At 34.5% G+C, this 72,089-nt stretch overlaps 3 protein-coding genes and 1 long non-coding RNA gene across 5 annotated transcripts in view; 2 read left to right on the top strand and 2 right to left on the bottom strand.

The window, feature by feature from the left end:
• The window catches only part of LOC137387731 (uncharacterized), a 7,389-nt gene extending 5,492 nt beyond the window's left edge, over positions 1–1,897 (bottom strand). For both annotated transcript variants that reach the window (XM_068074230.1, XM_068074231.1), the window contains exon 1: positions 1,776–1,897. In XM_068074230.1, coding sequence (XP_067930331.1) covers positions 1,776–1,839 — 64 coding nt within the window. In that variant the 5' untranslated portion in view covers positions 1,840–1,897. The remainder of the gene's footprint in view (positions 1–1,775) is intronic.
• A 20,626-nt stretch (positions 1,898–22,523) lies between these two features.
• LOC137387728 (polypeptide N-acetylgalactosaminyltransferase 5-like) lies at positions 22,524–38,085 on the top strand. Its single transcript, XM_068074228.1, has 9 exons — positions 22,524–22,550; positions 23,646–23,812; positions 25,287–25,451; positions 25,886–26,085; positions 28,600–28,793; positions 29,806–29,929; positions 32,176–32,304; positions 35,375–35,608; positions 37,889–38,085. The coding sequence occupies exons 2-9, from the start codon at positions 23,695–23,697 to the stop codon at positions 38,012–38,014; spliced, it is 1,290 nt and encodes a 429-aa protein (XP_067930329.1). The 5' UTR covers positions 22,524–22,550; positions 23,646–23,694; the 3' UTR covers positions 38,015–38,085.
• Positions 38,086–40,911: 2,826 nt separating this feature from the next.
• Positions 40,912–70,918, top strand: LOC137387958 (polypeptide N-acetylgalactosaminyltransferase 5-like). The gene is made up of 11 exons (XM_068074475.1): positions 40,912–40,955; positions 41,318–41,511; positions 58,825–58,978; positions 62,291–62,457; positions 64,093–64,257; positions 65,049–65,248; positions 65,698–65,891; positions 66,941–67,064; positions 67,740–67,868; positions 68,706–68,939; positions 70,769–70,918. Exons 1-11 carry the CDS (start codon positions 40,912–40,914, stop codon positions 70,916–70,918), a joined length of 1,755 nt encoding a protein of 584 aa, XP_067930576.1.
• On the bottom strand, positions 49,549–55,296 carry LOC137387732 (uncharacterized). The gene is made up of 3 exons (XR_010977941.1): positions 55,206–55,296; positions 54,783–54,854; positions 49,549–49,629 (listed from the first exon to the last, which is right to left on the bottom strand). It is a non-coding gene; the product is annotated as an uncharacterized lncRNA (long non-coding RNA).
• Positions 70,919–72,089: the final 1,171 nt, after the last annotated feature.

Here is a 72,089-nt window from a genome sequence, read left to right as displayed (position 1 = left end):
ATCTGACTGTCAGGATGCTTCATGACGATCATCGAGAAAACTTGATATCGTGGTTACAATGTCAGATCAAGTGATAGCGCAATTATGACTACTGTAGTTGCAGAAAGACTGACAGAATAGCGAAGTGTAATGCTGGAACTTGAACACAATAGCCGATATCAACATCATAGCAATGATAATGACTAGTGATGTCATTTTGCCGTATTTTGCTTCTGAGTGTTTTAACCACAATCAAGCTGTGCCGATTTTAATCTTGAAACATCCTGGCAGTCAGATCATCTCAAGCATGAAAGACAGTAGCAAATGATAGAAAAATACTGATACTTTCTGATGAAATCAACTAACATTTTGTATAAGTTCATTTTTCTCAAAAGTAAGGATAAAAAAAGAAGTAAGTCCAATAGTGGTTGTGCCAGTTGACAGCTATCGATATGACTGCTCTGTTTGCTTTCTTAACAAACAAAAGTTTAACTTTCAAAAGTACTAGATTTAGTCTTATACCAATCTACTTTCCTTTTTCCTAAATAAGTTATATTGAAACAACCTTTTTATTGGTGCTGATTGTTGCTTACTATATAGTGGTTGTATGGATAGGTGTACGATATGTATGAGTGTACTATATGTATAAGTGTATGATATGTATGAGTGTATGATATGTATGAGTGTACGATATGTACGAGTGTTTGATATAAATGAGTGTACGATATGAATGAGTGTACGATATGTACGAGTGTACGATATGTATGAGTGTATGATATGTATAAGTGTATGATGTGTACGAGTGTATGATACGTACGAGTGTATGATATGTATGAGTGTACGATACATATGAGTGTATGATATGTATGATTGTACGATATGTACAAGTGTTTGATATAAATGAGTGTACGATATGTATGAGTGTATGATATGTACAAGTGTACGATATATATGAGTGTACGGTATGTACGAGTGAATGATAAGTATGAGTGTACGATATGTATGAGTGTATGATATGTACGAGTGTACGATATGTATGAGTGTATGATATGTATGAGTGTATGATATGTACAAGTGTATGATATGTATGAGTGTATGATATGTAGGAGTGTACGGTATGTAGGAGTGTACGGTATGTACGGGACTATGATATGGACAGTTATAATCCGTGTCTAAATGCCTTTTGAATGCTAACTGTGCTTTTAGACATTTGCTGTTTAAAATACTCAAATATCTCCGATCTGCCTGACCATCCATTACATTCCTATATCCCCAAAAAAACCACTGCACTATATACCAAACACCAACACCATGCTAGTTCAAATTATATAACATTATTATGCAAAAAGAACTTTTTCTTTCATTACATATAATTTGTGTTAATACTTTTTATTCTTTATCTCCTCGTCTAATTTGCTTCAACCGGCCTTGACCGGTGTAAATAATATTAATATCTGTCTAACTATCTATCTGTCTGTTTATCTGTTGCTCTATTACTGATCTATCTATTTACCTATGACATCTTGTTACAGCACTTTAGATATAAATGGTTAAAGATACCTTCATTTCATTTAAAAAAGTTTTTAGTTTTGATAGATATATTGCTTCAAGCTCGTCCCCTAGTTATGACAAAGGCAACCTGTTCTCTTTCCTACATCTTCTTTGTGAACTCTAATTTCCTGTCATGTCTGTTCCAGTAACAGGCTTTCCCTGATTGTATGTCCTACCAATGCTAACTATTCAACAACAATCATACCTCTGAGCAATTTGCTTGTTGAGAACTTGAGAGAACGCACCTGTGAAATACTCTAGCAGAGATAGTATGACGAGTCTGTGTGTGATGCAGTCATAAGGCTTCATTGTTGCTTCTTTACTAGCAAACGACTGACACGGCTCGACTCAGTGTAACTAGCTTGGCGGTTAGTCATACATGAGCATTCACAATTATTGGCTACATGCCACAGAGCTGATGAAATATACGCTTTCTATTCTGAAGGCATTAATGGTTGCTTATAGTTAGAAACAATCGGTTAGAACAGACGGCAATAGAATTCACAGGCTTAACTTGTTTACAAATGAATTCGCTAGTTTGCGATAGCGATAGTTCTTACACACGTTTTGTTTTGATTGAGTAAATCTCATGTAGAGTATTTTTAGAGTCAATGTGAACTTTTTAGCTCAAACTTTTAGAAGATATCACAAAGCAACTGAACTGCAATTTTTAATGACCGCTACTCACTGCAAGCAGCTAAAATTTAGAAGCAGACAAATGGATCCGAACATTAACATCATTTTGCCCGCTTCTTGCTGTCTTTGTCGCTTTCCGATAGAAGCGAACTTTGAATTTACCAGCATTGATTTCTTCATTCAACCTTAAGCTGTGAGTTTCAACATCATCTGACGAAAGCAAATTGAGCGTGACCAAAGGCGTTTGGTGGCAAGCGTTTGGTGGTATTCTCATTGCCTCGATTACTCTTCTCAATTTAAGCTTGTAGCATTGGAACCTGAAGCTTTGTTACCCCAGTGTCAACCCGCTACAGCCGCATAACAATATGAACACCATGGTGAGCTGACTCTTCCACGCTTTTGTGCCATACACGAGTCTGTTCGTTTGTATTTGCATTCTGAATTTCCTCCCGTTTCCCCTAGCCTAACCGTTTCACAGTTAACCTAACTGCTGGATGTTTCTTTCAAGAAAGCTGGACCGTTATGACTACATGAATAGCAAATTCTTTTCAGCTGTTCCGAGTTGTTACGAACTGGCTGAAAAATGATTCCCAGCTATTCCTATTAGTTACTGGCAAACATGGCATGATTTGACTTTCAAATCAGTGTTGCTAAGCAACCAAATGCTAGTTTAAGATCACAGCTTTATCGCGGATATAGGCCTGTATTTTGCGATCACAAAGTTCACAAGAACTGTTATCAACTGCGTAGCCTATAACTTGATTTGAAATTGTTCTATTTTAGTTGATGATGAAGACTAATGTTCAGGCTACTGTATAACTGTCTGGCAAGTTTTTTGCTTTGAAAGTTCTAAAATTTATTATCGGCAAATAAGGTGCCAGAAGGCATAACTTGAAATAAACGGACAACATACAGTGCGTAAATGGAAAATCATGTGAGTCATTTTGCAAAAAATTCCCTTCTATTTAGGCTGCTAACTTATAGGCAGCATTTTGATAGTTTCTAAATTATTCTCGAGGAATAAGTTGCTACTTGTTCATGAAAATGAATGACTAAAGCCATGCTTTCGAAGAGTTGCCACTTGCCCTATAGCAATAGTATCACAGACTTACATATCACAAATATAATTCTGTGATAGTATTACAGACTAGTATGTTATGTGATAGTATATATATATATATATATATATATATATATGTATATATATCTGTATATATATATATATATATATGTATCCCGCATATATATATATATACGCATATATATATATATATATATATATACACATGTATATATATATACACAGATATATATATGCATATAAATACATACATATATACATACATATATATATATATATATATGCATATATATATGCATACATATATACATACATATATATATGCTTATATATACATATATACATGTATATACATACATATATATATATATGCATATATATATACATACATATATACATACATAAATACATACATGCATACACGCATACACGCATACACGCATACACGCATACACGCATACAAGCATACACGCATACATACATACACACATACATAGATATATATATATATATTTATCTAGCTTCGTCAGTTTGGTATATATAATATATATAATCTATGTTTCTATGTTATATATATAATTATATATATATATATATATATATATACAGATCTATATATATACGGGACAGATGGAGCAGTTGGTAAGGTATTGGAACAATGATCATTGGGTCCCAGGTTCAAACCCCAACAACTGCATCCTTCTGGCATGTCCTTAGACAAGACCCTTGCCTGTATGTTGTCTACAGCCTCTATAAAGAGTGCAATAACCAAAACCATGCTGGCTTGCATATCGTCTGACCAAAGAAGGTCTGCGCTGCCTGTAGCTGAACCAGAACAATGCAGTAACAAATGGACTACTGGTTCAAAACGGTTGAGTGCTCAAACTCCCAGGTCTCTGGTAGGAGACCCGAATTAAATCAAAAATTACCCCCCAAATGGGTTAACTGGGGTGATGAAATAATTTTTTTATACATATATGTATGCATATATATATGCATATAAGGTAATATTGGTTACTTATCATTATCCTAAAGAATTATCACTTTATTTCAGATCATGGCTAAACATCCTGTGAGCACTAAATTGTAGAAGTTTTTATTTCAATAAATTATATTAAACTAATATTTGAATTGAATGAAAAACTTTGACAAAATACAGGCTAATTGTAACAATAAATCTATAGTTGTTGTTATCTAGGTTGATTTAATAAGCTAAGCTTCCCAGTGAAAAATGAACGTAGGTCTTTTGTTTATCTTAGTTTTGAAACACGTGTGTGTGTGCGTGCGAGCGTGTGCGTGCGCGCGCGTGCGTGTGTGTTGTATGGTGCAATAGAGCTCACAAAAGTCCATCAACTGGCTCATTGCTTACAGTTTAATTGTGTAAAAGGTTGATAAATGACACGAACCCATATTTATCTTGTAAAACTTTGAAATTTGTCATGTTTGTTTTTATAAAAATCCAATTTACTACTTTTTCCCATTTTTTCCACAATATTTATCAGTAAATATCAATTTTTTCGACTATCCATAACAAATTCAATAATTTATTGGAAAAATTCAACCCTGGATTCAATGGACATTATTATGTTGCGGATCAACGCGAGGGCTCTGCTAAAAAGACAAGGAGCGGAGCGCTATGCCAAAGGTCATAATGGCACACTTCCGTCTCACTTAGCAGCAGGTTTTTGAAATAGGAGCAAGGGATTGACGTTTGGAAAATATTTACAATAGGTTAACTTGCGTGGCATTTTGTGTGCATCAATGATAAAATATTTACAATAGAATAACTTGCATGGCATTTTGTGTGCATCAATGATAAAATATTTACAATAGAATAACTTGCATGGCATTTTGTGTGTATCAATGATAAAATATTTACAATAGAATAACTTGCATGGCATTTTGTGTGCATCAATGATAAAATATTTAAAATAGAAATACTTGCGTGGCATTTTGTGTGCATCAATGATAAAATATTTACAATAGAAAAACTTGCTTGGCATTTTGTGTGCATCAATGATAAAATATTTACAATAGAATAACTTGTGTGGCATTTTGTGTGCATCAATGATAACTACCTGCAAGTAACTAAACTTGGCTAACTTGCGGGTTTATACTGGTTCCATCTTGCTTATGATGATAATGTGTAGACTTAACTCATCATGGAAACATTTTAACTTCCTTGGAAACATGTATGATTGCTGTTTATTGATTATTTACAAAATGCATTCCTCTGTCACTTTGATGCCATGGCAGCAACATCCTCCCCCTCATCACTATCCAATTAGCTATTGTGGTCAGTTTCTTTGAGTTGTATGACAGATAGTCTGATAGCCTAACCATTGTGATACATTCTTATTCAAGATAAACTTATACTGACATGTTGTAGATTTTCTGAGAAAGTATCAGTATTTTTCTATTTGCGATTGTTTTTGATGTCCAAAATAATTTGACTGCCAGGATGTTTTAAGACTAAAATCGATAAAACTTGATAAACTCGATAGCGGTTAAAACACTAAATAAATATTTGTGCCAAAAAATTGTTAGTAGTTGCTCGGCTGTCTGTCTCTCTTGTTATTGATATTAGCTACTGTGTTGGAGTTGCAGCAAGGCGCGTTTCTATTTTATCATTTTCTTTACAACTATAGACGTCACAATAGCACTTTTGCCTGAATCTGAAAAATTTAACATTGATAAGGTTTTATTAATTTTAATCTTAAAACATCCTGACAGTCCGGCCACATCAAGCATCAAAAACAATTACAAATGATACAAAACTACTGAAACTTTCTGATAAAATCTATTAACAGCTGGGTAACTTCATTTTTAACTTGTGCTGACAAATGATGGCAGTCTAACAGCGAGATAAATTTAGGTTGGCGCCAAATTCTTGGTAATGTAATTATCTACTGCTAAGCCAAAACAAGGAATTGAGGGCTTTCTATCTGTTCACAGTTGACAGCCATGTCATTATCAAAAAGCATACAAAGCTGTCAAACATCAACATACTTTTCATATCCGAGACAGCCAATTGTGTTCTTGACTTACACATTCAAAGAACTAGTTGTGCCCTCGACCTCTTTACAAACAACAGGTATGCAATCAAAAAACTAATTTACCACCAGTTTTTTATTCATAATGGTTATGCGATAAAAGTTGTGTTGTGTGTAGATTCTAATCGTGCACCCCTTGCATGTTGTAGGAGAATTATGATAGTTTTTGCTTTGCTAGAGGTACACTAGGTTATGTGGTAACCAAGTCACATAACGCCCATTGACAGTGAGTGAGTTCATGATGCCAAGCCATCAGATGTTGCCCTAGATGTTTGTAAATAGCTTTATTTTTTAAGGCTACAACAACCAAATCTTTGACAGAAAAGACGCTCGATTTGTGGATTTGACTGTGAGTCATAGGAAAAGTAATGAAATTTACCAAGTAGAAGAGAGAGGATAACTCCAAGCCTATGAATAGATGTCAAACTAATCTAATTCAACCATTTAGTTTAGGCAATGATAGATATTCTTCAATGTGCGCAATACTCTTGGATTCCTAAAGCGTTCTTGGTTGTCACTTGGAACACATGTGGCTTACACCTCATAACAAAGCAAAAGAAAAAAACTTGTTCTGGATAGTTCTGACCTAGTGTCAAATGGTTGAGCTACACCAAAGTTGGTAAGCTGCAAATGGATAGCCACATGTCTATAATAAAAGTCAGGTATTTTAGTTCCATAATCACACTTTTAAGAACAAATTCCTAGTCATCAAGAAGCAGCAGAAATGATAACTCTGTCATATAGACAAAATCAAAGTGTATCAACTAGTACTTCCTAATCTTCACAATATGGATACATCTATGTGATTAACATGGTCTAGGTTATGACAGATTCATGCTGTGAAAACATGTCCATACTAGTGACACTATCCAAGATTTGTTATTACATCCATCCTGATGCACACTTGTAGTAGCAATAACAATACCAGACTGTGGCATTATATAATCATCATAAAACTGATCGTGCCCTGTGTCAATAGAAAAATTCGCGCTTTTTAGGCCAGTATTTATGTCCTAGTTTTTTTCCATAGTGATGATTTAAAAACCAAAATTCTTTTTAGGAGTCAAAGAAACAGCAGAAATATTGTCTCTACTTTATTGTGATAGCAAAAAACTAAGTTGTGAATGTATAAACCCACATTTTCTATCGTTTGCAATGAGAATACACTAATTTTGTGGCATTTCCAAAGTTTGGTTCAAATTTTAGATAAATCGCCACAGTGTAAAATAGTCTGTATGAGTGACACAATCAGAGATTAGCAAGCATGCCCACCTTAATCAAACATTGTAATAACAGTAACAGTACTAGATTATGGCATTGTATACTCATCATAAAACTGATTGGGTGTAATTACTTTGATGTATGGCACTGAGTCATCTGACAACAGATCAGAAAACCATTACACGCAAGAAGAGTTACACATTCCTAAGTTGGTGCTGTCTTCTACTACAAATAAATAAATAATTTTTGGCTGATCACACGAAAATTATTCATAAAGTTATAAGACCACTGAAATTTTTAGCATTTCACCTTTTAAATTGACCTTTAGATTTTTAAGCGTTATTATGGAGTTAAAAAGTTTGAAATTTCTTTTAGACATGTGGCTATCCATTTGCAGTTTACCAACTCTAGTGTACATCAACCATTTGAAGCAAGGTCAGAACTATCCAGAACATGGTCTTCTCATCTGGTTTTCCATGAGGTGCAAGACACACATGTTCCATGTGACAACCAAGAACACTTTAGGAATCCTACAGTAATATAGAATAATGCATATGTTATTTTATTTTGCTAACGAATTGCCCCTAATCTTGTAGATTATACGAAGTGAAATAATCAACAAGACTCGTGCGCTCTATATTATTTTGGTTCCTTAACAATATTTACTGACATTAAAAAAGTCTATTGTGAGTCTTACAAAAACTAAAAAAGTATTGTCTTTTTTAAAGAAATGATTTGAAGGCTTCTGTCCAAGGTTAGCGACCTAAAATTGTATGCAATTAAAATCACATTAGATATGTTTAACAATTGTCTTTTCTTGCATAGATTTGTTTGTCAAACAACAATTGGCCTTGACACATTGTTGACCTTGGCAACATTGTTTTGGGATAAGTGTCCCCTTTTATAACTTATTGATAATTAACAACGAGTAAGCGATGAACCCAATCAAACAGCATGAACAATTATGAGGCGTATTAAAGGATTGTTGTATTACTATTTATATTGAGTAGGTTTTTCACAACTATAGTCTACAACCGGTTGAACTGGTACAGTTCAAACATCTCCATGTAACAAACATTTTTATATAGCAGGTCATCAATTTTTCAAGTCATTTCCTTGCCCGATCGATCAACAGTTTAGATCTTGTGGCTATTTACTGAGTATGGCGTGACCTTAGTTTGACCCTAGCTCATTTGCTTGCCGTATGCATATACTGATACAAAGTTAATATATATCAGCCATGAACAGCTTTGAGCATAAAGTGTTTGAGAGCTGCGTCCTTAGTTACTTCAACTCTCGGGTGCTGTTAGACTTCCTCTCTCCAGGGGGTGTGCGCAGGGTGTACGTGTAAGGGATATACGTGGGGGTATGTATAGGGAGTAGATAGGTAAGGGGTACTCATAGGAGGTATATGTAGAAGGGTGTGCGTAGAGAATCCGTGTATAAGCTACCCATGATTCATTAGGATTCCAATCATACAAATCTGTCAATTTAAAAAGGTTTGTAGAAGCGTTTGGTTTGATCAGGATAAATCATGGAAAACACCAGCTGATTTGAGTCTGGTTTGCGCTATATAACCATATGTCATTTTTTTCAGCGTTCATTGAGTATGTGAATTAGAGGCTGACAGCATCGAAGAAGCAACACAGGATATACCCAGAAAGTTTGCAGCTGTGAAACTTTCGGGATATTTTGCTGCACATTGATGACAGCCTGTACAATGCGAGCCATTTCGGCGATAGCATTTTGCGGTCATGGATAGCGTGATTTATTTTCATTTATAATAGTTGCTGCGAGACTAGTATTTGATTCAAGCACGTGAAAACAAAGATATTTCTCCACAAAGAAAAAAAGGAGCGCTACATTACGGAGTATTTGCTGAAGCAAACATGGATTGGTTTGTGATAGTGTGAACATTGTTATCATCGACGATCACCGAAGTATTGTGGCATCAAAACTGAAATTTGGTAATGATGTGTGAACCAGCCTTACGTACACATGGGTTCCATGTGTACACATCTATTTGCAGTTTACCCAATCTAGTGTGCATCAACCATTTGAAGCAAGGTCAGAACACATGACTTCCATGTATACACATAAATGTACACATGAATGTGCATCGGTAAAAGATACAACTAGACATCTTTACTAATATAATGATATTTGTAGGCTAAATTAAATTATCATCTTACACATAGTAAACGCATTCGGTAAAAGCTACAGATGTTTGGTAAATTCTTCCATAGTTCATTAATATCTTGGAATTAGCAGGAGACGACTCTAAGTTTATGAATAGGCATATGATTAAAAATGCTTCTTGCCTAACCTCCCACTCAAAGCATCTTTACAGGTTTTGCTAATTTTCTAAGGTGACCAAAGGAAATCAAAGTCTCGAACTGCTAATAGACGTGTACTTTTTAGTATGTAAAAACATTTTACAGTTCAACTTAAGCCAGTTTAAGTTCCATGTAGGTGATCATATTTTAGAAGCTGGAAGTTTTCCATAGTAGAATAACTTTGCTTGTGTGTAAGTGGAAGTAAGTGTAGCAACAACTTTAAATGCTTGTAGCTTGATTAGGTTGGATCATACAACCACAATGCAATTAGGAGTTATCTCCACCACTATAAGTTTTAAGAGTTGAGACACCCAAACTATTCTAAGAATATTGGTTCCGAAATTATTATAATGGCTTAACAAGAATGTTGATGAATCAATAATTCAGCGTGTCATGCTAAAATGTCTGGCTTTCTGCACATCTCAGAGACGTGCAAAAAACACTTGTCTGAGTAATCGACTGATCGACTGATTGAGTGTCGACTCTCTTCACTTTTTTTCAGGTAACCCGATGGTCATTATAAGCAAATAATAGTCACTTTTTTAATCTTTACTATAGTAAGAATTGTGTCCACCTGTCTGTCTGTCCGAAGCCAGCTACGAGTGTTAAGAAAAAAGATTGCACCATGCCGGAATCGAACCCAAATACTCAGGATCACAGATTGGAGACCAAGCATTCTTTTTTCTTTACCACTAAACCATGAGTCCACCTTGCCACATCGTGGATTAATTGTGCATTTAATCATTACACATGATCTCTCAGTGCACTACAGAAATGCGGAGCTCTAGTGACTCATAGATCATTGATGCAGCTATCATTCATAATCTTAATCATCAACTTTTCGGTATGAACATCGATGATAAAATACAGCATGTCATAAAAATCATGTATATTTTAGGAAACATGTACTTGCAACTATACTAGTGCACTTATTTACCATTTTAATGAATAACACTTCCACAATAGCGGAGTAACATAAGAAAACCAAAAGAGAATCCACCAGATGACAGAGAGCAGCTTCACTCTGTTACTTGTATTACTATCAACCTTACTATAGCTGTTTACAAATATGCAAGCATTAAGTGCCTGTGTACTATAGGTCACATTTACCAAAAAGCTACAACACTTTACAATTAGCTTATAGCTAAGCTCACAGGCTACAATCACTATGCTTTCATGACTCCGGTAATCCACAAGTTTGCATCATCCGCAAGATAGAAGGGACCAAAGATGGCATGTCAAGCAAGATTTGTTACACGCAAATCTTTATCAAAGGTTTCGAGTTTGCGAATGATAAAAACTGCTTTTACAAATCATGCGCAAAAAATGCTGTGCATGTTATTCTATTCTGTTCATTTTTGCCGCTTCAGTCATTTCCATTTTGATTTGACGATGCAGGAGTGAGCCGCTATGACCTCTAGCGTAGAGATCCTTTACTTTTTTAATAAAACGCTTGCATTAATCCGCATCATGCAAATGTCCATAGAAACACTTATTGCGCGTAACTCAACGTGCACACGACTCCAAAATTACATCATCAGAGTCATGAAAGCATAGTGATTATGACTACTATTAGATAAAGACAACGCACTTTTTATTGCTGCTGTCATAAGCAAAGCAGCTTCCATGACTCTGCCTAGCAGTACTCTGACAGCAGAAAAATGTAGTTTCTCCCGGCTTAAAAAGTGACATCACATCTCTTAAGACACAACCTGTACTAGTAGGTTGGCTGACAACCATAGAAGAGAACTCATCTTGACTAATGACTCTGTAATAGTAGAATCCTTCTTCCAAAACACTACTTGTAACACCAACTGTAGCGAGTGTGCCTGTAAATATGGAGAACACGGCTCATTATAAGTTCTCTGATTCCATAATCATTGAGATAGTTAATTTGAAAAGCAATTATTAGTCAATATTATGGGAAAGAATAAAGCAAAGTTGTTCTTACTGTCTTTAGTCTCAGGTGGGTACGAAGTTGGAATCGGAGAACACTCAATTGAAGAATCGCATAAACTCGTTACTGGGTTAAATACGTGACCAATCTGACATGTCGCATCAAATGTGACTATTCCGTTGCTACAAATGTAGAAAGCGTTGCACGATTCAGGGTTAGGATAGAGTCCATCAGCTTTTCCTTTGCAGTCAATGGTCTCTAGTAAAGAAGCTGAAATAGCACTACAGACATAAATTACAGGAAAAAACAAAACATTTTTCATGCATAATATGATTTATATTTTGCTCTGAAATACCAAATTACAATTTAGATGACTCACGCAATTCAAAGCTTGAATTTGCCTTCCAAGTTATGAAGGCCAAAGCAAAAAGCAGCAACTTTTTTCCCATTTTATGCATGTCGACTTCATGCGCAGAGAATTACTCACCACCTTTCTTGATGTGTGGACAAGTGCTTTCAACAGAATCAACACGAGAATTTATATGTTAGACTATATAATGGCTTTATAGATTATCTATACTCGAAATAGAGTTGAAATGCTTACGACTATGAAGCACCAAGTCTGATCTTGTTTCTCATACGCATCAAAGACAGCTATCTACATTTGTGATTACATTTCAGGTTGTTTACTCCTCTTCATGCTAGTAAAACAAGACTAGTTTAACTGTAAACAAAAGGCTATGTATATAAAAGTCTATAAAGCTAGCCATAAGTTATGGATATGAACCAGCGTCTACCTGAAATTACATGAAGTGTGGCAGGCAAAGAGTTGCAAGAGGTCAGTGACAGATTACAGTGAGCCAATATATAACAGAGATTTCTGGGTAATGCCGTTTTTTAAGAGTCGAATTTATGAGTCGAATTTATGAGCGTTGTTGTGTCCTGTCTCAAATTCGGTACCTAGTGCAAGTTGATAGTAAGTGTTTATTTTCATAGATAGATTTTAACGGTATAAAAATTGGTATGATTGCAATAGTAATAATAATTTTATAAGTTTCTCAAACACCACTAATGAAACAAATGCAGAAAGATTATATAAATGTCAAAGTTGATAATTGGATGACTTGCAAGGCTTCTTACAAGACAATAGTGGTTAAATCTGAAAACATAGCTGGTCTATTTCAGGCTTATAGTTTCTGGATGTGTTACACACAGTCACAAGTAATAGAGAATCAACTACAGCAGAGTATTAAGTATACATGTAAATTATAGTGTGTAGAGTATTGAGTATAAAATGTAGACTATATAGTATTGAGTATAGAATATAGAGCATAGAGTACACAGTAGACTATAGACTATAAAGTGTATAATGTAGACTATAAAGCATATAATCTAGAACATAGACTATAGAGTATAGAGCATTAGATATATAGTTTTAGCAGCATTTAATATTTTTGACTTTTGTGCTAGTTAACCACCTTTAACAAAACACTACTGCTTTAGTCTAGAACCGAGACACGGCTATCTGCCTGACTAGTTCAGCAAGAGTAGATGGATCAAATATACTGACACAATATTCGAAGTTGGCTATCCGTTTAGATCTTTACAGAAATGATTGCAAATTGCAGAACGGGTCTTTTCGAACTCCTTTTTGTTGCAAATGAGTGTCTTCGTAGCAAGCTCTTTATAAAGGGACCTCATATAGCTCATATTTAAACGCTTCTGCTATTCCTCAATCACCAATAATACTTGTAATGCAAAGCAGAAAAAAACAGCGGTGTTTATAGTCTCTCTAGTACACTCTTTTTGGTTTAAAGCCGTTGCTATTAACTTTTATTTATATATCCCTCTTTTTACCAGTTCTCTCAAGTCATTCCTCTTTGTAGTCTATACCAAACTTTGTCAATACATGTATCTCGCATTAGCTTAGCGCATTCTGACTCTGTTCTATCACAAATAGATGCATGTATAATCGCCTGCTTATTTTGATCTATCAGTATAAAATACCACAATTAATCTACATGTAGTTGACTCTCAAACTGTGAAGGTACATGTAGAAGTGACTGGTTCTACTACTATTTCTCTACTGGCTCTACTACTACTGGCTCTACTACTACTGTTTCTACTACTACTGGCTCTACTCCTACTTCTCTACTGGCTCTACTACTACTGGTTCTACTACTTCTGGTTCTACTACTACTGGTTCTACTCCTACTGGCTCTACTACTACTGGTTCTACTCCTACTGGCTCTACTACTACTGGTTCTACTACTCCTGGTTCTACTACTCCTGGTTCTACTATTACTGGCTCTGCTACCACTGGCTCTACTACTACTGGTTCTAATACTACTGGCTCAACTACTCCTGGTTCTACTACTCCTGGCTCTACTACTACTGGTTCTACTACTACTGGCTCTACTACTACTGGTTCTACTATTACTGGCTCTACTACTCTTGGTTCTATTATATTTCTTTCATACTAAACATTGATATAAGAGAAATGATGGTAAAGTAAAAAGTGCTCTATTTCCCCAAAATATCAAAATTTCTACTGGTTAGGAACCAGGTTTTAAAGTACATAAAACTATCACAACAAAAAGTAATTTATAACAGCAATGGCATATTAGAAAGTGAGTGGTTTCCAACAAACTCAATTGTGAGATCTTATATGTTAGATCATGTAATGGTTTTATAGATTATCTATATTTGAAATAGAATTGAAGTGCTGACGGTTATGAAACACCGAGTCTGTCCTTGTTTTCCATATGTATCAGAGACAGTCATGTGCACATACATGTAATTAGTGTGTTGAAATATTTACACCTATTTAAACCTAATCTGATGGTTGTTACAGATCTGTTGTACAACCAGTTTTAGTGTCTCAAGCTGCCTGTACACAATCCAGTAACGAGCAAGACTCGACTAAAATTTGATTGGCTAATCATTTAAGGTAACCAATGATAATTGGTTGTCATCAATGCAATAAACACCCTGTAATACGCATCCTTCATTCTCAGGAGTTGAGTCATGGCTTCAAAACATCCCTGTAATTCCTCCTTTATCTTCTTTACAGGACTATCTAGTGGTAATTGTAGAGCAGATTCCACAAACAAAGAAGCATTTTAATTCATTCTGCAAAAGCCAGAGGTTCTAGAAAGTTTTAAAAGGTTTAGAAGCCAATAAAGGTGAAAATTTTAGCTGGCTTCTGTTAAAGTATTTCAATCAGTATCAGTTACAGTTGGTTGCTTTGTCTCTATGCCATTACTTCCTAATGTTCAACTCATAAAATACTTCGGTCTAGTAACAACACTGTTGTTATGGATAGCATAAATAGTTCATTCTGTTTATTTGCTTCGTATTGCTTTATTTACAATAAGTTTATTTTAAATCAAACTGTTTTTCAAGTTATGCTATACAACAATTTTGAAAAATGGCAACAGTTAGTCAACTGAATCGAATAAATGGTTTGGCATATAACGTTTCGTGGTGGGTACAGCCGAGCAACTACCAAAGTCAGCCAACCAAGCAAAAAATAACAACAATTACCTCTGAATAGTGAGCTGGCCAAAGGGGCTTAGCCTAGTGACGGAAACATGTATATAAAGCAACACTGGTTTACGAACTTCAGAGTAACTACGCTTGTGTCTTAAACTTGTGCTTTGTGCTATGATATACTTGTGTTATAAATATATATCATAATTTCATTAAAGCTATTACCGTTTGTTATTGCAATGAGTTTGTGGCAATGAGTAAAGTATCTAGACTCCAAATGGTCCGAGTCACAGAGTGGCTGGAAGCTAGGCTGCCTTTACTGTTTAAAATACCTTTCCTTTATAAAAGAACAGATATTAGGTAGAACATTGTTAAATGATCTAACAATAATATTTTGTGTTATATTTTATGTAATAATAATTTGTCTTAAAGATTTCTATGCATAAATTGAAACATGTTTAGTAAGTTCACACTTGATGGTATTGTTGAGTTGGTAATACGAACAATGATGTTTAGAAAATTGCAGCCAAAGCGTGTTTGAATAAGGACTGGACTGTTTGGTTACATCGAGTTGCTACATTTGCTACATATTTTATATTTAATAGATGCTATATATGATACATCTGCTACATGCTACATAGTTACATTTGCTACATACAATTAAGTGAAATGAACGATTAATGCTGCCATGTGTTGATGTCAGCATCAATGTAAACAAACTATGAGTCAGCAAGTAAGATGGAGTTGTCTTCCTATAATGGCAAATTCTAGCAGGCTTTCCTTTTTCAAGTTGGCTTTTGCTAAAGTTCTGTTTAGCATAGGCTTATTAAAAACGCAAATTTTAATGGGTGATTGTGGAGTTACAGAGAGTCCATGCGACTCACTAACCACTTTAATAAAGATTGTTCAAAGACTCCGCTTGTGAGACAAACAATCTCTGCGATTTCATGCTTTAAATGGCTCCGAAGTTGCAAACTGTATTAATATGGTAAAATCTGTACAAATTCGTCATCATTTAGTTTTGCTAAATTGGTGTTAAGGCACTCGATGGGAGAGTACTATTGGAAACCATAGAGACGCTCACTGCTGATAGCTCCGAACCATAGAGATGCTCACTGCTGATAGCTCCGAACCATACAGACGCTCATTGCTGATAGCTCCGAGCCATGGAGACGCTCACTGCTGATAGCTCCGAACCATAGAGACGCTCACTGCTGATAGCTTCGAGCCATAGAGACGCTCACTGCTGATAGTTCCGAACAGCTAATATTTGGCTAAGCCCTTTTCAATTGAAGTAAAAAATTTCAGCATAGTGATCAATTGCGATCAGACAACCTGGCTTAGTGCAACTAGCCGACTACACATAAATTGAAAAGTGACCGTGGTCGGAAAGCGAGTCTACCTCAACACGGGTTGTTTGGAGAGATACACGCTAATCTTGGAAAAGTCTAATATAGTGCAACTCTAAATAGTTAAAGCAGAAGGGTGCAACTCAAAACTCACTCGAACCATGAAAGTACAGTGATGGTGTTAAGTTTATAAAAGTTGCCTCCAGTCTCCTAGCAGTTTTTTGTAAATAATAGTTACATGTATGTCTGTTTATCCTCCTGTCTACATAAAGAAGGTTTTAAATAAACTAGACGTTTAGTTGAGGATGTGAGTGTCTAATGTCTAATGTTTGTCTAATACATGGGTTTCGCTGTAAGATGAACTCTGTATTAAAGTGGGTTTTGAAAGAGTGTGGGTCCTGACATTGCATTGATTCTGAGATAGCAATATAGTGTAGGTCAAATCAGTAATTCTAATTTTCAACTAAACACAACTATTTGTAAAGTTGCCTTTGTAATAAAGTAACACTATTGTTAGTTATAATAAACTTACAAGTTTTGTTTTAAAATTCATGTAAAATATTTCTTAAATCGAGATCGTATTGTATCATTTATTTAGTTAGGATGGGCTTACCTGTTAACTATCTCAACTCATTTTTAAGAGTTGTTCACCTTTACATTGCAGTGTTTAGGTGTTAACTCTATGAGTGATAGTGCAAAGAGAGTTCATGCTAATTGTCTAAGCTAATAATAAGTTAGGATAGAGCAGATGACATTCTTATGAGAAGAGCAGATAACTACAGTATATGTAGATGAGCAGCGCTGAAGCTAACCTACTTAAAACAACTTAAGACAAAAAAGTTAAAACAACTTTTCACAGTACGACTCATCATTGCTTTTCACTGGTTTTTTCATTTTTTCTACATGTAGATGCAGGCTGTGATTGCTTAGCAATTATTTGTAAGGCTCATTAGAAATTTTTATTACAAATATTTAACATCATAAAATTCAGCGTGTTAAGTTATTACAAATCTTATAGTTTCAATTGAAATTGAGAATTAGCTTCAACTTTCAAACAATCTTCATACTTTTGCTGTCATTACCTTCTAGAGAGTAGCTATGGCCTTGTTGCTTAGAGTAGCTCATCTATAAATAACAGGTTTCAGTTGCATTAATGGAAAGAGCACCTGTGGTGACTGGGCTGACATTTGACCTTAAAGTTCGCTTACTGATAATTCAGCTATGAGTATTTGCCTGCATTTTGATAGGTGACTGGAGTTTTGAGACTGTCTCCTGACCGGAATGTGGTTAGAAAAAGTATTTTTCTCAGACTGGCAAGTGCTGCCATAAACTTCACTCAAAAATTAATACCCGCTGAACTAATACAAAATTGTTTAGGTTTAAACTTCTCTAAACAAGTTTGTTGTAGAAACCTCTTGAACTCTATCGCAAGTTAACTAATTTACTAACTCATTCCCTGGTAGTCTGGTGCGCTGTGAGAGGTTGTTAAGCATAATAAGTAACTGCAAAATTTGTTCCCAGGCAAAGTGATTCAGTGGAGCGATTCGCACAGTGTTGGTCTAACAAGATTATTAGTCATAAGTTCAAATCGTGTCGACTGCTATTTTTCTCCTAAATTCTTAGCTTTGCTTTGGACAGGCGGAAGGACAGACGGACACGGCTCTTACCATAGTAAAGATTAATTCCCTAGAAACCCGTGAGAGATCATCAGATTAATAATTATACATACAATTATGCCAAGATGCCTGATGATGATTGAATAGTGCAGGTCTTACAATGTAGGTCTAACAATATGAACGTTAAAAGTTTGAAACCTGTATGGTGCAATCTTTTGTCCCATCTTCATCCCATTGCTTCGGTTAAGCACATAGAAGCATACAGCCCTTATTATAATGAAAAGTTATTCATTTCATTCAGTCAGCATCTCCAAGCACCTGTGCAGTGAATAAAGCACAACTCGTAGCATTTAGGCCTTATCAGGCAGCATTTCATGAATACAGTGTGGTATGAATATATTGCAAGTGTTAACAATATGTATAGTATAACAATGTGTTAGAAATGTGTTAACATATTGTTAACATTTTGTTAACATTTTATTAATATATTGTTAACATATTGTTAATATATTGTTAGCATATTGTTAACATATTGTTAATATATTGTTAACATATTGCTAACATATTGTTAAAATATTGTTAACATATCATTAACATATTTTAGTATATTGTTAACATATTGCGAACATATTGTGCATAGCGCCTAATGGAGTGGTCTACAGTATATTTTAAAACAAATAAGATACATTTTAAAAGAACTCTGTATATTTATTCATATAAATATTAAATGATATCCTCAAACTCCTTTAAAAAGTATGACTTCCCCTGATGTTGTTTATTCAAACGGTAAGTAATTGCTACTTAATTCTTGTAAATTTAATGAACATTTAATCATTCATTAGTACTAAAACAATACGTTTTAATATAAAATTGATTTGGTCTAGTTGAAAGAAGTTCAGAAAATTAATAGGTTATTTCTTGAAAAGTAAACAAATGCAGACACATACTATGCATTTCTTACAAATGCAGCAGGTACGAATTCAAATTATAATATTAAGATTGATATGGTCTAATTATCAATAGCGAGTGCTTGTTGCTATTTGCAAACATCGTTTGTTTCAATAAACATTTTCACCTTATCAAATGATTTGTTTGGAAATTTAGATAGCACGCTAGCATAGCCTTAGTCGTCGATGCAATGCTATTTAAAAAGGGCACAATTAAGTATTCTTATCACATAACAAAAGAACCAATGCTTGCTTACTGCTACACATAAACTAGTATTAATAAAGAGCTCCACTAGCTGTTAGCACTATCAAGGTAATGATATGAGATTATTATAGCTGCTACTATATTATATTTCTATATATCGTATACCAAGGCTGTACGAGTTAACTCTATAGTTTGATATGGGGATAAAACGAGTCAGCACCAGACATACTCGACTTTTCATTAAGTTTGTAGCCGCTGCTGCTTGTGTCTGGTTCCTCTTCAGCATCTTATTCATGCGTGGCCCTAATGATGACAGTGGACCACCGGACCTGTGGAGGTGAGTGTAGCCATCTTTATGACACCGCTGAGTATTACTCCTATTCCTTCATGTGATGTCAATATCTTTTTTCATCCGTCTTCTATGACTTGCACTGTTTTTCCTTTTATATTTTTTGTATTATGTGCATCTGATATTGTAACTACGTTAATTTTTCTGCCACTTTTATAGTTTTATTTTTTGAGTGGCTTATATGTTTATATCCTGTGTAATTAAATAACTAAACGGCCAAAATCTTTGCCTTTCAGGACATTGGAAATGCATGCACCAGCCGTGGAACTATAAAATAGTCATGTTTGCTGTTAGCGTCGTAAACACTCTTTGTGTCTAGAATATCCCTTCATGCCTAGCAAGGTTTGTGTCATGCAGACATGAAACCTCCATGCTCTTCTATTAGCTACTATAAAAATAAAAACATTTTCAGGAACTCGTAAACAGTTTCCATTAGTTACGTAGTAATTTTAATAATTTCAACTTAGCGGATGCTGAGTTGTGTCACCATTCTTGAACTTGCCAGAAAGACTCGGTAGAGCAGACAATTACAAATTTGTAAGTGTTTTGTTTTTCAACAAATTCAACAATAATAAGTACCGTATCTTATATGCACACAGATAAAAAAACTTTAAGAAATATATTGATTTTCAAGTTTTACAATAGTTTGTCCGTAATTTGTTCTTGTTCAAAGTTTGGAATGTTTGGTGCCTGTTGTAGGATTGGTAGCTCTATAGAACACCATAAACCTTCCCAACCCTCACCGAGCTTCCCGATTCCACAAGTGCCTTTATTACAGAAACCTGTTAAAGAAGTAAGAAGCCTGTTTAACTTTCAAAAAGTTGACAAAAATGTGGTACCTCCGCCTATCCATATACAGCTAAAGAAATCTACACCTAATCCCAGCCTGCCAGGTAGGCTAGATAATGATATACACACGAAACCCCAGTTCGCCAGTTAGGCTATGGTATGAAATGCACACCTAACTCCAACTTGCAAGGTAGGCTGGAGTATGATTTAAACACACCCAACCCCGACCTTCCAGGTGGGCTAGGATATACATTAAAGTTTACTCAACCATAAAGGTTTGTGCAACAACTTTCAAACACAGTCAAATCAAGCCACTGACCACTATTGAAAAGCGCTTGTTTGAGGGTTGTGTTCTCTTTGTACATTCTTTATTAGGTAGATGCTGTGACTGAATCTGTCAAAGCATGTTTGCTAAGACCTTGACATAGTATATGGTTCACTGGTATGCTATTCATGAACATTGGCAAGAGCTGGTTCTACATTGAGATAAAGCAGTTGGCAGGCATAAAGAACAATCATGAACTTGTAACGAAAACAGCATTATGGGTAGTCTGCGAGAAAAGCAGCTAAAACTAATCAAATGTTCTCTTCGACAACCATAGTTATCATTTCCTTGTAACTGTTAAATATATTTCTAAGAGAGCATTAACTATTCTTGTCAGCCACTACAAAGAGAGTAGTTTATGAAAAAATGGGAATTGTGATAGCATGAGCCCTCAGATAGTGTGGGCACTCAGATAGTGTGAGCCCTCAAATAGTGTGGGCACTCAAATAGTGTGAGCCCTCAGATAGTGTGGGCACTCAGATAGTGTGAGCACTCAGATAGTGTGAGACCTCATATAGTGTGGGCACTCAGATAGTGCGGGCACTCAGATAGTGTGGGCACTCAGATAGTGTGAGACCTCAGATAGTGTGGGCACTCAAATAGTGTGAGCACTCAGATAGTGCGGACACTCAGATAGTGTGAGCCCTCAGATAGTGTGGGCACTCAAATAGTGTGAGCCCTCAGATATTGTGGGCACTCAGATAGTGTAGGCACTCAAATAGTGTGAGCCCTCAGATAGTGTGGGCACTCAGATAGTGCGGGCACTCAGATAGTGTGGGCACTCAGATAGTGTGAGACCTCAGATAGTGTGGGCACTCAAATAGTGTGAGCACTCAGATAGTGTGAGCACTCAGATAGTGTGGGCACTCAGATAGTGTGAGACCTCATATAGTGTGGGCACTCAGATAGTGCGGGCACCCAGATAGTGTGAGACCTCAGATAGTGTGGGCACTCAAATAGTGTGAGCCCTCAGATAGTGTTGGCACTCAGATAGTGTGGGCACTCAGATAGTGTGAGACCTCAGATAGTGTGGGCACTCAGATAGTGTGAGCCCGCAGATAGTGTGGGCACTCAAATAGTGTGAGACCTCAGATAGTGTGGGCACTCAGATAGTGCGGGCACTCAGATAGTGTGGGCACTCAGATAGTGTGAGCCCTCAGATAGTGTGAGCCCTCAGATAGTGTGGGCCCTCAGATAGTGTGAGCCCTCAGATAGTGTGAGAGCTCAGATAGTTCTCCCACCCAGATAGTGGGAGATCTGAGATAGTGTTGACCTCAGATAGTAGAAAGCAAGGGTGGTTCATGAGGAAGTACACTAGTAGGTACTTGTATAATAAAATTGGTTCATGAAAAAGATCTTGAGTTAGCTTGAGTTCTCGGGTAGGGTGAATCCTAAGAAAGTGTAGTTTTGTGAGAAAGTACATAAATTAAAATATATAATAATGATTATAATATGTTTGATACAGAGTAAACATAGTTATATCTTAAAACTGCCATTGCTATTGGTTAGAATTGAGGTCAAATATTATTCTAAATGTTTTCTCAACTAATCTAACTTTACAAATGCACAGGAGAGTTGGGACAAGGTGTTATGATTAACAAAGAAAAGCTTAGTCCTGAGGATAGGAAACGATATGAGGATGGCTGGCAAAATAATGCCTATAATGAGTTTGCCAGTGACCAGATATCTGTCCACCGGCAGCTTTTAGATGTCAGGGATCCTTTGTGAGTATTTAGTAAAACAAATTTGTTTGCACTGGTGAGCTTTAAAACTTTCCTAATGTACAGTTAACAGTAACATAAAAATAGTGTACTATATATAGTTTACAATAACCTACAGTAATGTATAACCTATAATCTATAATATATAATTTATATTAACCTACAGTAATGTATAATCTATAATATATAATTTACAATAACTTACAGCCATGTATAATCTATAATATATAATTTATAATAACCTACAGTAATGTATAATCTATAATTTATTAATTTATAATAACCTACAGTAATGTATAATCTATAATATATAACAACCTAGTGGTATTGAAATATTACGATTGATGTTTTTACTCTAATAACGCAAGAAGTACTATTTGTGTTCTCAAATTTTTTGGCAAACAGTGAGATTTGTGAGGGCAGCCACTGATATATTTCACAGAACTTAGGATAAATGCATTTAGATGGCAAACCTCATAAACACTCAAAGTAATAACAGTTAGTCAGACAATCGTAACTGATAATTTTATAATCAATAGTATGGCTAATGTTAACGAAAATGGTACGAGATAAATTAAGTTTGAGACTATAATATGCCAGTGTTTAGCAATAATAATAATGATGTTCTTGAATGTTTTGACTTATATTTCATTTTTGAGAATAAATTGCTGTTCATAACAATTTCTTATACAAAACTGAATGATGGCAAACATGTAAATGGTCTTTCACAATCTGGAAAGTCAGAAAGAGACAAGCTGTACTGTTATGTCTCTATCATCAATGCTCGCATCAGCATCAACTACATGAGATCTTGGTTAGCATTTGTTTAATGATTTTGGTTATTTTAGGCAGTTTTTGTTAATAAGATTAGTGTAACACTTGTTACACACAAATGTAAAACCAAAACATGTGCGACTCACAAAAATAATGTGACAGTCTAAGGTAGCCAAACTATAATAGTTGTTGCAACCTCTCGTACTTGAGGTAAAGTTATTTCAGTGTTTCAATTAATTTATTTTATTATTACACTACCAACCGATTTACCCTATAATAGTTAGCAGATGCTACTTGCTGTTCAGATGTAAGTTTCAACTGCAGGTGTAAAATAAAGATATATGCCAAGGATCTACCGAACACAAGTGTGATCATGTGCTTTCATAACGAGGCCTGGTCAGTCTTACTACGATCAGTACACAGTGTTATAGACAGATCCGATCCTAAACTTCTCAAGGAGATTATTTTGGTTGATGACTTCTCGGATATGTGTAAGTGACAGTTTTATTGAGAGTGTTTGAAACACCTGTTTAAGCCTGTATCTATGTAGATTGCGATGTTTTGATATTAGCTTGTTCTTACTAGTTGCTACAAGAAATACGTAGTAACTTGCCTTGTTACTAGGAAAACAGTTTTAGTTAAACATGAATGACATAGGTTTATCTCCGTATAATTCTAGTTTATTTCTTTATTATTAATTTCTAACTACAAATGAATATAAAAAAGTAACTTGGGCTATTATCGAATGTTTTACAATAACTTCTATTGACCATCTCTGGAAATAATTGAATATTACATTACAAACACTTTACCAACTTATAATGCAACTTTTTCAGGGGAATTGATTACAAAAACTGCCTCTCTGATAGGTCACGATTTAAATTAGTTTAATACAATTTATTTGAAATTATTTGTTCAGCTGCTTAAAGCTGGAGTCATCAGATTTTCTGATATGTGTAAGTGACAGTTTTATGAAAAGTGCTTGAGATGTAAGGAATGATTCCATGGAGTGACTGGACTACGACTTACAATGAACCTAAGTATTATTATTAAAAAAAATAATGAAAATATAACTCTAAGTTTTTTATTTTTAGTTCTAGTACATTACTAGTACAGTACTAGTACAGTACTAGTACAGTTCTAGTACATTACTAGTACAGTATTAGTGCAGTACTAGTACAGTACTAATACTGTATTAGTACTGTACTAGTAATGTACTAGAGCTGTAATAGTACTGTACTAGTACAGTACTATTACTGTACTAGTAATGTACTAGAACTGTACTAGTACTGCACTAGTACTTTACTAGTAATGTACTAGAACTATACTAGTACTGTACTAGTATTGTACTAGTACATTACTAGTACAGTATTAGTACTGTACTAGTACAGTGTTAGTATAATGCTAGTATAGCGCTAGTATAGTCTTAGTATAGGTTTGGTATAGTGCTAGTATAGTCTTAGTATGGTGCTAGTATAGTGCTAGTATAAGTGTTAGTATAATAGTACTAGTATAGTCTTAGTATAGTGTTAATATAGTGCTAGCATAGTGCTAGTATAGTCTTAGTGTAGTGTTAGTATAGAGCTATTATAGTCTTAGTATAGTGTTAGTATAGCACTAGTATAGTGCTAGTATAGTGCTCGTATAGTATAAGTTGATTGTTTAATATGCGCATAAATAAAGAAGATAAATAAATGCATAATTTTGACAATTTAAATTTAAGATCTACAGCAATGTAAAAACTGAAAATTATTGGGTACCTTGCAGAAGGAAACTGCAGTTATCTCAGCTCTCACTAAAATATAATTAATGATTTACCTGTAGATGCGTAACTTGCTCTATTTTGTAAAGCTTTTTAACTCAATTTATAATTTTCATGCTTTTGTAATTTGAGAATTACTTTGATCTACTTTGTTTGAATTTTGAGTATAGTTGATTTATTATATATTTAACAACTGGCTTCAGCTCATCTGGGGGAGCAACTCCAGAACTACATGGACAAGCTAAATATAGTGCAAATAATCAGAATGAAAAAGCGGGAAGGACTAATCAGATCTAGGCTGGCTGGTGCCAAGGCAGCATCTGGTGATGTGCTGACTTTTTTAGATTCTCACATTGAGTGTACTGAAGGTATGTAGAATCTAGATTTTAATATAATTTTTCGCATATTATATAAATGTCTTTTTTTAGATTTCTTTGTTACTGTTTGACTTTTTTTGTAAAAGTCATTAAAACTGAATACCATTTCCTCAAGTTGGTTTCAACCAAATCTTCATTCAAGTTTAACTGATAAGAGGGTTACAGCCCTACAGTAGTATTTTAGTGCGCTGGTCATCATGAAAATAATTTTATAAATGAATATTTTTAATTATGTTGGAAAGTTTGTTGCAAAATCTTTTTGTGTAAAATGGATTGATTATACATTTATGTCTGGTTAGCGGCAGAAAGAACTTATCTAAACTTGCCTAAACTTGCCTAAACTTGCCTAGACATTCTCATACTTGGCTAGAGTTGCTAGACATTTGTTTCTATATAGTTTGAACTAAACCTACTGTTTCTATCAGGATGGCTGGAGCCTCTGCTGGACGAGATTCACCAAAACAGTACGGTAGTTGTAACACCAGTCATTGATGGCATTCAGGACACAACACTAGAGTATCAAGGCAAAAATGAAAATGATGTTTACGTTGGAGGGTTCGACTGGAATCTGCAATTTAACTGGCACGAGATACCGGAGAGAGAACGTAAACGTCGTTTGGATAAGGTCGGTCCATGTGTACATATAAAAGATTTATTTCCTCCTTTTCATGCGTATGCTCAAGTTATCTATAACATTTCCTTGTTATAGATACGCTTGATTCTACTTTCTCTTTAAATATGGCAGTTGTTGCAACTTTTTTGTGGCAACCAAATTTCATATCTTTTCAAATAAAAAGGGCAGCCAGTTTATATTCTTGCAAAAGCTACTCAGTCTAACAGTAGCCATACAATAGAATATAATGCAATAATAGAATTGTGTAGGGGGCCTCGGCGACTAATCTCGTTGGTTAGTTACTTAATACACAAAATTATTGAATATGAATGTGGCATAAGCTGGTTTGACATTACAGTAGGTGCTCTTACAACATAAATAATCCGTTGCAGGAAGTTTTATGTTACGGTATAAGGATTTTATATTATACAAACAGTAAAGTACATGTAAATTGCTTAATCCGTTCTAAGATCTTTCCAAACTAACCTTTTTTACTATACAACAAAAACTAAATTTACTTTTTAATTTGTTGGCTGTACCGTAACTGCAATGTTATTGGTTTGCATTGAGAACATATTGCTTCCTTTTATCACTTTCACTTGTTTTATTTATGGTTCATGTTTGAGGTAATTTTACAATTAATTAAAGGAAGCAAATAAATAGACCTTTGACGTGTATTTACAACGATTTGTTTTGTTCAAACAGCAAGGTCTATTCTACAGAAGAAAACTAACAACAAATATTTTATACGTCTACAATAAAGTAAACAAAAATATACTTTTACTATAAAAAGAATGGTGTTTACCTCTCTATTTTTTATCTGCCCTCAGGAGTCAAGATAAGAATAAAAAATAGCTTTCAGTGATACTCCAACTCATGGAAAATCATGTTGGTAGACTGGTGATATAACACCTGCACTAATCGATCACTTTTAAGTAATTTTGAGTAATAGCACAGCTACTTACTTTTTCTATTTTGTCTACACATTTGCCACCCTATCATGGCAAACTACAATGTTATGGAACTTATATACAACTTATATACAAGTGCATATCTTGTATAATAAAGATTACACTATGCGTATGTCGTTTTGTCTCACAAGTGTAGCAAAAAAGGTGATTTTTAAGGCTAACCACAAGATTGCCGCTATTTAAATCGAATTTGATATTTTACGTTATATAGAATTCTTGACGTAGTACAAAGCAAAGATTTTACATAAAATCTTTATGTTATGTTGAATCTATGGTATAGGAGGAATACGTTATAGGATCATCAACTGAACACAATTTTCTGTGTAAGGAAACAGAGAAAAATGAAATCTTATTGTATTTCAACACTTTTACCTGTAATATGTGTATCATTATATGTTTGCTGCTGCTGTTATTCAAAAAAATAACTTTTGAAAATAATTGTTCAATTTTAAAACTAGGTCTTCTCTACCGCCTATTCACAGATTGTACCTACCTACCTGCATTATTACCTATTCGCATATCTACCTATCTATGTATATATCTATTCACATACATGTATCTATACCTGGCTATGTAATTACTTTATCTCAGATCTGCCTGTATGTGTATTTACCTTTTCAACTTTTCATTTACCTCTATTTGTCTGCTTATATATACATTTATCACTCGCTCTGTCGCATCTGATTATACAACATAGAAAACAACTGAACTTATATGAGTTTATTAGAGTATACCTGCCATATGTCTAACAGAAGTCAATCTCTATTATTGATTATTTGCAATCGCTTATTATGAACTTTCAATTACCCTTCATGCTTATATATATAAAAAAGATTCAATATTTTGGACTGTGCATCAAGACCTGTTTGACCCTATATTGTACACCTACTTGTATAACATTATTAGCTGTCGGTACAAGCTGACATGCAGTCTGTTGCAATTTGAATATCTATAAACCTACAGGGCTAAAAATTATAGCTCTCAACAACCTTAAGACTAGCAGAATTGAGAACTTAGCTGTCTCTTGTTGTGACTCCTGTTGTCAATGCTAATGTCACCCTTGATGTCACGCTTGATGTCACTTTTGATGTTACTCCTGATGTCACTCCTGATGTCACTCCTGATATCACTCCTGATGTCACTTCTGATGTCACCCCCTGATGTGACTCCTGATGTCACTCCTGTTGTCATTGCTGATGGCACCCCTGATGTTACTACTGATTTCACTCCTGTTGTCAATGCTGATTTCAACCCTGACGTCACTCCTGATGCCAAACCTGTTTTCACCTTTGTGTTTATCGCTGGTGTCACTTCTGCTCTCATTTATGTTGTCACCCCTGAGGTCACCCTGAAAGTTACCGCTTGGTACACTCCATACCATGGTTCATAGCTCATCTAATGCTACTCTTGATCGTCTACTCAAAACTGCATCTGAGGCTGGTGCTAATGCACAGACTACTGGTACCAATTGATCATAGGTGATCCACCTACTTTTACACCATCATAAAGTCTCGCAGCAGTTTTATCGTATTTTTTGATTGTCTTTGTTCTCCAGGTTTCACCAATCTACTCCCCAACAATGGCTGGCGGTCTCTTCTCCATTTGCAGAAAATACTTCATAGAACTAGGTACCTATGACGCAGGCATGGAAATTTGGGGTGGAGAGAATCTAGAATTATCTTTCAAAGTATGGATGTGTGGAGGGACCCTAGAAATCATTCCCTGCTCTCGTGTTGGACATATTTTCAGGTTGGATAATTTAATCATGAGTGTGATATCTTTATATTGCTGGTTTGAGATCAAATTAGCGTGACAGAATGTCAACCTTGACACTGTTTTACGGTCTCATTATAAGTTTTTTTAATTTTGCCAGGCATTTTTAATTATGGCGTAGGTATATTACAGTAACTGTGGTTCTATGATCTTGTCGAGAAAACATGTGAACTTGATCGTCGCAACATGCAGTTTAAACTTTAAAAAATAAAGCCTTAAAAATATGAATAAAATTTAATTAAGAAGTTTAATCAACCACTTATATAAAAAGATTTGCTAGACTATTAAATACCAAACCTGTCTAAATATATTGTGTATTATGCTATTCTATACTGGATAGGTTCTGGCTAACATCAGAAGGATAAAAACGGAGTCAAATTTGATGAGTTTAGTGAGCCAACTTGATCTGTTTCAATAATTTGAATAATAAAAAAAAATGTAACTTTATACTCCCTACAAACATTTTAGACAGTTTTTAAATGTAATTCCTACTGCATAGAATGCATCTAGCTAAAAAAAACCTTCAATAAACTCACTTCAAATATCAATATTTGCAATGTACTTGCCTTGTTTTTAGTTGTTACTGACTAAAGTTAGTATACAATATAAAAGCTGTTCTGAACACTATTTGTAATTATTGTCTAAAAAAGCCTTCAAAAGATTTAGATTTTTTAAAGATGTAATTGCATAAAGGCAATCGGAGCTAGAAAAATTAAAAGGAAAAATGCTACTTAAAACATGTGATCTTGAACAATGATTTTTTAGCATAAGAAATGGTTAATTTTGGAATAACAAGTTTTATTAGGCTGATTGTTTTTAAATTCTCAAATTTTACCTCCTAATCATCAAAGTTTAGTACTCAATACAGTCACTCAAATGGCAATAAACCGACTTTAAGACAGATATACATGTAGTGTCTAGAATTGTTACATTTGCAGCGTTTTCAAACTAGTTCAAAAGCCTAATTGTGGAGAGTATCTACTTGCAGGCGACGAAGTCCGTATATATGGAAGGAGGGAGAAAATGTTGTTGAAAAGAACAGCATGAGATTAGCGGAGGTCTGGATGGACGAGTACAAGAACTTCTACTATGAGAGATTCAATCGTCAACTGGTAAGTTGTACTACATAGATAAGCCCGAACCAAAACTTGGCAAAAACTTGAAAGATATTTTTCGCACATTATACTATGAAGAAAAACTGGGTAATTTTATTGTTTATTAATGCCCGAGCAGTTAAGTTCCAGGAGAGATAATCAGGTGTAATAACTAACTGCACAATTATTCCTAAACTGGCAAAGTTTGAGTTGATACAGGTGGGAGTGTGTAGGTCTACTGAGCTAAAAGTTGAAAGTTAATCCTGCTGTATGCAACCTTTATACTAACACTCTAAATGTGATTACGGCTAGTAGAGTGATGAACACAGCCTGTTCTAAAGTGCTATTATATCACTATATTATTACATTATTAAATTAATACATTATCACATTACTAGATTATATTATTATTAGATTATTATATTTACATATAACAATCACAGCAGCTCACACTGAATGTATTTGGCAAAATAGGAAAGATTACAACCACCTTGATGTGAAAATTCTTTTTTTATGTATTTGCTCAGATAAGTTATTCACTGCCACAAATATAACATATTGTTTCTAAACGATTTTATTTCAACTTTTAAGACACAGTTATTGAAATGATTTCTTTTAATCAAAAATTTCAGATTAATTTTTTGAAATTTATAACTCCCTTATGCTTTCTAGATTGGTAGTATTTACTAGCAATTTCTGGTTAACTCTTCATAGTCTTAGTGACTAGCATTGTAAGACACTGGGAATCGGTTAGTTATTTTAGTGAGCCATCATTTTAGTTTTCAAAGAGCTCTCCATTTTAGAGCGTATCTTTTTTAGATGTTTCCTATTGTGTACTTGCTATTTTTATAAGAGCATTGACATATGCTTGCTAAGGTGTAAATGTTTTAGGAGTGTGTGTATTGGCAGTCACTTAAAATTGCCGTATGATATCTGCTTTACTTGCTGCAAGAATAGGTTGAGCAGCTTGCTTTTTATGAATACTAGTACCTTGTCAGTCTAGTGGGCTGGGAGAGATTGGCTGATTGGTGTAGTGTTTGAGTTTGGGTGAACAAAGTTCAATGTCATCAGTTTGAACCCCATATTATGCAAGTTTTATTTTTTACTTTTAATTCTGGCTTTGGACAGTAACGTCTTTGCGATAGTAAAAACCAGCTGAATTTTTTGCGTTACTGAATAACAAAATAAAAACCCAATAAAATTGAGTAAGCTACTTGGTAACCTAATAACTTAAGCTAGTCTAATTCATTGCTATAAAAGTAGCTGCGAAACCAGTTGGCCAATAGTAATTTTGTAAGTGCTGCACAAGCATTTGCCCTATCATTCCAGATTATGGCAAGAACAGTGTAGTGTATGGGTTCGTTTGGCGGTCTGCAGTCATGGAGGTTTGGAATTAAAATCCAGTAGATTTTTTGCAGACTTTTTGCTCCTAAAACTTTATTACTATAATTGGACAAACAAACAACAGACAAACACCGAGATTTATATATATAGATTGTTGCCCTCAGCTAGACATGCCTTGGGTTGATGGCAAAGAGACCTCAACAAATGAAGATATCACCAGTTGCAAAGAGCAACTTTAGTTTGGTTGCCATACCTGTCACCACATGCTGCTTTTTAGGAATTGGCCACTGGGCTTCAGCTGTTTTGTAGCAAAACCGACAACAAAATATGTTTTTTTGTCAGTTACTCATTTAAATGTCAGCTACAACCCGCATAAACAGATAATGCTAGATACCTAATTTTGTAACAACGAAAAGGTGAAATCGCTCTATTTTTCAAAAAAAAGTTAAAAGCTAATACATATGCTGTGCAATTAACAATATTATTTAACCAGTAATTTTTTACATAGATAAATTGCTTTAGGTTTGGTTTTGGCATTTCAAATATTCCTTTACTTTGCGTGTTTAGTAAAACATTTGACAATCATTTTAATTAAATAGTTGGAACAGAAAGCTACGAAATCATCAATTCATTGCATTGGAGTAAAATATTCTCGAGCACATCTTCAATGAGCTTACAAATCCATATGTAAAGCTCATAATTTCCAGACCACTTTGCAGGGTAACTATGGAGACATATCCTTAGAGATCAAGTTTAAGGGAAGATTGAAGTGTAAATCATTCGAGTGGTAATTAAGGCGACACAACTCCAAAACCTCACTAATAGCTTAAACATCCAATTGAATAAACCGCTCTGCCTCCCAGCTGCAATGATGCAACAAATCCTTATACATAGCCTGTGACCCTTTTATCATATTACAGGGCAACTATGGAGACATTTCCTTGAGGATCAAGCTTAGGGAGAGATTGAAATGTAAATCATTTGACTGGTATTTAACAAACATCTTCCCTGAACTCTTCATACCTGGCCAGGCCACCCACACCGGTGAAGTATGCATGCACTAATACTCTCTTTGTCGGTGCCAGCCAGTAACAGGCATAGATAATAAATCAGAGATGGTTACAAATAAAAATACTTTTTTATTTACATTCAAATTCTGTGACAGCCAAATAATGGGTACCAATTTTGCAAAAAGAAATTAAGCTGTCTTCTTCCGCTTATAAGTACAGTCATACCTCGACACGCGAGCTTAATGCGTTCTGGGACTCATATGTCAATTTAATTGTATCTCAAGACACTTTTTTCTATATTAAATAATGAAATACAGTTTAATTCGTTCCCGCACTACAAAAAACCACCTAAAACAGAATATTAGAATGGAAAAATGTGTTTTTAATTGATGCAGTTTGCTACTTATGCTCACAAAATAAAAAAATCCTATTTAGTGGTAATTAGTATCTGCAATAAAATGTAACATTACTATGTATAGTACTGTATCAAGATTTCAATTGCCAAACAGGCGTAGCGATTAACGGTGATGAGAGAGACTTGACAGCAACGGGTTCGGTACACTATACTTTTGTGACGCTACGTAACATAAACTTTGAATTTAACTTAAATGAATTTAGCTGACTAAACACACACTTCAATCTAATTTTTAATCTTTTACTGAATTAAGCTTTAATTTAGTTTTTTGTTCTCTGTTTTCCGCTTGGCACTTTTTAAGAACTATCTCGTATCCTTGTATCTCAAAGGTTTTTTCGTACTCTGAGGCAAAATATTGCTCAAAGGTTTGCTCGTATTTCGATTTTTTTGTATGTCGGGACACTTGTATGTTGGGGCATGATTGTAAAGTTATTAGTGATTTTCAACGTAAACGAGCTTCTGCTAAGATGAGGAACCCATGCTAAACATTTTAATTAAATTTCCATAAATAAAGACAAATTACTTCACTTTACTTAAAAACAATGCATATGAAATTATGAATCCAGTTGAAAAAGGCAATGTACCCCAGTTGTTGTAAGCATCTGTAAATGCATGTAACTGAAATACCGTAAAACCTCTAATTGAATGCCATGGCGCTCTAATTTTCAACCCTTTCCTCTATAGTGGCGGTCAATTGGAAGTGGCGTTCAAGTAGAGGTGGCATTCAGTTAGAGGTTTTATGGTATACACTGTATGTAAAAGGTTCTATATAAGAATTAACTCACAATTTTACTCAGTTAATTTAAGCTGTCAAAAGCTAATGAAACTCTAAGCCAAATACTTGCCCTATTTTGTGACTTTAGGATTAGAATCCTCAGTGTTGTGTAAAAATGATGAAGGGTCGTAAAAGCATGAGATCCCTCCTCAGAGCACAAACAATATGTAGCCAATCATACTAACTCACAGACAATGATTAGCTAATCCTATTGATTAGGGACAGTGATCATCTAATCATGTCACATTATAAGCATTAGTCAGCTAATAGGACGGACTAGCAGACAATGGTCAGCCAATAAGAAAGACTAACAGACAATGGTCAGCCAATCAGATAAACTAACAGACAATGATCAGCTAATCAGATAGACTAACAGACAATTATCAGCTAATCAGATAGCCAAACAAACAAAGGTCAGCCAATAAGACAGAATAACAAACAATGGTGAACCAATAGGACAGACTAACAGACAATGGTCAGCCAATAAGAAAGACTAACAGACAATGATCAGCCAATCAGATAGACAAACAAACAATGGTCAGCCAATAAGACAGAATAACAGACAATGGTCAGCCAATAAATTAGACTACACATAACAAACAATGGTCAGCCAACCAGATAGACTAACATACAATGATCCACCAATCAGATAGACAAACAAGCAATGATCAGCCAATAAGATAAAATAACAAACAATGGTGAACCGATAGGACAGAGTAACAGACAATGGTCAGCCAATAAGGTAGACTAACAGCCAATGGTCAGCCAATAAGGTAGACTAACAGACAATGGTCAGCCAATAAGGTAGACTAACAGCCAATGGGCAGCCAATAAGACAGACTAACAAACAATGGTCAACTAATCGGGCTGAATAACAGACAGTGATCAGCATATCATTTTACTACTTGTAGAGGCAAATATTTGATGCGTTTAATGTGCTTTATGGCAGAAATTTTATTGCTTATGCAAATAAACATAAATGACATGAATAACATAAATAGAGACATAAGCAATTAAATTAAATTGCAGTGCAACAAGTTGGCTGAAAGGGTGCTAAAAGTAGCAAACAATGGCTTAAGCCTGGTTCCCAAATACGCCGCAAAGCACCAGTGACAGCACCGCAGGCTATTGTGGTGAAATGTGAACCTACATGCCGGGTACCGCCGAGTTTCACCGAGTATCACCGGTAGTTGCCGGCGGTCAACACAAGAGTTTAGCGGTGTTCAAATTTTGCAAAAACGTTGGCGGCAAGACCTTCCCAAAATGCACTGTACAGGTGAAGGTCACCATTATCGCAATGACATGCCGATTGAACGTTTTTGTGTGGTTATTAGCGATGCAGCTTTATGTGAACAGAAGCCGCCGAGCTTAGCGTCCCAAGCATTTTGCTGCGCAAGATTACCACCGGGGTCTCGCAAACGAAATTGGAAACAGGCTTTATGCATGATGGCTAAATATGCATGGGATTTTCACATGGTTTTCCCATCTTCACAGAAAATCACCTGCTAAGTATAGAATATAAAAGCCGAGCATGATTTCAACGAATACAGCCTGCTGCTTATTTTTCTGAAAAAATTATGCCACACCTAAAAGGCTTGTCTCACTTTGAAGTAGCTTTACAAATCTACAGCGAATACATAACCATGTGGTGTAAAGTTAGGAAGAAGTTAATCAGAAATACCAACTTTGTTGAGAGTTGTGAAGATTTACTAACCCTGATTTGTTAGAACCTTCTAGAATCTGTAGTCAGCATCTATGCATGAACAAGTATACTTGTTCAGGATTGGTTTACAAATACTTTTACCTCTTTCTTGCTTCCTTTACTCTATTATACTCTGAATACTCTAACATCTCAATGAATAATTATACCTGCAGGTACAAAATGAAGTTAATTACTACTGCTTGGTTTATACCTGCAGGTAAGAAATAAAGCTAACAACTACTGCATAGATGGACTATCCAACTACTTATACTACGATCAACCGATTGGATTTTTGCCGTGTCATGGCCTCGGAGAGAATCAGTATTGGCTGATGAGCAAGAAAGGAGAAATACGGCGCGATGAGGCTTGTCTTGATTATGATGGCAGTGGTAAAGTGAAAACATACCTCTGTCACAATCTGGAAGGCAACCAAAAATGGGTGTACAAAGAGGTACCTGGCTTAGTGTCAATCTGTATGATATTCCAAAGCGCAGTTTCAATGTGTGGAAGCACAGGTTGTTGTTTGTACACACATGTGTGATACCGATGGCAATGCCCTAGGTTGCTTTCATTTCATTCAGATAGCTTGCAAATAGATTTTCGAAAACCTGGATCTCAGAAACCAGATGAAGTTTTGAAACCAAATATGTTTAGTAACGTAGCTGAAGACAGGAAGCATATGCTTATAAATTTTGCACAAAATCTGTCAAAAATTATGTAAATATATATGATTTAGGTAGACTAACAGACAGACACAACAATAATAAAGTGGAATATATTAATATAGACTAGTAACAAGTCCATATTTTATGTCTACTAGTATATCAGCAGTGTCGTGCGCCATGAGAGATCATCATGAGTAATTACTGTATGCACAGTTATTCTGTAAGTGGCACAATTAGTAGTGTGCTTGGCTGCAAATCGAGTGTTCAATTCCTGCGCGATGTATTTTTTTCCTAACTAAAAACATGGTTTTGGATAGAGGGACAGACGGATAGACATGATTCTTATTATAATAAAAACTAGCCAAATTCCCGGCTTTGCACGGTCATTAAAAACAGCTTATGAACAATGGCAGGTAATGCATTTGCATGTCACTTGCCATTAGCCTGGCACATTGTCAATGAATAATTTGAGTAAGTTACTATCCGTTTGCTAAACTTACTAATATGAGCCGTAAGAGCAAGCTTTAGTGATGTTGCATAATGCAGAGTGCTATGCATATTTTAACTGATATGGAGGCTTATACCTCCCAATAAATCCATTGCATCTCGCGTAGCCTAAATTGTTAGGTTATTGACTGGTGAGTGGGAGATTCTGACATCAACTTCATCACTAAGCTGAGCTTTCATTTTTAGATTTTAATAGCTATAGTTAGACAGACCAAATGACAACAGACTGGAATTTATATATATATAGACTGAAAAAAATATTCATGATATGTTACAAGAAACATTAATGATGCTAATTCTCGGTATTTGAAAAATATCATTCATCTACACAGAATAAATAAATAAACTTCACAGCTTTCTTGATTATTGTATGGAAGTGAATGCTGTCTGAGTACATAAGCAAATTTTCGTTTTGAATTTATTCTTACCTAGCAATAACTTGTTGCAGAATTTTACAAGATGTCCAACTGTTGCGTGCTTGAGTTCACAACGCCATGAAATTTTTGAGAAACCCCAGGCAAAACGAAACAGTAGATTCGAGTGAGCAGTCGGACATCATCAAATTTCCTATCAGTTTTACTTTACATACCGATTCAGCTCGTGACAAGACAAGCTATTTTCTACATGGGTTTCAACATCCTTACTTCTCAGCAAACAATTGATTTAAGGCGGATTTACTCCAGAATGATTTGTTGGAGTTGCCTCCACGCCGATAAAGTCTGTTTGGAATAAAACAAAAAACGGTTGTGAAAATGGCTTTGTCTTAGCTACTGACACAAAATCAGTAAAATGTTGCCTACTTTATTTTTTCGTGCTTGATGGCCGTTATTGGTGGAATACTACATGGCGTTGACCTATTATATCTCACAATGTTAATAATGATGAACATTTGAAATACAACCGAATGGAATGGATATCGATGTTGCATTTTACTGGCTTAAATAAATGATTCATTTTATAGCGTCTGAGTTGGTTTGGTTTAAAGTCTTTGCAAAAACTTATTTTAAATTGTGAACAGACTAAATGCATTTTTAGCTCCAACACTCTCAGTGGAAACAACTCGTAGTATAGTAGTAACACATAGTAGTAGCAGTACCAGTAGTAATAGTAGTATGCGATAGTAGTAGTAACAGTAGTATTAGTAATAATAGTAGTAGCAGCAGTATTAGCAGTAATTGTAGTAGTGGTAGCAGTAGCAGTAGCAGTGGCAGTAGTAGTAGTAGTATTAGTAATAGTAGTAGTAATAGTAGTAGTAGTAATAGTAGTAGTATTAGTAGTAGTAGTAGCAGTAGTAGTAGTAGTAGTAGTAGTAGTAGTAGTAGTAGTAGTAGTAGTAGTAGTAGTAGTAGTAGTAGTAGTAGTAGTAGTAGTAGTAGTAGTAGTAGTAGTGATAGTAGTAGTAGTAGTAGTGGTAGTAGTAGTAGCAAAAGAGTAACCAAATTAGACTTGTATTTCATTTTTTTCATTAAGGTTCACTGTAACCTTTCCGTAGTACTGAACAATTAGTCCATGTGGCAAGTGTACGTAGTTTTTCTCTTAATGATTTTTATTTGTTTCAGAGTGGACTGATCGAGCATTCTGTATCTCAGTCTTGTATGGAAGGTTCGGATGCAGGGGAGCTGGTCATGAACATTTGTGATGTTAATAATATACGTCAGCTTTGGTTGTGGCCACAGCGCAAATAATATAGCAGCAAGTCAGCAGCAGGACAATTTGTGTTTTATACTCCACCATCATAGAAATGTATTTGTTTGAAACACCATCATAGAATAGTAGTATTTGTTTGGCTGTAGCAGATTAGGTATTTGCCACTCAAAACCTTCGCTAATGACTTGAAGTGCTTTGGAGTGAGAATGGCAGTAGAGAATAGGGTAGCTCATTTACCACCACCGACAATGTATAAAGCTCTGAATGGGTTAATAAAGGAATATTAAAAAAATCAAAGTTAGGTAACATTTGTCATTTGTGGGCTTTTTACCAAAGGTCAGAAGGAAAACAGATAAGAAAATATTTAATCAAGATTGCTGTAGTTCATACCTCAGTCTGTTCATACAGTGAATACTTCAGTCTAGTCAAAAATACATATACGTACAAGTACAGTAGTTGTGTAAAGGATATGCAACAACCCCATACTATTTCACAAGTAACCAAACCCCTTTAGAGTACAAGGTTTTATTTACTTTCATCAAATAGATAGATAAATAAATACAGTCAATGCGTGTGCAGAAAACAGCTGCATATAAAAGTTTTCGTGGGCTCTATATCTTTCTGTTTATCGAGCTCCTTATATAGTCTTCTGGATGGTAAACTGCCCCTTGTTTGGAAAATCCAGCTCGGTAGCCGGTTGACCCTTTTGGTACCGACTAGTTGGCCCAACAAGCTGTCTCTCCCTATCTGGCAGTCGGCCTGTTGTACGTACTTATAGCTATCTCACCATCGGAGGCGGCTCAGATTCCTCTGGCATCGGTCTAGCCGGACTCGCCTGAATCTCTCTTAGCTCGGTCGAGACGGGCTGTCCTTTTTTTTCAGCTCGACCGGCTGGCCGAATTGGTTTTCTTTGGCTCTGAGAGCAGCTATGATTTTCCATTACAGATGCTCAAATAGTAGAAATTTATTTTTACATGAATTCGAATACACGGAAAATTTATATAAAATTTTTACTTTGTATTATGTAAGAAATTTCGCATAACAATGAATCTATATTATATGTACTAGTACCCTGGCAGTTTAGTGCGCTGTGAGAGATCATCAGCAGTGCCAATAAAGGATGAATAAAAAGCTGCACAATTATTTACAAATACACGATTAGAGATGTTTGAATGAGGTGTTAGTGAATGAACCTACCAAGCTGCATGTTTTGAGTTGAAGTGTTTTAAAAAGTTTTTTATTATTGTAACCTTTAACCTTTAACCCTGACTTCAGACAAATGGACATACAGACACTGCTCTTACTTTAGTAAATTCTTTTTTTATTTTATTCAAGGCATTTACAATTTGTTTTACTGCATAGACCTTGCTGTTTAGAAATGTAGGAACATATAGATTTAAATTGAGATTGAAGATGTGCATTCCCCTAACCTAACCTGAAATTACCTTTATCATAATCATGAATCAAAAACTGAGTAAAACTAATAAGAAAAAGAGAAAAATTGTCAATAAAAACCAATAATAACACAGTCATTAAATTAAAAAAATTCCCTATTTTTCCCTATTTTGAGGACCAAAAGGTCAGTTTGGGCAGATCAAACTGGGCAATTTACGTTATTTTACTATTCGTATATACGTCCCTATAACGTAAACGTTATCAAAATGGATTATTTACATTGTAGGAGTGTCTACTGTATTGATATTTCTAGCTAAAGATAAATGCTGCAAGGATCCAGCATTAAAAAGTGCAACTGGTGACCCTAGCAGCATCTATGACACATATTTATGACATATGTTTACGCAGAATTCATCAACAGATTTAGTGAAAGACTTACTGCGGTCATATAGAAATGATAGACAATATAATTACTGTGAGCTGGATTATCACTAGTCAGGGCTGGTCACAGCAGATGAAACAAATAATGGCAAAGGGTAGTAAAGTAAAATTATGCGTAGTGAAAAAAAAGCTCTTTTCTTCCATGTCAGTGACACAAATATAATTATTTCTAGCAAGGATCTTATACAAAGCACTGATATGATTTCTGCTGGTTCATCAAGTGATATATACAGTTAGTCCTTGGTCTATGGTCACTTCTAAATACACATCTATCAACATAAAATACATTTCTTTCGGCATACGAAGTAACTTTGAGCATACTACGTGTAAGAACTAAATAGGATAATTGGATCCTAGCCCTGACAATAGGTTTATCTCATGTCTATACATAATACAGTGACATGCATAAGCACAGCCCTTTAATGGGGTTCCAACACTTTTTCTGGTTGATGTCAGGGGATTGTGTGCCATACCCTCTCTGACACCAGGTAATGAGGCTTGAACTACTGATCTGCTGCTTGACCTTCCACAGCACTAACCGCTGCAATACAGCTGCTCTGTAACAATAAAAAAGTTCTCTGTGATTGGAAACAACTCGATAAGCGTCAATTATCAATCTTGTTCACGATAGATATGCTCAGTGTATTAATAAAGCATGGTAGAACAACTCTACTCTAATTATTCAGATGGCTTATCTGACCTCTCCAAGTTTAATTGCATGCTTATCACAACCTAAAGCCAAAATATCAATACATACTTCAGTGTTAGGCCTAGATGCATTACTAATAATATCGCAACATGTTAATTTGTTGTGTTTTAGCTACCTTATCATGTAACTAACAGCCACATATTTACTAGATGATAAGGCTATACTGACCAGCTTTCTTTTGTAGTAAATCAGTCACTGTTACATCTACTAGGGTCATGAGCTAATAACATTAACTTTGTTGCTTGTGAATGGTTTTGTTTTAAATTCTGTTACTTTTATTCAATAAAGCTTAATATGTTTTGGAAAATAGTGAGGAGAAAAACCATCCATTTCTTCATCAAGCTTATAGCTTATGCTACAATAATATGGTTTCTCATTTGTGTCATCTTCATGGAGAGCGCTAATCATGATGGTAAACCAATGGAGCTAAAAAGGTGAGTTATAAGCTGGCAATAATAATAGATGCTGACAGTGACAGCATTCTGATAATAACAACTAGCATGTAATAATTACATGAAGCTGTCTGCCTTTCACCTAGTGAATAGCGAGAAAAACTGAAACTTAAAGTTTTGGTAAGACAGGTCAAAGTTCACAAAAAACATAATTATTTGTTACGTTTTGCTTGCTTACTAAAAGCAAAGTTTATAACACCCAGTTTTTTTGTCATCAATTAAGGTAGTTGTCTTTTTGTGGAATTAGTATCAACTTTTAATATTACTTATTTTGAATATGAAATGTATTAATTTTAATAATTGTGTTTGGTGTACGAGAGATTGTCATTAGGTTTCTGTTGCAGATCAAAAACCTCTGTAAATCAACTTAAACCTTCTCAACAAAAGCGAAGCGTAGCTTCTCCAGAAGCAGATCTTCTACATAAACCGATAAAGCGGTTGATCAGTTTATCGCATTATGAGGAACCTGACAGGCGTATAAGATCTCCACTTGTTCGTGCACAGATAAACAGAACCACAGCTAATACTAATCTTCCAGGTAAGAAGTGGTAGAGGCCGAAGTTAATCCAGTCCAAAGATTTTGAGCAAAATATCACTGTTATTTAGGAACACAAATTTGAATGGTAAAATGGTGCCGCATCTATACGTACACTAGAAATTCCCCTGTCATGCAGCCCAAGACCAAAATGATAATGGAAAAAGAAAGAGTACTGCTGGTTGAAAAATGCAATATTAGCAGTCAAATGGCACTGCAGTGCAATAGGAGAACTGCAATAGTAGCTGCAATGGTAGCTGTAATGTACTGGGTGTTATTATGTACAAAAAACAGCAATAATGAAAGGAAAAAATTATATGTTTATATCTTTCCGCTGCAATAGGAGAACTGTAATATTAGAGGTAAAACAGCAAGCTGCTGTGTAATATACATACATATATATATATATATATATATATATATATATATATATAAATTGTTTCCTCACCCCGAATACACAATGGGTGGTAAATTATGCTCTAACTCGGGTCTCCTACCAGAGACCTGAGAGTTTGAGCACTCGCCTCAAGATCTTAGCTGTTCCCAATAGCGCACTTTAGGAATGATATATATATATATATATATATATATATATAAATTGTTTCCTCACCCCGGATATCCCGTATGGGTGGTAAATTCTGCTCTAACTCGGGTCTCCTACCAGAGACCTGGGAGTTTGAGCACTCGCCTCAAGATCTTAGCTGTTCCCAATAGCGCACTTTTCTGCAACTCACCTGAGTTGATTGTTGTTGGTATTTGGGCAAGCCACACTTTATGCGCCGGTGTTATTGCGCCCAGTGCTCCAATGACTACTGGGATTACAGTTGTTCTTACATTCCAGCATTTTTCAATTTCTTCTCCAAGAGGGAGATATTTCTCTACCTTTTCTTTTTCTTTGCTGGCTATATTGTAGTCATTGGGTACTGCTATATCTATTATAGTAGCCCTCTTGTTCTCCTTGTCTACCACTACTATATCTGGTTGGTTTGCTAGGACATGCTTGTCAGTTTGGATGTAGAAGTCCCAGAGGATCTTAGCGCGGCCATTTTCATTCAACTTACCAGGAGCTTCCCCCAGTGTTGTGGTTTATTAAGGCCATACTCATCACATAGACTTCTATACACAATACCTGCGACATGATTATGCCGCTCAGTGTATGAGTTCCCTGCTAGCTGCCTGCATTCACTGATGATGTGTTGGATGGTCTCAGGTGCATCTTTACACAGTCTGCATCTAGGATCGTCTCTAGTGTGATAGATTTTCGTTTGGAGTTGCCTTGTTGGGAGCACTTGCTCCTGGGCTGCCATGATTAGCAACTCTGTATTGGCCGTTAGGTTTCCTTTGTTCAGCCACATATATGTCTGGTGAAGATCGCCAACCTTAGATAGTTGTTGGTGGTAAGCACCATGAAGAGGTTTCGTGTGCCAGTCAATTTTCTCATCATCAGGGCGAAGGTCCGTTGTAAGAGTTGTATATATATATATATATATATATATATATATATATATATATATATATATATATATATATATATATATACCCATATTTCAGAGTTAGGAGTTGAATAAATATATACCAGTTAGGAGGTTTCGGAATATAAGGGATTAGGAGTTAACGCAAATATATATGGGTAAGCCTCCTATATGGTCTAATTTATCTACATTGTAGATATATATATATTTATTCACCTCCTAATTATAATATATTTTTATGGAAATCTTAGGAGAATATGGTATCATACAATATATATTCATCGCCTTATCATACTTTGTATATATGCATTCTAGAAAAACTGTCAAAACTTGGAGAATGTCTAGATGGTTGTTGTAAATTACATATCAATTTGAAGGTAAAATAATTCATACCTCAATGAGTAAGCAAAAATAATGATTACCAGTTAGTGGATTGCTACAACTTACACATAAATTATAATGTTACCATTGTAACTTATGTAATAGTCACAATGGAAACATTACATAGCATGGCACAGCTTACCTACCCTTTAGTAAGATGCCGTAATCTATATCATTTAGGAGTTTGCTATAACTTGTTTGTTTGAGAGGCTGCTCTGATTTACATATAATAAAGTATGTTGCTATAACTTATAGATCACTTGAGAAAATGCTATAATTTGAATTTCACATAGTTGGTAGCAATTATCTATATATCAGTGAGAAGGCTGCTATAAGTTATATATTATTTAGGAGGCTGCTGCTATTTATAAATTGTTTTGGAGGTTGCTATAACTTACATATCATTGCAGAGGCTGCTATGAGTTACATATAGTTTAGGATGTTGCTATCACTTATAGATCACCTAAGACCTTGCTATAATTTGAATTTTCCATAGTTGATAGCTATTATTTATATATCAGTTAGGAGGCTGCTATCGATTATATATTAATTAGGAGGCTGCTGATATTTATATATCATTTAGGAGGTTGCTATAACTTACATATCACTGCAGAGGCGGCTATGAGTTACATATAATTTAGGATGTTGCTATCACTTATAGATCACGTACTACCTTGCTATAATTTGAATTTTCCATAGTTGATAGCTATTATTTATATATCAGTTAGGAGGCTGCTATGGATTATATATTAATTAGGAGGCTGCTGATATTTATATATCATTTAGGAGGTTGCTATAACTTACATATCATTGCAGAGGCTGCTATGAGTTAGATATAATTTAGGATGATGCTGTCACTCATAGATCACCTAAGACCTTGCTATAATTTGAATTTTCCATAGTGCATAGCTATTATTTATATATCAGTTAGGAGGCTGCTATGGATTATATATTAATTAGGAGGCTGCTGATATTTATATATCATTTAGGAGGTTGCTATAACTTACATATCATTGCAGAGGCTGCTATGAGTTACATATAATTTAGGATGATGCTATCACTTATAGATCACCTAAGACCTTGCTATAATTTGAATTTTCTATAGTTGATAGCTATTATTTATATATCAGTTAGAAGACTACTATGAATTATATATTAATTAGGAGGCTGCTGCTATTTATATATCATTTAGGAGGTTGCTATAACTTACATATCATTGCAGAGGTTGCTATGAGTTGCATAGAATTTAGAATATTGCTATGACTTATAGATCACATAAGAGTTTACTATAATTTGAATTTCATATAGTTGGTAGCTACTATTTATATATCAGTTAGGAGGCTCTAATGAATTATATATTACTTAGAAAGCTGTTGCTATTTATATATCATTTAAGAGGTTGCTATAACTCACATATCATTGCAGAGGTGCCATGTGTTACACATAATTTGGGATGTTGCTATCACTTATAGATCAACTAAGAGTCTGCTATAATTTGAATTTCATATAGTTGGTAGCTACAGTACTATTTATATATCAGTTAGGAGGCTGCTATGAATTATATATAAATTAGGAGGCTGCTGCTATTTTTAAATCGTTTAGGAGGTTGCTATAACTTACATATCATTGCAGAGGTTGCTATTAGTTACATAGAATTTAGGATGCTGCTATGACTTATAGATCACATTAGAGTTTACTATAATTTGAATTTCATATAGTTGGTAGCTACTATTTATATATCAGTTAGGAGGCTGCAATGAATTATATATTAATTAGAAGGCTGCTGCTATTTATATATCATTTAAGAGGTTTCTATAACTTACATATCATTGCAGAGGCTGCTATGGGTTACATATAATTTAGGATGTTGCTATCACTTATAGATCACCTAAGACCTTGCTATAATTTGTATTTCCCATAGTTGATAGCTAGTATTTATATATCATTTAGTAGGCTGCAATGAATTATATATAAATTAGGAGGCTGCTGCTATTTTTACATCATTTAGGAGGTTGCTATAACTTACATATCATTGCAGAGGTTGCTATGTGTTACATAGAATTTAGGATGCTGCTATGACTTATAGATCACGTAAGAGTTTACTGTAATTTGAATTTCATATAGTTGGTAGCTACTATTTATATATCAGTTAGGAGGCTGCAATGAATTATATATTAATTAGGAGGCTGCTGCTATTTATATATCATTTAAGAGGTTTCTATAACTTACATATCATTGCTAACTTTCTGCTCACTAAAATAAACGAATAATGTAACTCAATATTTATAAATATGGTCTATGTTATAGTTTCTTATTCAGTCACATATCGCTGCTGCACTGCATACAAAAACTTAAAAAAATTAGTTGGTAACAATACATGGACGCAACTCAGTTACTGTGATTGCTAAAATGAAACACACACATCTTTGCTTGCTGTGCATATTATCTACAGTAATAATATGAATTACTTGCACAACATACTTAGTTACTCAATCTAACATACAATAACAGCAATGTCTTTCTATTCATCTTAAGCCACTCTTAGAATGTTAAGTAAAAACATTTTCCCACTCGGGAATGGAGTGTCAGGTTGCAAAACCTGCGCAATACCACAGCACCATAAATTGGGTAGATTCCAAACAAGCCCATTGTGCCTATGTAGAACCCAGGGAAAAACTTAATGTCACATAGAGAGCCAATAAAAATACAATAACATTCTATCTTGAGGGCATTTTCGCTTTCAAAACTTCTTTCTTACTGCAATTTATTGTTAGCAATGATCAGTCGGGCTGGACCCAGCACAGTACCAAATTTTTTCTAACTTTAGATCTCTTGACTTTGGGTGGTTTTATTGATCAATAGTAATACTGAGTGCTGTTATTCACCTTTTACCAGTAATAATAATGCCCTGAACTGTCAAGAAATTGATAGAACATTCTACTCAGACACATTCACTTAAATTTGGAAAATGACCCAAAAAGATATATTTCTCATTGTGTAGTGAGTTTCTGATTGTTTTTAGTCAAGCACAGCGTTCTAAGTAATTTTTTGGGCTTGTCGGTTTGACAGTAAGTTGTCAGTAGACTGGCTGCTGCGGCATATTTTCTTATATTTGGTTTTTCTTTAAAAGAATTATTATAATTTATCTTAGAGCTTGTTGCTTGAATAATACATCATAGTGTACAGTGCAGTACAACAGATAATATCTATTGTCGGTATTGTATTATCTATCATAGTCATTGTTTTATGCACATTTTCTGTACATAAAATAATAGCTAAGACTGCTTGATACAAAATAACTATTCAAGTGCATTACTGCGGAGTTGGTCTCTTTTAGTCTTCAAAAAGAGCACATTTATTGACAAATACAACGCAATGATAATAAGAAGGTTCAACAACATAAAAAATTCAGCTGGCATTTTTTCCCGCAGCCTTCTTTAGCAAGTTGTTGGCTCGAGCCCGAATCACTATAACACTTCTGTTAGGCAGCGTTGAGTGTATAGCATCCAACACCGATCTTGTTGGCAGTTTGCCTGATTCTTCAGTCCAGTGCTTGTCAAATTCTGCTATTTCCTCTGCACTTTACCGTTTTCTGCTGACTGAAATAGTAAATAATGTGAATTATCATTTATAAAAATCTGATAAGCTATGGCTTTGATGAATCACATATCATTGCTCAGCTCCATTCAAAAGTTAAATAAGCTGGTTTATGTGCGGCAAGTCAAAACAGAATTGACGGTTTCTCAGATACAAGTGAACAATAAGGACATTAATGCTCGTTAGTGTCATTTCTCATTTAGTAATATAATACTTAACCAATGTATTGTTATTCAAAACACACATATACTGTAGAAGGTACTTTGATGACCACTTCTATATACTACTTTAGTAGCTAATTATGAAACTAAATGGTGTGCCACTTGTGTGCATGCGATAGAGCAGTTTGGATTTCTATTTGCTTCAAACTATTAGAGAAATGATCAGGATTAACATTCATTGAGCAGTCTCAATAGCCAGTGTTCAGAACGATTGGTGCTAAGCTTAGTGTGACCTGACTGGGTAGCTATTTATTGAGTCATTAATTAGGCTAATACTTGACCTATGGGGTCAACCACTGTGGTTAAACACGCATTGTTCAGGTCTTCCTTGAAACCACTAATGCCTAGATTGCTCTAGATACCTAAATGCCTCTGACTAGGAGAGCTATGTTTTGTAACCTGACAGCAGCAGAACACAAAGACTAGTGTCAGCATTTATATAGGCAACGAATTTGACTGAAATACTTGAAAAGTTAGACACCTTTATTTTTTCTACTGCATTTGAGCTACAGCAAAATAATCACGCTTGCTTCCCTAGTACATTGTGTTAGTTTAAAGCCACTTATCATAGCATCACCCACATTTAATCTGATGTCTGAAAATCACTCTTCGGTGTTGATAATCCATGTATGTCACTCTGCACTTATTCAAAATCAATGCATTTTTGATTAGATGCTACTGCACAAAGAGAAATATACCCTTGGGTTCTTTTTTTAAATTCATGCATTAGTGATTTGCAAATATATGAAAGCAGAGCCTTATTTAAAACTAAAATCTTTTTGCGTCGATATTTGCAAAGTTATGCTTGCTATTTTAACCTTGACCCAAAACTCCAATATTATAACATTCTGAAATACAGCTAAATTGACATAAGGTAGAATCTTAATTTGAAGGCCATGTTCATTTGAGTGCTACTCTAGAACTGTTGAAAACTAGAGTGTCACCCTTTAATTGACAACCACTTCCAGCTGACTGCGACTTCAACATTCTTTGATCTTTGGATCCGGTTTTGGACAGGATGGATAGAAAAATGTTGACAAATTTTTACTAACAATGACTCAGTTACAACAATAGCAATTAGGTAATACTTTTGTCAATGCATATTGAAGCGAGTTTTCTAACTTCTAAGCTTTACAGTGTTTTCGTTAAAGCTTTGAAAGCAGCACCGTAGAAATAATTAATAACTCTATCAGGCTGATAATAATTTTATTGTTTAAGCGGCCTTGATAGTTCGGCATATATGAAAAAACGGTTTAGCAAATATGATGAAATCTGTACTACTATTTGAGGCTAAAATTTCTTACACATGCTACAGCATTAGAATTAGCAGTTAACGATGGCATTTTGCAAGCTCAACGCCCAGTGTATATGTTAACACTGGATCACAGCTTAGTTTGTGTGTTATATAGTTTTTATGTGTTTTTTTTCAAAAGAAGTAACGTTCACTTTAACGGTGGCGTTCTATCTTTAACCATCATCTATTATAGTACAGGTCTAGTAGAGGGGCGTTTAAATGAATGGGGACTCAATTAGAGATTACATAATATTTTATTAACCCTTTCACCGCTACATGCGCATTTAGGCAAAATCAATGGACGACCGGCATATGTGCATGCTGCGAATTTCCTGGCAATTGCGTAGTAACTTAATTTTATTATTCGTTGACAACATAACTAACAGTCTTTAAGACTTTTTATGGTATTGACAGTGTTGTCCAAAAGTTTCCCTGTAAAATTACCCTAAACTCACGAAGCAATTTTAAATTTTTGTTTAGGGCTTTTCAACATAAAAAGAAACATTTGTTCTTTCTGATTTTCGAAATATTTAGTGCTATTATAGCTTTCGCAAGTACATCCAGAATTGAAAACAAATAATTGCTTATGTTGATAACATTATTGATGATTGTTGATGACTGACTGATTAAGATTTTAGTGATTACACATATAATTAAAGTAGCAGCTCCAATAGTGACTCCAATGGTGGTCAAAGTAATAGTTTTGTAAGAGTAAGGAACATGGTAGAGCATTGTTTTTCGAGATTCGAAGGGATCGTAGCTTCACATAGCATTAGCAATGCACGAAGTAGGAATGCATTAAGTTTTTTGAATAGTACTATTTTTTAACGTGTTGGAAAAATAAAATCTATAACAAAAAGGTTTTAAATAGAGTTGAAGCTAATAAAGATTGAACATATATTATGAAGCACAATCGACAATTTTTGCCACTATAATTGGAAGGGTTAAAAAATGCAGTGCCATGGCATTCAAACATAGATTTTATAGTAATATTATTTCTTATAAATCTTTTGAAATAAAAATTTTATTAATGTGGCATGCTCTTGTGGAAATTAACCGTTAATCAGCAACATACCCCCTTCAAGAAAGCGTCCAGCTGTGCTTCGTACCATTTTCCATCTGGTGGATATAGTGCTTGGATGCGGTGACCAGGTTTCTACCAAAATAAGCAAAACAATTTTAATAGCCCAAACAGATGTTATGCAGATTAAAAATTGATGCAAAAGATGCCTGATGTTTTTAGGTTTTTCAGCAAATCCGTGTCCCTACCTCCCATTACTAAAATTCTATGAAGCAGTAATATTTTATCTCTTGCGATATTCTTCTACAAAATTGAAACATAGATTTTAAAGCTTCAGCAATTTAAAGGATTCCATTTACTCCAGTCACTTACTTATGACTCAGCCTCTAGTTTAAATCCGTATCAAATTACGACTAAAATGCATCAACTTGTTAATTACAATGAAAATAATACATTATCATAACTTTATACTGCCCTAAGCAAGCAAAACGCCCTATCTGACAAGTTTTTCAAAATTCACTTTTTTGTGCTTATATGTAATTTAGGTTGAGATCTAACATGTCTCGAAATTTCATATATCTGAGACCACCAGAAATAGCACTTTTCACAATGTGCAAAATGCCCTATCCACATTTACCACACATAAAGTGGCAATCAAAGCTCTCTATCTGCAGATACAGCGTTTTGATTGGCCTGAACATACACAAAGTTGGACATTATGAGCAGCATTATGTAATCAAAGAGTATATAAACAAAGGGAAGCGAAACTGAAGCATATATATTTGGTTGTTTTAAGGCAGCTCATACAAGCTAGTGCACTTCTAAGTGCTCATCTTATTGCTATATTTTTTATCATAATATATTTATTATGACAGGACGATATCTAAGTGACAAAAGTCTCGATTTAAAGATCCGACTCAGAGATTTGATGAAAAATTTGTTTTAATTACATGTCCATTGGAAGGTTTTGCTTTTTTTAAATACTGACATTATTGCACTCAGTTGTTTGCTTTAAATTATTTTTAATAAAAGCGTTTGATCTTTTTTAAACTACTATTTTACTTACTCCTTTCATTTCATGACATCAAGTTTGAAGGATACCTAGATCTCTGATCATCTCTTAACTTTTGAGCTAAATATGGCTATTACAGGGCTTTAATCCATGTGTTGACTGGATGAGTAATAGGAATTGCAACATATATCATTTTGTTGACTAATTGCGGGTTAATATCAGAATTTAAACTTGTAATCCTTTGATAATCCAGTCATGGCAAATGGTCTTGTGGCAAACTAACAATGAGAAACCAGTCCAATTATGCAATCAAAAGGCCCTATCTGCAGTGATAGGGCGTTTTGATTGCCTAGTGCCAGCTTAGTAAATTGTCAATTTAAGCAAACAAAATGCCCTAAGTGAAATAACTCCTTTGATTTTAAAGTTTCACGGAAAAAAAATTCGGTAAAGATTGTTGGATATCTCACCATAATAAATAAAAAAAACAACTAAAATACTGCTAATACTGATGCAAGGCTCGACCAAAACGCGTTTGTGCTTGTGCTGAACAATTTACAAATATCAAGATACAGCGTTTTGCTTGCTCAGGGCAGTAAAGTATAGGCTACTAATAATTCTGCCTGTTTGGTGCTATCAATCAGCTAACACTACTAATCAGAATAAAAAGCATCCATAATTATTTTAATGCTTTTTAAAAAGTTACAAAAGTTAGGAGCATCGACAGAGTCCCAGATATTCATCAATTGCTGGCTACTGTGCTATATGTTACCATAACTATTTTAATGTGTGTCGGTTAATCTCCCAAAGCTACCCTCGTGTATAATTACAAAGTTATCATTTTAAGAAAATTAGTAATAATTTCATTCTTTTAGCATTATAAAGTTGGGGTTTCTTGACCTTTTTAACTTGACAATATTACGATCTTGCAATTAAGGCAGTAAAATCCAAATCCAAATTAGCTGCGAAAACCTATGCATTGTTGTTTGCCGTCGCAATATGATGGACATGAGTAAGTTGCTTTGATATAGTATTTAAAGTGGCTCGCCCTACAGGTCAAAAATGGCCACTACCGGTCTAACCTTTTGCATTGGTATTGAGGCGAAGTAAAATACTTTTTCATGATGCCTTTTCACCATAATATGGTACAATTAATTTAATGACAAAATTGGCAAAAGTAATATAAAACAATTGTGACAAACAAATATACCAATTGTGACATGATTAGTCTGTTCTTCTGCTGCTGCAAAACCCCAAATGGCTAGACGCGTGAAAAAAGCAAAATGTTTAGCGGCTACAATCTCGCTAGAAGGTTGAACTTATGTGATAAGTCTTTAGGTTGTGTAGGAGTGAGAGGTTGGCTTGTTTCTTACAATCTATTTAATCAATTGACTAGCATGCAAGAAGATAGCAAGCCATGCCACATTAGAAGAATGAGTCACTTTAAGCACAAACCACAATTGCATAAGTACATAGGTCATTTCTGCTAGTGAGAAGACCTTGGAGAATAAGACCACATTATGCAATTCTGTGAAGATTTTATTACTGCAGTTATACTTGTGCTGCAATACTTCTAATAGAGTGAAAAGCAAATGAGCTGCCCAACCACAACCTCCTTCATTATAAAGTTACAAAGAATAGGAATAACAACAATAGCTTTCATTCGGAGGCTGAGGCTATTGAGAAGTAGAAAGTGAATTAGCTAAGCAGGCAATAGTAGAACACACATAATAAAAGCATAGGCATCATGATTGACGTGTATGCAGGCAATGAATTTATGTACAATTTCACTACCAAATTTTTTAGTAAAGCTAGACACCTTTGGCTAAAGAGTGCTATATATAGGTCAAAACAAGCCAGTGACAAATCTCATGTTATGCATCCTTGTTTGGACACTTTATTTCTAAAGTGTTTAATGCATTGGAAGTTTAACATAAAAGTGTGCCAAGAATGCACAAAGAACATTGACAGCAATAACTGCATAGTACTGACAGCATAAACTGAATAGAACATGATGTTTAATTAAAATGTAACATAAAAATAAACGTTTTAGTTTGTTTTGGTAAGCTTGCAGCAAAAATGTTTGCTGTGCACATAAAATATTGTTTTGCTCCAAATACTTTACAAACAAGTAATAATAACTTTATTGATGCAAATTGTACTGAAATTATATTTGCTACGAGCACCAATGGAAGTCAGAATAAGTAATACAATTCTTACAGACCTTTTAAAAACAATGGCCTTTGCTGCTACAGAAAAGTGAGTAGACCCATAGGAAGAGAAGTATATGTTCTTATACTGCTAAAACTACCTTTGGTTCAGAAATCAGATTTAAAAAGAGCAATGAATTATTATAAGCGTTGGCAAAATGTTTGGGATGGATAGGAAACAAAGCTGGGTATTGCACATGCTGGTAATTTAGCTAATGTAAATAGATTTCCTACACTACCTAATTGAAAGCATCAATGCAAAATCTAAATACATGTAAATACTTACTAGCCATAGTACAGAGTGACCGTTTAATGTTTGTCAACATAACATCCGTACTGCTTTGAGCATCTTGAAATTATATTAAAGTTGCTTTCATTATGAGCTCCCTTTGACATTTTAAAGTATTAAAATGGGCAAATACAAGTTGCATTTTCAGAGAACTTTTAAATTCAAGTCAGATGCCACAAAAAGTTCCTCTGCGTTGTTTGTAGTATATTCTAAAAGTGCTAACACTACATTTGTTTTAAATTTTAAAGTTGACACAAATAATTGAGCAAATTATGTAGCTTATTAGTAAAACTTTTGTTAACATCAGCAAACAAACTGCATACATCCTGCTCGATACCGAAGGCCAAAAATAATAATATATATTGCTATTTATATTTTAATCAATAGTTTTGCAGTTTTGTTATTGTATAGCAATTTGTATAAAACCTACTGTATTTCAGGTTTGAGTAACTATGAGTTTTAGTAGTGTTCTGGCCCTTCCTATCGCGTGTTTTCAACATTTTGAGGTAATAATTAAAAGCCATGAGTTGAATTGCGCAACTTCAGCAGCATCTTATACATATATATCATTCGCCAAACTCATTGTCTTAATCATCAAAGTTCACTAAATCATTCAAAAGGAAATACATACACTTGTATCTCTAATTCTGTTATAGCTTTACCCTTTTACTGCCACCCATGTACAAACTAAGCTACCGGCCTACCGCCAGCCATTTCACCGAAAATTGCCAATTTAGCTTCATGATATGTACATGAAGCATGTGTACAATTTTGTTTCAACTTCAAAGTTTATCTAGAAACTTTTTGTAATGTATTTTATTTTGCTAAATTGTTAACCTATAGTGCTATGCAAAAATCAATGTACCTTCACTTTGTGCATTGCTAAAGCTATGTGAAGCTACAATCGCTACGAAGCTAAAACGATGCTCTACAATGTCCCTTACACTTAAAAAACTATTATTTTCACTATCATCAGAGTCACTGCTGCTACTTTAATTATCTGTGTAATCACCAAAATCTGAATTTGAATTGGCTATAGTGTCATCAACATACATGTAAGTAATTATATGTTTTCTGACTTGCGCGATATTTAACAAAACTTACACAAAAATGTCCATTTTTATTTTGGAAATTCTCAATAAAAAATTTGAAACTGCTTGGTTATCTTAGACTAATCTATTAGAGAAATATTCGAACCACACTGACAATACCATCAAAGTTTTAAAATCATCCGTTATGTTTTTAACTGATAATAAAATTAGGTGACCACGCAATTGTTGGAAAATTCGCAAAAATGTGCATACGGCAGTTGCTGATAGATTTAGCATAAATTCGCATACGGTAGGGTAAGAGTAAAAACCAACAAAATATTTGTCAATCTCCTGCCTTTAAACATGATATCTCTAAACTGATAATTACTCTCAGTGTTGACCGAGTAACTAAAAGTGGTAATGAGTAACCATGGAAAACTATTCATTTTATATAATTATGCAATTGCAACCATGACTCATAAAGACTAAGAAGAGCAATACTAAATCTCTTTGCTATGCTACATTCCTTTGATTGGTTTGCGCTATTTATATTATATAATCTGCCAATAATAGATGAATAGAACACAAAAGTGGCATAATGGTTTATGTAAGCGTTTGAAATAATACAATGCCTGTAAAAATTGACAACTTTTCTTACTGAAGCTATGGCTATATCAAATTATCACACTAATTTTTGGCTCGCATGTATAATGCGCTAGTTGACAGCAACTTATTGCAATATCGCATACCTTTAATTTTATGTCTGCAAATCAGTCTTTGGTGTGGGCCATCAATGCTTCTCATCCAGCAGTTATCTATAACTAATTGATTAATTTGATTATGAAGCGTCATTGATTATTTGCAACTATACAAAGGAAAACTAATTTTGGGCATGCTGTTACATTCTTACGTCAGGTATACATTTGCTAGTTACAGTAAAACTTTGTACAGTATATTTTGTGTTGGTGAATTTAAAGTTTTGCTTATCATAGTAACTTTGCCAAAACGTCAAACATTACTACATTTCAAAATACAACCTTACTGATATAATGTTTTATAGCTTGTAATCTATACTTATGTACATGTTAAAAAATATTATGAAATTCGGTAGATGAAACCTTGATTATTTTGACATATTTTTTATGTAAACCAACGTGTAATTAGCAACATACCTTTTCTAGAAAAGAACATCCAACTTTGTCTAATACTCTCTGCCATCTGATGAATATACTGGCATTAATGCTTACCAAGTTTCTAAAAAAATGAATAGATAATTCAAATAGCGTAAACAGATATACAAACCAAAATGAACGCAAAATACACATTTTAGTTCACTGGTTAGGTTTTTTGGCAAACTTGAATGTCTGCCTCCTACTACTGAAGCTCCATAAAACAGCTAAGCTCTTAATTACTACACAATTACTACACAAGATTCAAACTAAATACTAAAAGTTTTAAAATTCAAAGGCCGCATATACACCACTTACTTGCTTATGCCTATGCATGTACTACTATTACTTACAAAATCATAACTGAAATACGCAAACTCTCACTATTCATGATAACAATAATACAATTACATAATGATCATGATATTCTAACAACAGTTTTGACTGTTGGTAGAACCACATTAATAACTTTACTTATCATTATAAAAAACATCAAAAATTATTATATTAATAACTGAAAATAGATTAATGTTAGAGAATTAACTGATTCACTAAAATAATTATTAATTGTCAGCTGGCGTGTCTGTGTTGACGTTACAAAACCGAACATTCGTGTAACAATAATAAAGTCCAAAATTAGGATTTTACAAAAAGTTTTGATATTCTCCTTTATGGTATTATAATGCTGAACTTTCTTGACTTTTCTATGCAGAACAATATCAGCAGTTGGATGACATAAACAGGTGTAAAAAAATATATATCAAACGTGTTCTATGCTACATTCCTTAAAAATTATAATAATTGAAACATACTTTTTTCACGCTAGTCCTATTTCTTTATTAAATAAAATTTATACTGCTTTTGTACAACTGTATGTTTCAAGTAAATAAACTGTAAATTGACTAAAATAACATGAACAACTTACCAAATGTGACGTGCTCCCTTACATGTAGTTATTCCGCTGCTACCAAGCTCTAGTAGACCACATGGATGAAGAACTAATAGTCCTAACAGCCACAGCAACATTATAACAGCCACATCTCGCTAGCTGTTATATACTGTGGTTATACTTTTGCCACTTTACTTCAATAAATTTAAAAAATCAATTCTTTGACTAAAAAACCATCTCTCAGGTATTGCATTTGGATGAAAAGTTTCAAAAAAAGATTTATTTTGTGGCTGGATGCAACGGCAGCAAAAATATGAATTTTACTAATTATACACTTATTTAAACTTTTACTACAGCCATGCTTAAACATCAGTGGAAACCATAATGTGCAATTATTGTGAATTTTCACAAAAAAAGAGCAGATCAATGAGAAACCGTGCAAAAAAAGGGAGTGCTTAAATGGCAGTCTTGAAAACCGTAAAGAGGGTCAGCAAATAAATTGTAATGTATTGTAGTTTGTTAATATACAACTTTATTTCCTAAATCTAATAAAGCTATCATGAATATTAGCAAAACTGACTGTATCCGACATAGCTGCTAATTCCATGTATTGGCTGATGATTAGTCATAAGCTTATTGCAATATGTTTTTAAATAGATTGTGCTATTAACTGAAACGATACCAAAACACTTAAAAGTAAGAATATTCTAAAATTGATATATGCCTCCTAGTTCCATATATAAGAGCCTCCTAGAGTTTGTAATTTATTGATAAAAAATTACACATTTTTGTTGGAGTTGTCTCCTCTTTTCCATATATATGAATATAGATATATAAGGCAATTATGGGAATCATGTTTAAAATACTTCTATAGGGTTGTTAAGCACTATAAACACTGCTAGAATTAGGAGGCTCCCTGGACGCCTCCTAATTTTTCAGAGCCTCCTAACATGGATTATATATTGATAGAAGCCTCCTAGTTGGGAAATATAGTTCTATATATATATATATATATATATATATATATATATATGTATATATATATATGTATATATATATATGTATATATATATATATATATATATGTACATATATAGTTATACATATATAGCTGGGAGTTGTCTATCATTGGTCATAGCAACCAATATCAAGAAGTTGTGATATTTATCTAGATTTCTGTATTTATATCTAAAGAATTATGCTGAATTTAAAAATCTAAATATATTTTAGCTGGTTGTCATAGAAATAGATGCATATCTATAAGAAAATGTAGGCCTATTACTTAATTTTGCAGATATTAAAAAAAGGCTTGGCAGTACCGTAAATTTGAGCACAGCCGTAGTACCATCAACAAAGTCTTTAGAAAAAAATGACAGTAACATAATGCACACTATCGGTCAGTTTATACTTCGATCTTGTACATTCGAATGATTATTCTTATAACTAAATCTTATAAAATCGAATAATTATTCTTACAATTAAATATTGTAATAATTTTATAGGTAATATTGTAAGAATCGTTAAAAAATATCATCGTCATTTCCTTTTACTTTCACTGCTTTGGACATCAGTTGGAATACCAAAGTACTCTTATAAGTGTCCAAAATGTCAGAGTCCCGTAGAATTGGCAAAAAAGAAATGATTACTGTTCAGTACTATTAAGTTAACTACAGAAACCTTTGGCAATTAGACAATGCTATAGGCTGGTGAAATGTGCATGTTTTTCTCATAAAATGCGCACATTTTCCTCGTGAAATGCGCACGACTTAATAGTTCTACTAGTTGTCGCACGGCCTTATTGGCGTTTCGTTGGCCAGTCTTAATTTTAATTAGAAAAAGCTTGTCAAGTTGTTATCGTGACTTTTGGCCAAATTAATTTGTCTATTTATGTATAATCCGATCAGATGGGTTAGTTTTAGGATATTGCGGAAACTTCTCAAAGGCTTGGTAACATATTTAAATATTTTTACATGTGTTTTGTATCATTATTATACTTAAGCGACTCTACACAAAAATGGTTAAATTTGTTGATGAGATTTTGGTACAAGGGTTTGGTAATGGCTGTTACCGGATAATTTTTTGGGAATTGTGTGCACATATGCATTTATCATAAATCCACCAAACCTTGCTTCTAAGTAGTTGGATTACAAGAGTGCACCACCACTCCCATTATAAAATGTACGGTTGGACTTAAAATTTTCTTCATAAAAAATTTAAAGTCCAACTGTATTCACCTGAGACATGATAAGCTCAGCAATTGGTTTTTGCAAGGGAAGACTTACCGTGGTGTCACTATTCTCTATTAGTGTGCTAGTGTTCTGACAATCAGGAATCGGATAGTTTTTAAAAAGCAAGACAATAGTGAGGGTTGTAATAAAACACGAGTTATGAGAGTATCTATGACTTATGAGAGTATTTATGAGGTATGAGAGTATATATAAATTATGGGAGTATCTATGAGCTATGTTAATATGTGTCAATTATAAGGCAAGTGACACAATTTTCAGAAAATGTCCTTCTGTTAAATACATCATTGAAGTTTTACAAACAGTATAGTTGGTGTTTTGCTGTGTTGCTTTGTGCTTGCTATTTGGTAATTTTACATGTAATATTAAACATATGTTATTTGCTATGTTACGCAATCACACCGCCAGTTGTGGGGTTTATATCAGTGGTACAGCTGTAAGGTTTGCTGTGGAACACATATACATTTTCATGAAAACATAACTTTAGGAGAACTAGGAAAAGGTGTGGTGATCAATGAGGAAGACCTCAGTCAAAAGGATAAAGAGAGATATGAAAGGGGCCTGAAGAATAATAACTTCAATGAGTTTGCCAGTGACCAGATATCTGTGCGCAGACAGCTCTTAGATGTAAGAGACCCTCTGTAAGTATTTATACCTGTACGACCACAATGAGTTTTTTAGTGCCAAGATAACTGTGCGCGTACAGAGCTTAGATGTAGGAGGTCTCACCTGAGTATGTAAACCCGTATAACCAATACTTTTGCACTCAAGTATGTAGTTCTAGTATTTAGTTGCATCTACACTAGTTGCCCAGACTGAATAAGATGGATGTATGGTCAACGTGCATTTAATTAGATATACTAGATAATATGGAATATATGGTCATAGTGCATTTAAATGACCCTACATGAGAATGTCTGCTTGTATAAAACCACAGTTTCTATATTCAGGATTTCAGTTCTAACAACTGTGTGTGTTTGTACGAGTGTTTGTAAGTGTGTTTGTACGTGTGTTTGTACGTGTGTTTGTATGTGTGTTTGTGCGCGTGTGTGCGTGTGTGCGTATGTGCGTGTGTGCGTGTGTGCGTATGCGGAGGTACATATGTGCTTGCATGTGTGCATATGTGTTTTCATGTGTGTGTGCCTGCATGCATTTGTGTGTGTCTATGTGTGTGTGTCTACATGTGTGTCTACGTGTGTGTCTACGTGTGTGTCTACGTGTGGGTCTATGTGGGTGTCTACGTGTGTGTCTATGTGTATGTGAATGCATTTGCGTGTGTGCATGTTCCTGTGTGCATGTGCACATGTGTGCATACATATGTGCGTTTATGTGTGTGTTTTTTGTGTGTGTATGATGAGATAATGTATCAACATTTAAAAATCAAACAAAATATTAGCAAAAGGAACCGCCAGATAGTTTAAAACTAGGACAAGGCAGTCTAATACCTTTTTAATATAACAGAAAAAGACCGCACTCCCTCTATCTATTCAACCCAAGCACTCCGTTCAAGCTGTAACATTCTTGCGGGTATTCAGCCAGTTTAATCTTCAAAACACCTGAAGCTAAATTTGGCAAATATTTAAGATACCGGTATTTATAATACAGTACCACAGCTGAATATAGCAATAGTCTATACTCATTAGTTTGTTTCAACTTTGTTTATATGTAAATCATTGTCATGCTTTTACTACTGTTGTGTTACATTCATACGTATTTAGTGTCACAGACTGTATACGATGAGATGGTTGCAATTTTTTAAAACTGTTAAAAACGACTTAGGTCGCTCCGACTTGCGACTCTTAGTAGTCATTCTTTTTTTAGCTGCACTTGCCAAAAGTCCGGTCAGTATGTAGTTATCTATTTTGTTCAGACATTAAAATAATGCATACAAAATGCGCATTTGAGTAAGATGGATGTAATGCTAGTCGGCTTTGGCTGAAAGCAAATAACTGACTGCTTTTTGGGTAGACAACTGGAGTTATTATCAGTCAGCTTTATGTTATGATAGAGTCTCTTTCTTTAAATGCAAGTTACATCTTACTATGATTACTGTTTATGGGTAACTTTTACTTTCTGCGAACCCAGCCATCACCATTGCATCTACTCAACTTAATTTCTATCAGAGAGTTTCTCATGAATCTTCTAAAACTAAAGCTGAAGGAAGTTGACTCCGAATGCGTTCGAATATTCCTACCTCTCATCTAAAGCTGCACTGACTATGATAGTCAAAGCTGTTAGCAATCTACAATCTATCTTACAAGCTTGAAGTGGTTTGTTTGGGTCATTAGGTCAATAAACTAGTAGCAGTTAGCCATCGTTGTCTGCAGTTTACATGCTCATCATTTTAAATAAGTAATCTTTTATAGCTATTTTACTATTTGAGTTGATTTCTAAATAGGTTTTTTAAGCACAGGATATGAGGAGCATTGAGTTCTAATCAGTATCGCGTTTTCTGTGTTGAAATTACTCCAACAGAAATAAATGCAAAAATATCGCTCATTATAAACTCTTAGGTTGAAACCACTAAATCAGGTTTCAATTTACAATGTAGTCATTTTGCAAAAACCTTTTTCAGAAAAAATTTTTCGGAAAAGAAAATGTAGCAAACAAAATTTTATTTTCATAAATGCTCTCTTCAAAATTGGTCAAAGTAATATAATAAAAATATAGAATATGTTTTAAGGCGTCAATAAAACAGTGCAAAACAAATATGATTAAAAGTAATATATAGTAAACAGTCGTCTATCTAAACTGCTACTAATGAAACTCAGAAATCTTTTAAATTTTTTACACATTTGTTGTGTTTAGCCTTTTCGCAAATGTACTTTGAGTCATTTGTGGTTCACACAGTTCATGCGTATTGAATCTAATAATCTATCTTCTAAGAAGTTTAAACAAAGTTTGTTTACAATCTTTTAATAAAATAAGAAGTTTTGTCAAACTGCAAGTGGCTGTTTGAATGTTGGCACGTTTTCCAGTTAGCTTCTTATCTTCTCTTAAGGCTACCTATTCAATTTTAAGGTCAGCAAGATAAGGGGGTTTGATTAAACTGCATGTTAACCATTTAGTACAGTTATAGTAGCTGACAGACAGCTACTGATAACTAGTAAAATGTGTGATTGAATAAGCATATAAGTTTCATATATTCTATAACTAACTATTGCATCACTTCTATCAAATATTACTATTATTTACTAGCATTATTACTAATTCTATCACAGTATTCCTATAATCATTATTAGATAAATCTAGTCTGATTACTGTGTTTGACATAACGCTGTTATTTATCAAAAACTCCCAGACTTAGATAGTATCTTCCTCGCAGTGTTTACTGATCATGGGACAATTTGCTGAATGCAGATTGATTCTAGTCAGCGCAAATAATAATAATTATTTATCATTATTATTGTTTTTATTGTCATCGCTGTTGCTCTAACCATTACTATTACTATAGTTATTTTTATTGCAATTATTGCTGTTGTTGCAGCTCACGCCTTCTCAACAGGTCTGGTAATTGTCTGCCATTGAAATATTTTCAGGACCTTGAAGCTACTAAACTAAACTAACTAGTTATTATTTTATGTTATTGCCTGTTCATATATTATTGTAAAAAACTCACAGTGAATGGCTGACTGGGATTATAATTTTTTTAGACGAAGGTCTAAATGTTGTACCGAAATGTTTTCAGCTACTGACTGTCTATTGTTGTTAGCATCCTTACCAGTATTATTTTCGGTAGTGCTTGTTAACATCATCCTTGTTAACACCATTATTGTTAACGGGTTCCATTTCTTTTAGTACCAATGTAGTAGATGATTTTAACATGAATTAGAGGGATACTTTATATGGTAATAATATTTATAGCAACCTCACATGTTTGAGGTAAATTTATTTTAGTCATTTGAGTACATTAATTTTTCTGAATTTCTATTACCAACCTGTTTCAACTACAGGTGTAAAACAAAGATATATGCCAAGGATCTACCAGACACTAGTGTGATCATGTGCTTTCATAACGAGGCCTGGTCAGTCTTACTACGATCAGTACACAGTGTTATAGACAGATCTAATCCTAGACTTCTCAAGGAGATTATTCTGGTTGATGACTTCTCTGATATGCGTAAGTGATGGTCTTATAGAGATTGCTTGAAGTTTTGCTCAAATCTGTACCTAAGTTGTGTAATGATCAACCTGAATCATTTGAATTGCTTAGCTTTCAAAGGTGTGAAAAAATGAGCCTGGCTGCACTTTTTGCAGTCGTGTGCACAGGAGAGACATTTCATACCCCATTTGTCAGCACTGTACATAAGAGATACATGTTGCAACCCTCTTCTGGCAGTAGTGTATACAATAAAGATAGGTTGCAGCCCTCTTCTTGTAGTAGTGTACACATGAGAGAGAGGTTGCACTCCTCTTTTTGCAGTAGTGTACACATGAAAGAGAGGTTGCACTCCTCTTTTTGTAGTAGTGTACAAAAGAGAGCCTTCTTGCATCCCTCATCTTGTCGAAGTGTACACAGGAAAGACGGTTTGCACCCCTTTTTTCGTAGTGTGTGAAGTGTGAAAGAGTGACCGGTTGCACTCATTTTTTACCCCAAAAAACCTCAATCACTCATTTATTCAATCACTAGTTTTTGTTATTACAGCTTTTTAATTGCCGTTCAAGTTCCTTTTTGATGTAAAATCATGTTTATGTTACCATTGCTCGATTGGATAACTGTTCTTGACAAGAGCTATCAACTGCCTCATTAATTTGGTCTGTTCAGAGTCATACCTTTCTGCCTTAAGCACTGTTTGGTAGTCATTGTTCAGTTTTCTGCTTGTATGTAGTGTTGAGAATGTTACCTCTGAGAGGTTTTTTGTTGGTGTCTTTGCTTTTGCAATTAGCCTGATTCAACAGCATGACTGTTGGGTAGGTTAATTAGGTAGTTGTTAAAATATACTTAGATTGTTGGTTTAAATAGTCTACAACAATCAGACGTCGACACCGCCAATAAATTTTTCAGCTAACACCAAAGCAACAGTCAAAGTTTGAGCTAGTCAACTTTTTGACAAAAGTTGAATTCTAACTTTGAATCTGTCGGCATAATGAATGTTAAACACACTAACTTTTTCATTATTCATGAGATTTTTAAAAACACAAGATAGTACAGCTGCTCTGTACATATATGGGTCATAGCACAGAAGATTGTGTTTTTGCAGAACAGCTAAAAGTTAATGTTGGTATCTTATTGTTTTGTGAGTTGTTTCTCTTAGGAGTTGTGTGTCTCCTTCAATTAATGAGTATAAATGATCAATGACAACATGAACTAATGAGGTGTGCATTAGGGGTCTAAATAATGATTTGAATACAAAGCTATTGTATAATATCATGAGTTTGTAAAATGGCAGAAAAAACTTAGTGTCTGTGGTAACTTAGTCGAAGCTCTAAAAGAAGTTATTAGCAAAAGGTTCTGAAACTCCTTAACTCTGAACGTACATGTAGATTTGGTTGCATGACTCTCAGAAGTAAACATACCCACTTCACTGAAACTGCGTGTTACTCAGTATAGCTGACTTCTGTCATACTGTTCGAGTGATGGATCGCTTGACCTTAACATTTTAAAGTAATTAAAATGACTTTATCTACATCTTGATCATCCCAAGCTTTCTTTGCACTGGCACCCACACCACAAACGGTTTTGATACTTTAGAGCTTTGTTCAACTTTTTCAACTAGTATAATGATTTGTTCTTAACTTTTCAAACCGCTTGCAGCTCATCTGGGGAAGCAACTCCAGAATTACATGGACAAGCTAAATATAGTGCGAATAATCAGGATGAGGAAGCGGGAAGGACTAATCAGATCTAGGCTGGCTGGTGCTAAGGCAGCATCCGGTGATGTGCTGACTTTCCTGGACTCTCACATCGAGTGTACTGAAGGTATGCAGAATGTGAACTTTTTTTTACACAGAATTATACCAAATGTATCAACTCTTCCATTGAGTGTACTGAGAGTATATCAGATGTGAGTTTTTACTAGATATACTCACTCTCTTATTGAGTGTACTGAGGGTGTATCAGATGTCAGCTCTTACTAGATGTACTGACTCTCTTATTGAGTGTACTGAGGGTGTATCGGATGTCAGCTCTTACTAGATGTACTGACTCTCTTATTGAGTTTACTGAAGGTTTTATTATATATTAGTTTTCCGCATAATACCTTATTAAGTTTAACAGATTCCTATGATGTGCGGAGGGTATACCAAAAGTTAGTTCTTTACACAATACCTTACAAAGTATTTTAACACTCACTATTTACTCAATGTTTTACTAGGCAGGTTGACTTTCATGTTGTGACTACTAGGTATTTCAAAAGTTGTAAGTGTTTATTATAAAATCGAGCAGATAATTTATTTACCTATACTTTTTTCAACACGGCCACCTACAAAAACATTTGTTGCAGTCATGTTCAAAGACGAGGTTCATAAAAAGTCATGGCCGCTAATCTTTTATTATTGTTTGTTTCTCATGATTCTATGCTGTCGCTGAATGTTTCCCCTCGCAAAAATATGTTGTTTTCTGATTTCTAGGCCAAACAAAAGAACATATGTATTGCCTTAACAAAAGTACTTTTTTAAGTACAATACTTTCAGCAGTATGTTCTTTTGCAGTGGAGACTGTGCTATATGCACAAAACCTGGATCCAACTTGATCAAATATTTTTTTGCCAGGGTGGCTGGAGCCTCTATTGCATGAGATTCGCACAAACAAAACGACAGTTGTTGTTCCGCGAGTAGACACCATTGACAACATGACTTTAGAGTACAAAGGAATAAACAGAACTGAGATTTCTGTTGGAGGCTTTGGCTGGAATCTACAGCATATTTGGTACATCAGAACAGAAAACAAAAATAATCATCAAAAGGATAGGGTGAGACAACCAAAACACTTACCTGTAAAAAACTGCAGTGTTTGAGAATTGAACCTAAACATACCTGCATTTTAGGCTAACTCGATCATCTGCTTTTCTGCATCTTGCCTCTTCCAAAATGCAAAAAAGCAGATGGTTAAGAGGCAAGAGATCTTACTTGTTGCAAGAGGCAAGATCTCTTGCCTCTTGTCTATTGCATTTTGCATCTTGCCATATCGACAAGTATTCCAAGGTCATCATAAAGTGTGTTGAAATATGTACGTTTTCTGACCTATCGATAAGCATGACTCAGTTGACTTTACATTGAAGGATTTATTTTATATGATTTTGAAGCATATGATTTTTAAGGGGAATTCGAGGTCTAGTGATTAAAATAGTGATTTGGGAGCCTCAAACTGTTTCTGGTACCAAAAATCTTCCTAAGTTGAGTCCCTATCTCTGTTTCCTAGGTAGCACCAGTTCATTCACCTACGATGATTGGAGGCCTCTTCTCCATCAGCAAGGACTACTTTATAGAGCTGGGTACTTATGATGCAGGGATGGACATTTGGGGTGGAGAGAATCTAGAAATATCATTTAGAATATGGATGTGTGGAGGTACCCTAGAAATCATCCCTTGTTCACGTGTTGGTCATATTTTCAGGTGAGATCAGGTTTTATTTAATTAACCAGCATATCAACTCACTCATACTCACGTGTATTCAAGTTCTATAATTGCACCTTATTCATCTTGGTTTTAGCTTTTTATAAAAATCTAGAAAGATCGTACAGACAACCATTTCTGCTCAGACAATTCTTCTTATTTTAATTATTAGCCAAGACTGAAGAGCATGTCCATATATTCATTATACTAAAATGTAATTACTGAATTCGTAGTGACACAGAGTTAACAGCCGAAACTAATACTGAGAATAAAGTGCTTTATGTTTACTGTATTATTAATGCTCCCTGAACATAGCTTGTAATAAAACTAATTATAGTACCGATAAGTACAGTTGCTTCCTTAATGTTCCCTGAACAGAGCACGGGATAAAACTAACAGGACTGATAAATAAATTAGCCCCCTTAATGCTCCCTGACCATAGCAAGTGATAAAATTGGCAGTGCTGATAAATACAGTTGTCCCCTTAAGGGAACAACTGTATTTATCGCTACTGTTAGTTTTACCGCTTGCTATGTTCAGAGAGCATTAAGGGGGCCACTGTATTTACCAGTCCTGTCAGTTGTATCACCTGCTATGGTCAGCTTTTAATTACAAGTAAGATTTAAAGTTTTGACAGTTTTTTCCTTCTCCTCTGATTAGCTTTTATCAACCCATTTGATTGGCTGTTTGAAAAATAAAAGAGAAGATGAATTTATAAACAATTTACAATTTTACTGTCCAAAAGTATTTGCTCAAATCAGTTGCATTTCTTTTGCAATCATTTTGAAAGCTGGCTTATGATTGCTATATAACAACCAAGAAGTTGGTTACCAATATCAGTTTACCTTAAGTTAAAAGTTAATGAAAAGTTTTACCAATACCTTAATAAAGTACCAAATTTACAGAAGCGCTTTATTTCTTTATCATTATTAACACTGCAAAAAACATAAGTTTTTGTATGTTAAGCAAAAATTGTTTATTACCTAATGCAAATGTCACCTATACATCCAGAAAAGGTGTCAGTATAACTTATAGACACTTAATTTTAGAACTCGGATACCATATAAGTTTGCGAAGGCAGCGAACATAATAAAAAAGAACAGCATAAGGCTGGCAGAGGTCTGGCTGGATGAATACAAGAACTTCTACTATGAGTGGTTGAATCAGGACCTAGTAAGTATACATTTCAATATTCCATAGATTTACCAACACTTCTCCAACTATGTTGACTTACCACTCATGAAAGTGACTTACCACTCATGAAAGTGACTTACCACTCATTAATGTGACTTACCACTCATTAAAGTGACTTACCACTCATTAAAGTGACTTACCACTCATTAAAATGACTTACCACTCATTAAAGTAACTTACCACTCATTAAAGTGACTTGCTACTCATAGAAGTGACTTGCTACTCATGAAAGTGACTTACCACTCATGGAAGTACCTTACCACTCATGAAAGTGACTTACCACTCATTAAAATGACTTACCACTCATTAAAATGACTTACCACTCATTAAAGTGACTTACCACTCATTAAAGCGACTTACCACTCATGAAAGTGACTTACCACTCATTAAAGCGACTTACCACTCATTAAAATGACTTACCACTCATTAAGGTGACGTTACATATATGAAGGTGGCTTACTTTTCATTACGGTGACCTTGATTCATTAAGGTGGTTTACTTTTCATTAAGGTGACTTGCCATTCATTAAGGAGACACAAATCTAAATGCTCACTAACTCTTTAAACACCCACTTGAATAAGACACTCTGCCGCTTAGTTGCATCGGAGCAACAACTCCTTACGCAAATAATGTGACCATTTTATCATATTTCAGGGAGACTATGGAGACATATCTTCAAGGATCAAGCTAAGGGAGAGATTGAAGTGTAAATCATTTGACTGGTATTTGAAAAATGTTTATCCTGAGAGGTTTATACCAAACCAAGCAATACACTCTGGCCAAGTATGTTTCATGAAATTTCATTTTTTTCTTTTTGACCTCTAAACCCATATTATCAGGTACAATAGGCAAAGATGAGCGAGTTGGATGTTCCATAAAAATAGAACATCTACATGTAGCTTTGAGCTTTGACAACTATAAAGAGAATTTCAACCTGTATATTTGCCAGGTTACTTAGGTCAATTTGGAAAATATTTTATCAGAAATTACAGATATTCTTTATCATTTCATAATTTGTTTGTTGATTAGGTGATCTGGCTGTCCGAATGTTCCACAGTTAAAATTGACAAAACTGTATCGCAGTTAAACACAAAAAACATGTACCCAGTTTTGTCGATTTTAGTTTAAAAACATTTGGATGTCAGTTCACTTAAAACAGCACAAAAATTTCAAACGATAGAAATATCTATACTTTCTGAAAAATCTTTTAAGATTTGGTATGAGTAATCCTTTGAAGAGGTAGTCTTATATTATTGTGTGGCTGAACAGTGGGACACTTCTGTGAATTGCTAGAAGAAACATCCGATTCACAGATTTCAAATTGACATGCATGTTACTACATGTAAAGTTTGATGGATAACTTGTGTCACCACTTCTTTGCTTTTCTTACCTTAGAACATTATAAATACCCTAACATCTCAATGAATAAACATATCGTCAGGTACGAAAAACAATAATATGTAGCCTACTTCTTGATATATGCCTGTAAGTACAAAATAAAGTTAACCACCGTTGCCTGTTTTTACCTGCAGGTGCAAAATAAAACTAATAACTACAGCCTAATTCAAACCTGCAGGTGCAAAATAAAGCTAATAACTACTGTCTGGTATCTACCTGCAGATACAAAATAAGGCTAACAACTACTGCTTAGATGGACCATCCGACTACCTCTCTGATGACGTGCCTATTGGTTTTCAAAAGTGTGACAGCCTCAAAGGTAATCAGCTCTGGTTGATGAGTGAGATAGGAGAAATAAGACGAGATGAGGTCTGCCTTGACTATGCCAACAGCGGTAAAGTGAAAACATATGCTTGTCATGGTGTGAAAGGAAACCAGGAATGGCTGTATCAAAAGGTATGTCAAGGAAATGAAGGAAACTGGGGAAGGGGAGGGGGGGGGGTGGTTTAATATCAATCAATTTAGGTGCTGTTCATTTACACTTTTGTAGACTCAAAACATGATGGGAATGTCTGATCATAGATGCAAACATGAAGTTTACCCAGCATCGACTAGTGTGTCACTTTGTTAGCTTCAAACATGACTGTCTCAAAGCGTTAAAAACTGAAAAATGCATTTTCAATATAAGACATTACTAAACGTGGCTGTATTTTAGATAGTACTTTTTTAGTTCTGTATTAAATTAAACAAAAATTAAAGGTTACAGGACTTGAATGACAAAAATGGGAATGCTCTTTTTAAACTATAAAATATATAGCACATATTTTACAAGAGAAGATTAGATTCACTAGGTGAACGAGTAACATTAGCGGGGCAAGTAGAATGTTTACCATAAAATGGTTACTGTAAAACCTCTATTTGAAAGCAATGGCTCTCAATTTTTCAACTCTTCTCACAGGGTGGTTTTTTATTAGAGGTAAAATTCAAATAAAGATGGTGTTCAAATAGAGGTTTTTCGGTAAGTTTATTTTCATTAAAAAATATAGTACAAAAAATAATAAAACTATTTAACTTATAAACTAATACTATTCCAATAGCAGACCCAAAATAATTTATAAAATGAAAATTCGCATAATTTTAAGCAAAGATTCGGTGGCTATTAAAATGCCTACTGGTATTTTTTATAAATATTTCTAAAACTACTTTTTCTCTATGAAACACGTTATAAGATTATGGGCCTGATATTCAGACTGAATTGAAAACGTTTTTAGTCACCTGCTATTTAGTGTTTACTCACCTTATCTGCATGTATGTTTAGTCTGACGCAACAAAAACAGCAAATTTGAAAGGCAGTCTATGAAGTCAATTTTGGTACTGTTAGTTATTATTTTAAACAGAACTATACATTTTGCTCTGGCTGTAAAATAGTTAATATTTGAATGAAAAAAACAATTTATTTCACTTTTGATGATGCTGACTTTGTATGTTTGTCATAGAACACTTCAACTAGTAGTGGGAGTAGAAAGAATACAACTGCTTGTTGCAGTTCCGTTAAACCAGAAATCAAGCATCTGCTGCATCACCAAAGCCTTAAATATAATAAACAACTCAATAGGTGAAAAATATATTAGAGAGTGACCAACATAAATTTATTGCTAGTTAGTGACAGAAAAAAATTCCTATGAGTGAAAGCCTATAGGCACTTCAGTGAGGTTTCCAAAAAGCTTTTTGCAGTAAGTTCTCATAAGGTGATTTTGCTAATGAGTCAAACAGATTCTATGCAACTCTAAAAGAACATTGGTAGTAACAGTGCTGTTAGGAGTAGTAGTAGAAATAATAGTATTATCAGTTGTTCTAGTAGTAGTGGTAGTAGTAGTAGCAGCAGTAGTGGTAGTAATAGTAATAGTAATCGTAATAGTAGTAGTAATAGTAGTAGTACTATCGGCTGTAGTAGTAGTAGCAGTAGTAGTAGCAGTAGTAGTAGGAGTAGTAGTGGTGTAGCAGTAGTATGTAGTAGTAATAGTAGTAGTAGTAGTGATAGTAGTAGCAGTAGTGATAGTAGTACTAGTAATAGTAGTAGAAGTAGTAGTAGCATTAGTAATAGTAGTAGTAGTTGTAGTAGCATTAGTAATAGTAGTGGTAGTGAAAGAGTAAAAGAGTAACCAAACCAGACTTTTACTTCCTCTTTTTTATTAAGATTCACTGTAACCTTTCCATAGTACTGAACGATTAGTCCATGTGGCAAGTGTACGTAGTTTTTTCTGAATGACCTTTATTTGTTTCAGAGTGGACTGATCAAGCATTGTATATCTCAGTTGTGTATAGAAGGTTCAGATGCAGGAGAACTGTTTATGAACACTTGTGATGTTAACAACCTACATCAGCTCTGGTTGTGGCCACATCGTAAAGAAAATGGCAGCAAGTCATCAGCATGAATACTTGGTCATATATTTATCATACTAGTATAAGATTTGAACAGCAAGCTTGTCGTTTTAAAGCATCAAGAATAGCAGCAATCCTCTTGGCCACTGGCTTTGCAAGTAAAGATTAACATCTTAATCTCACTGGTTACCAGCCCTCTTTTGCCCTTTGCCGGATTACTGGTTTTGTCTCTAGAATAATATTTTATTGTGTTAGTAGCAGAAACTCTATACCACAAGAAGTGCTGGCTCTTTTTTGTTACATAGTTGTAATTGTATTTAACATTTTTATATTTGAGAACAAAGTCCATTGTGCGTTAGAATTTTATTTAGGTTCTTTGTAGCATTATAACCCCGTTTCGGCACTGTAACATAACTATATTTAAGTTTATTGTGCAAAATAGAAATATATAGGTCATTTGTGGGTCATAAAATTTTTAAATCATGTATTAATTAGGTCAGAGTGTAAATATATGACAAGTCTCATCAACATTTGTGTTGTTAAAGTGATTATCTGTACAGTGGATGGAACAAGCAAGGCCTAGGCCACTTCACTTACATGCAGAAATCTGAATCAGCACAAAGGTAATTGTTAGCGATCGTTACTTCTGCATCACTTGTTTGCCGGGGAGCAAATCATTTGTCAAAGAGCAGTAAATATACTGTGAAGGAAACCTGCAAGACTCCTTCAACAGCACCATGTGAAAACTCTGAAGAATAACTCAGTGTGTTTGAGTTTAGTATATACTAGCCAAATGCACCGTGTTGCACTGGTGGTGAAAACAGCTTATAAACAATGGCGGGTAATGTAATTGATACTGGCTACTTTGAGTAAGCTAGTATACATACTGCTAGAATTACTATTAAGACCTGTAAGACCAAGCTTAAGTAGCGTTGTATGTAATACAGAGCCGCTATAAGTATTTTAACCCAGATAATGACTATCTGTCCAAATAATCAATTGTATCCCTGTAGCTTAATAGGTTAGCTTAATAGGTTAGCTTAATAGGTTAGCTTAATAGGTTAGCTTAATAGGTTAGCTAAATAGGTTAGCTTAATAGGTTAGCTTAATAGGTTAGCTTAATAGGTTAGCTTAATAGGTTAGCTTAATAGGTTAGCTTAATAGGTCAGCTTAATAGGTCAGCTTAATAGGTTAGCTTAATAGGTTAGCTTAATAGGTTAGCTT

This window comes from Watersipora subatra, chromosome 2 (assembly GCF_963576615.1).
Source record: "Watersipora subatra chromosome 2, tzWatSuba1.1, whole genome shotgun sequence".
Classification (NCBI taxonomy): Eukaryota; Metazoa; Bryozoa; class Gymnolaemata; order Cheilostomatida; family Watersiporidae; genus Watersipora; species Watersipora subatra.
This window is presented reverse-complemented; position numbering and strand designations above follow the sequence as displayed.

Excerpts from the sequence above, each read along its gene's own strand:
- LOC137387958 (XM_068074475.1), top strand. The coding sequence starts at position 40,912 with ATGGAGAGCGCTAATCATGATGGTAAACCAATGGAGCTAAAAAG. Across the intron at positions 64,258-65,048 it reads TCACATCGAGTGTACTGAAG|GGTGGCTGGAGCCTCTATTG; the intron begins GTATGCAGAATG and ends TTTTTTTGCCAG. Across the intron at positions 67,869-68,705 it reads AAGCAATACACTCTGGCCAA|ATACAAAATAAGGCTAACAA; the intron begins GTATGTTTCATG and ends ATCTACCTGCAG.
- LOC137387728 (XM_068074228.1), top strand. The coding sequence starts at position 23,695 with ATGTGCTTTCATAACGAGGCCTGGTCAGTCTTACTACGATCAGTACAC. Across the intron at positions 25,452-25,885 it reads TCACATTGAGTGTACTGAAG|GATGGCTGGAGCCTCTGCTG; the intron begins GTATGTAGAATC and ends TGTTTCTATCAG. Across the intron at positions 28,794-29,805 it reads CGTGTTGGACATATTTTCAG|GCGACGAAGTCCGTATATAT; the intron begins GTTGGATAATTT and ends ATCTACTTGCAG.